At 41.7% G+C, this 72,089-nt stretch overlaps 1 protein-coding gene, 1 long non-coding RNA gene and 1 pseudogene across 2 annotated transcripts; 1 reads left to right on the forward strand and 2 right to left on the reverse strand.

Moving 5' to 3' along the window:
• Positions 1–45,922: 45,922 nt before the first annotated feature.
• Positions 45,923–47,589, reverse strand: LOC127291844 (uncharacterized). The gene is made up of 3 exons (XR_007844774.2): positions 46,942–47,589; positions 46,669–46,786; positions 45,923–46,006 (listed from the first exon to the last, which is right to left on the reverse strand). It is a non-coding gene; the product is annotated as an uncharacterized lncRNA (long non-coding RNA).
• A 76-nt stretch (positions 47,590–47,665) lies between these two features.
• On the forward strand, positions 47,666–55,676 carry LOC127291843 (ADP-ribosylation factor-like protein 2). The gene is made up of 6 exons (XM_051321164.2): positions 47,666–48,016; positions 53,702–53,852; positions 53,980–54,090; positions 54,774–54,936; positions 55,174–55,254; positions 55,371–55,676. Exons 1-6 carry the CDS (start codon positions 47,692–47,694, stop codon positions 55,506–55,508), a joined length of 969 nt encoding a protein of 322 aa, XP_051177124.1. The 5' UTR covers positions 47,666–47,691; the 3' UTR covers positions 55,509–55,676.
• A 475-nt stretch (positions 55,677–56,151) lies between these two features.
• Positions 56,152–57,023, reverse strand: LOC127346585 (glycine-rich RNA-binding protein 8-like; annotated as a pseudogene).
• Positions 57,024–72,089: the final 15,066 nt, after the last annotated feature.

Genomic DNA, 72,089 nt, shown 5'->3' on the forward strand with positions numbered 1-72,089 from the left:
AGCTATAGGGTTAGCATGTAGTGCAGTTTGTGTGAAAATGTATGCACTATGTGTGCTATAACTTGTATGTCTTTCAAAATTGAATAAGTTTGAAATATTTGAAAAGGGGCTTTTGGGAGGATTTTGAAATTTCCATGTTTGAAACCCAAAGCCACTTATCTTCATGCTTGACTTCATAAGACGGAGTTTAGGGGTTAGGGGGTAGATACATGATCTGTATGGTTTGATATGTCTAGACCTTGTTTATCAACTTTAATGCTTACTATACGACATAAGAAGACTATGTGATTTGGTTTTTCATTTTTCTGTGTTTTTATTTTTCTGCCCATTTGAATCTTGATCAAATCCTAGGTTTCACCAAGATTTAGACAAGTTTAACACGTAAATGAGTTAACTTGGATTTCCTACCCTTGAATCCATAGGAAACTTTGTTCTAATGCACTATAATAATCAATCGAGTTTTTACACCAACAGGTCTGTCACTTACGTGTGGTGCCCACGCTTGAGGTCCCACACTTCAGTGAGCACAAGTCACGTGCAATAGGTACGCAAACTCCCAGCCATCTTCTTCTTCAAGAGAAGACGCATCAGGATGCGTATTGGAAGTCTGTGGGTCCTTCTGGATCCTTCGGTTGTCCCTCTCACAAAAAAAACAAATCTCCCTCATTCTCGGCCTCGCTCGACTCGCTCGCTCTCTCGCTCGCACCTCCTGCTCACTGACAAACCCTGCACAAAAGTCAACATCATCACCCGAAAAAGGGGAGACACCATAATGCTCTCCCTTCTTCTCTCCTTCCGAGTGATCCCTCTTCCTCCGAGTTTCACTCGACGGGTAAACACCCATGTGCTGCATAGTAATAATAAAAAGGTAGTAGAAAAAACGGTATACGAATCTATAATTAAATAGGTTAAACTCGGGTTTTGCCCAGTTCTACAGATCAAGGGTTCAAAAAAAATCCAAAAACGGGGTTCGAACAACACGATTCTAATCCAAGAATTTTTTCGACCTCATCCAAATGGCCTCAAATTATAGGGTTAGCATCTAGTGCAGTTTGTGTGAAAATGTATGCAATATGTGTGCTATAACTTGTATGTCTTTCAAATTTGAACCAAATTTGAATAAGTTTGAAATATTTGAAAAGGGGCTTTTGGGAGGTTTTTGAAATTTCCATGTTTGAAACCCAAAACCACTTCTCTTCATGCTTGACTTCATAAGACGGAGTTTAGGGGTTAGGGGGTATAGATACATGATTTTTCTGGTTTGAATATGTCTAGACCTTGTTTATCAACTTTAATGCTTACTATATAACATAAGAAAACTATTTGCTTTGGTTTTTCTTTTTGCTGATTTTTTTTTTCAATTTTGATGCCCATTTGAATCTTGGTCAAATCCTAGGTTTGACCATGGTTTCAACAAGTTGAAATCATGAATATGAAAAAATAAAGCATCTATCCTTCTTAGTCACCCCAAAATGTAGCTCTTGGGAGGGTTTTTGAAATTTCCATGTTTGAAACAAAAAAACCACTTCTCTTCATGCATGCTTGACTTCATAAGACAGAGTTTAGGGTTAGGGGTGTAGATATATACATGATTTTCTAGTTTGAATATGTCTAGACCTGTTTATCAACTTTAATGCTAACTATAGACATAAGAAGACTATGTGCTTTGGTTTTTCATTTTTCTGTTTTTTTTTTGAATTTTATGCCCATATATTTGTATCTTGGTCAAATCCTAGGTTCAACCAAGATTTAAACAAGTTTAAAACATGGAAATTAAAAGTTAAGCATCTATCCTTCTTAGTCACTCTAAAATGAAGCTTTTGGGATGTTCTTGAAATTTCCATGTTTGAAACCCAAAACGACTTCTCTTCATGCTAGACTTCATAAGATCGACGGGGGGTAGATACATGATTTGTCTGGTTTGGATATACCTAGACCTCGTTTATCAACTCGAATGCTTACGATATGACATATATAAGAAGACTATGTGCTTTTGTTTTTCATTTTTCTGATTTTTTTGAATTTTGTGCCCACCCATTTGTATCTTGGTCAAATCCTAGGTTTGATAATGATTTAAACAAGTTTAAAATATGAAAATGCAAATGTAAGCATGGATCCTTCTTAGTCACTCTAAAATGAAGCTTTTGGGAGGTTTTTGAAATTTCCATGTTTGAAACCCAAAACCACTTCTCTTCACATGCTTGACTTCATAAGACATAGTTCATTAATTTAGGGGTTAGGGGGTATAGATACATGATTTGTGTGGTTTGAATATGTATGGACCTTGTTTATCAACTTCAATGCTTACTATATGACATACGAAAACTATTTGCTTTGGTTTTTATTTTTTCTGTTTTTCTTTTCAATTTTGATGCCCATTTGAATCTTGTCAAATCCTAGGTTTGACGACCAAGATAATTTAAACAAGTTTAAAACATGAAAATGAAAAGGGAAGCATGGATCCTTCTTAGTCACTCTAAAATGAAGCTTTTGGGATGTTCTTGAAATTTCCATGTTTGAAACCCAAAAGGACTTCGATCTCTTCATGCTAGACTTCATAAGATCGACAGGGGGTAGATACATGATTTGTATGGGTTTGGATATACCTAGACCTCGTTTATCAACTTGAATGCTTACGATATGACATATATAAGAAGACTATGTGCTTTTGTTTTTCATTTTTCTGATTTTTTTGAATTTTGTGCCCACCCATTTGTATCTTGGTCAAATCCTAGGTTTGATAATGATTTAAACAAGTTTAAAATATGAAAATGCAAATGTAAGCATGGATCCTTCTTAGTCACTCTAAAATGAAGCTTTTGGGAGGTTTTTGAAATTTCCATGTTTGAAACCCAAAACCACTTCTCTTCACATGCTTGACTTCATAATTAAGACATAGTTAATTAATTTAGGGGTTAGGGGGTATAGATACATGATTTGTGTGGTTTGAATATGTATGGACCTTGTTTATCAACTTCAATGCTTACTATATGACATAAGAAAACTATTTCCTTTTTTGGTTTTTTCTTTTTTCTGATTTTTTTTTTCAATTTTGATGCCCATTTGAATCTTGTCAAATCCTAGGTTTGACGACCAAGATAATTTAAACAAGTTTAAAACATGAAAATGAAAAGGGAAGCATGGATCCTTCTTAGTCACTCTAAAATGAAGCTTTTGGGAGGTTTTTGAAATTTCCATGTTTGAAACCCAAAACCACTTCTCTTCACATGCTTGACTTCATAAGACAGAGTTTAGGGGTTAGGGGGTATAGCTACATGATTTGTCTGGTTTGAATATGTCTAGACCTTGTTTATCAACTTTAATGCTTACTATATGACATAAGAAAACTATTTGCTTTGTTTTTTCTTTTTGCTGATTTTTTTTCAATTTTGATGCCCATTTGAATCTTGTCTAATCCTAGGTTTGATCAAGATAATTTAAACAAGTTTAAAACATGAAAATGAAAAGGGAAGCATGTATCCTTCTTAGTCACTCTAAACTCGGGTTTTGCCTAGTTCTACAGATCAAGGGTTCAAAAAAATCCAACTACGGGGTTCGAACAACACGATTCTAATCCAAGAATTTTTTCGACCTCATCCAAATGGCCTCAAGCTATAGGGTTAGCATGTAGTGCAGTTTGTGTGAAAATGTATGCACTATGTGTGCTATAACTTGTATGTCTTTCAAATTTGAAAAGTTTGAAATATTTGAAAAGGGGCTTTTGGGAGGATTTTGAAATTTCCATGTTTGAAACCCAAAGCCACTTATCTTCATGCTTGACTTCATAAGACGGAGTTTAGGGGTTAGGGGGTAGATACATGATTTGTATGGTTTGATATGTCTAGACCTTGTTTATCAACTTTAATGCTTACTATATGACATAAGAAGACTATGTGATTTGGTTTTTCATTTTTCTGTGTTTTTATTTTTCTGCCCATTTGAATCTTTGTCAAATCCTAGGTTTGACCAAGATTTAGACAAGTTTAACACGTAAATGAGTTAACTTGGATTTCCTACCCTTGAATCCATAGGAAACTTTGTTCTAATGCACTATAATAATCAATCGAGTTTTTACACCAACAGGTCTGTCACTTACGTGTGGTGCCCACGCTTGAGGTCCCACACTTCAAAGAGCACAAGTCACGTGCAATAGGTACGCAAACTCCCAGCCATCTTCTTTGTCAAGAGAAGACGCATCAGGATGCGTATTGGAAGTCTGTGGGTCCTTCTGGATCCTTCGGTTGTCCCTCTCACAAAAAAAACAAATCTCCCTCATTCTCGGCCTCGCTCGACTCGCTCGCTCTCTCGCTCGCACCTCCTGCTCACTGACAAACCCTGCACAAAAGTCAACATCATCACCCGAAAAAGGGGAGACACCATAATGCTCTCCCTTCTTCTCTCCTTCCGAGTGATCCCTCTTCCTCCGAGTTTCACTCGACGGGCAAACACCCATGTACTGCATAGTAATAATAAAAAGGTAGTAGAAAAATCGATATACGAATCTATAATTAAATAGGTTAAACTCGGGTTTTGCCCAGTTCTACAGATCAAGGGTTCAAAAAAATCCAACTACGGGGTTCGAACAACACGATTCTAATCCAAGAATTTTTTCGACCTCATCCAAATGGCCTCAAATTATAGGGTTAGCATCTAGTGCAGTTTGTGTGAAAATGTATGCAATATGTGTGCTATAACTTGTATGTCTTTCAAATTTGAACCAAATTTGAATAAGTTTGAAATATTTGAAAAGGGGCTTTTGGGAGTTTTTTGAAATTTCCATGTTTGAAACCCAAAACCACTTCTCTTCATGCTTGACTTCATAAGACGGAGTTTAGGGGTTAGGGGGTATAGATACATGATTTGTCTGGTTTGAATATGTCTAGACCTTGTTTATCAACTTTAATGCTTACTATATAACATAAGAAAACTATTTGCTTTGGTTTTTCTTTTTGCTGATTTTTTTTTCAATTTTGATGCCCATTTGAATCTTGGTCAAATCCTAGGTTTGACCATGGTTTAAACAAGTTTAAATCATGAATATGAAAAAATAAAGCATCTATCCTTCTTAGTCACCCCAAAATGTAGCTCTTAGGAGGGTTTTTGAAATTTCCATGTTTGAAACAAAAAAACCACTTCTCTTCATGCATGCTTGACTTCATAAGACAGAGTTTAGGGTTAGGGGTGTAGATATATACATGATTTTCTAGTTTGAATATGTCTAGAGTTTATCAACTTTAATGCTAACTATAGACATAAGAAGACTATGTGCTTTGGTTTTTCATTTTTCTGTTTTTATTTTTGAATTTTATGCCCATATATTTGAATCTTGGTCAAATCCTAGGTTCAACCAAGATTTAAACAAGTTTAAAACATGGAAATTAAAAGTTAAGCATGTATCCTTCTTAGTCACTCTAAAATGAAGCTTTTGGGATGTTCTTGAAATTTCCATGTTTGAAACCCAAAACGACTTCTCTTCATGCTAGACTTCATAAGATCGACGGGGGGTAGATACATGATTTGTCTGGTTTGGATATACCTAGACCTCGTTTATCAACTCGAATGCTTACGATATGACATATATAAGAAGACTATGTGCTTTTGTTTTTCATTTTTCTGATTTTTTTTGAATTTTGTGCCCACCCATTTGTATCTTGGTCAAATCCTAGGTTTGATAATGATTTAAACAAGTTTAAAATATGAAAATGCAAATGTAAGCATGGATCCTTCTTAGTCACTCTAAAATGAAGCTTTTGGGAGGTTTTTGAAATTTCCATGTTTGAAACCCAAAACCACTTCTCTTCACATGCTTGACTTCATAAGACATAGTTCATTAATTTAGGGGTTAGGGGGTATAGATACATGATTTGTGTGGTTTGAATATGTATGGACCTTGTTTATCAACTTCAATGCTTACTATATGACATACGAAAACTATTTGCTTTGGTTTTTATTTTTTCTGTTTTTTTTTTCAATTTTGATGCCCATTTGAATCTTGTCAAATCCTAGGTTTGACGACCAAGATAATTTAAACAAGTTTAAAACATGAAAATGAAAAGGGAAGCATGGATCCTTCTTAGTCACTCTAAAATGAAGCTTTTGGGATGTTCTTGAAATTTCCATGTTTGAAACCCAAAAGGACTTCGATCTCTTCATGCTAGACTTCATAAGATCGACAGGGGGTAGATACATGATTTGTATGGGTTTGGATATACCTAGACCTCGTTTATCAACTTGAATGCTTACGATATGACATATATAAGAAGACTATGTGCTTTTGTTTTTCATTTTTCTGATTTTTTTGAATTTTGTGCCCACCCATTTGTATCTTGGTCAAATCCTAGGTTTGATAATGATTTAAACAAGTTTAAAATATGAAAATGCAAATGTAAGCATGGATCCTTCTTAGTCACTCTAAAATGAAGCTTTTGGGAGGTTTTTGAAATTTCCATGTTTGAAACCCAAAACCACTTCTCTTCACATGCTTGACTTCATAATTAAGACATAGTTAATTAATTTAGGGGTTAGGGGGTATAGATACATGATTTGTGTGGTTTGAATATGTATGGACCTTGTTTATCAACTTCAATGCTTACTATATGACATAAGAAAACTATTTCCTTTTTTGGTTTTTTCTTTTTTCTGATTTTTTTTCAATTTTGATGCCCATTTGAATCTTGTCAAATCCTAGGTTTGACGACCAAGATAATTTAAACAAGTTTAAAACATGAAAATGAAAAGGGAAGCATGGATCCTTCTTAGTCACTCTAAAATGAAGCTTTTGGGAGGTTTTTGAAATTTCCATGTTTGAAACCCAAAACCACTTCTCTTCACATGCTTGACTTCATAAGACAGAGTTTAGGGGTTAGGGGGTATAGCTACATGATTTGTCTGGTTTGAATATGTCTAGACCTTGTTTATCAACTTTAATGCTTACTATATGACATAAGAAAACTATTTGCTTTGTTTTTTCTTTTTGCTGATTTTTTTTCAATTTTGATGCCCATTTGAATCTTGTCTAATCCTAGGTTTGATCAAGATAATTTAAACAAGTTTAAAACATGAAAATGAAAAGGGAAGCATGTATCCTTCTTAGTCACTCTAAACTCGGGTTTTGCCCAGTTCTACAGGTCAAGGGTTCAAAAAATCCAACTACGGGGTTCGAACAACACGATTCTAATCCAAGAATTTTTTTGACCTCATCCAAATGGCCTCAAGCTATAGGGTTAGCATGTAGTGCAGTTTGTGTGAAAATGTATGCACTATGTGTGCTATAACTTGTATGTCTTTCAAATTTGAATAAGTTTGAAATATTTGAAAAGGGGCTTTTGGGAGGATTTTGAAATTTCCATGTTTGAAACCCAAAGCCACTTATCTTCATGCTTGACTTCATAAGACGGAGTTTAGGGGTTAGGGGGTAGATACATGATTTGTATGGTTTGATATGTCTAGACCTTGTTTATCAACTTTAATGCTTACTATACGACATAAGAAGACTATGTGATTTGGTTTTTCATTTTTCTGTGTTTTTATTTTTCTGCCCATTTGAATCTTGGTCAAATCCTAGGTTTCACCAAGATTTAGACAAGTTTAACACGTAAATGAGTTAACTTGGATTTCCTACCCTTGAATCCATAGGAAACTTTGTTCTAATGCACTATAATAATCAATCGAGTTTTTACACCAACAGGTCTGTCACTTACGTGTGGTGCCCACGCTTGAGGTCCCACACTTCAGTGAGCACAAGTCACGTGCAATAGGTACGCAAACTCCCAGCCATCTTCTTTGTCAAGAGAAGACGCATCAGGATGCGTATTGGAAGTCTGTGGGTCCTTCTGGATCCTTCGGTTGTCCCTCTCACAAAAAAAACAAATCTCCCTCATTCTCGGCCTCGCTCGACTCGCTCGCTCTCTCGCTCGCACCTCCTGCTCACTGACAAACCCTGCACAAAAGTCAACATCATCACCCGAAAAAGGGGAGACACCATAATGCTCTCCCTTCTTCTCTCCTTCCGAGTGATCCCTCTTCCTCCGAGTTTCACTCGACGGGCAAACACCCATGTACTGCATAGTAATAATAAAAAGGTAGTAGAAAAATCGATATACGAATCTATAATTAAATAGGTTAAACTCGGGTTTTGCCCAGTTCTACAGATCAAGGGTTCAAAAAAAATCCAACTACGGGGTTCGAACAACACGATTCTAATCCAAGAATTTTTTTGACCTCATCCAAATGGCCTCAAATTATAGGGTTAGCATCTAGTGCAGTTTGTGTGAAAATGTATGCAATATGTGTGCTATAACTTGTATGTCTTTCAAATTTGAACCAAATTTGAATAAGTTTGAAATATTTGAAAAGGGGCTTTTGGGAGGTTTTTGAAATTTCCATGTTTGAAACCCAAAACCACTTCTCTTCATGCTTGACTTCATAAGACGGAGTTTAGGGGTTAGGGGGTATAGATACATGATTTGTCTGGTTTGAATATGTCTAGACCTTGTTTATCAACTTTAATGCTTACTATATAACATAAGAAAACTATTTGCTTTGGTTTTTCATTTTTCTGTTTTTTTTTTTTTGAATTTTATGCCCATATATTTGAATCTTGGTCAAATCCTAGGTTCAACCAAGATTTAAACAAGTTTAAAACATGGAAATTAAAAGTTAAGCATGTATCCTTCTTAGTCACTCTAAAATGAAGCTTTTGGGATGTTCTTGAAATTTCCATGTTTGAAACCCAAAATGACTTCTCTTCATGCTAGACTTCATAAGATCGACGGGGGGTAGATACATGATTTGTCTGGTTTGGATATACCTAGACCTCATTTATCAACTTGAATGCTTACGATATGACATATATAAGAAGACTATGTGCTTTTGTTTTTCATTTTTCTGATTTTTTTGAATTTTGTGCCCACCCATTTGTATCTTGGTCAAATCCTAGGTTTCATAATGATTTAAACAAGTTTAAAATATGAAAATGCAAATGTAAGCATGTATCCTTCTTAGTCACTCTAAAATGAAGCTTTTGGGAGGTTTTTGAAATTTCCATGTTTGAAACCCAAAACCACTTCTCTTCACATGCTTGACTTCATAAGACATAGTTAATTAATTTAGGGGTTAGGGGGTATAGATACATGATTTATGTGGTTTGAATATGTATGGACCTTGTTTATCAACTTCAATGCTTACTATATGACATACGAAAACTATTTGCTTTGGTTTTTATTTTTTCTGTTTTTTTTTCAATTTTGATGCCCATTTGAATCTTGTCAAATCCTAGGTTTGACGACCAAGATAATTTAAACAAGTTTAAAACATGAAAATGAAAAGGGAAGCATGGATCCTTCTTAGTCACTCTAAAATGAAGCTTTTGGGATGTTCTTGAAATTTCCATGTTTGAAACCCAAAACGACTTCGATCTCTTCATGCTAGACTTCATAATATCGACAGGGGGTAGATACATGATTTGTCTGGGTTTGGATATACCTAGACCTCGTTTATCAACTTGAATGCTTACGATATGACATATATAAGAAGACTATGTGCTTTTGTTTTTCATTTTTCTGATTTTTTTGAATTTTGTGCCCACCCATTTGTATCTTGGTCAAATCCTAGGTTTGATAATGATTTAAACAAGTTTAAAATATGAAAATGCAAATGTAAGCATGGATCCTTCTTAGTCACTCTAAAATGAAGCTTTTGGGAGGTTTTTGAAATTTCCATGTTTGAAACCCAAAACCACTTCTCTTCACATGCTTGACTTCATAATTAAGACATAGTTAATTAATTTAGGGGTTAGGGGGTATAGATACATGATTTGTGTGGTTTGAATATGTATGGACCTTGTTTATCAACTTCAATGCTTACTATATGACATAAGAAAACTATTTGCTTTTTTGGTTTTTTCTTTTTCTGATTTTTTTTCAATTTTGATGCCCATTTGAATCTTGTCAAATCCTAGGTTTGACGACCAAGATAATTTAAACAAGTTTAAAACATGAAAATGAAAAGGGAAGCATGGATCCTTCTTAGTCACTCTAAAATGAAGCTTTTGGGAGGTTTTTGAAATTTCCATGTTTGAAACCCAAAACCACTTCTCTTCACATGCTTGACTTCATAAGACAGAGTTTAGGGGTTAGGGGGTATAGCTACATGATTTGTCTAGTTTGAATATTTCTAGACCTTGTTTATCAACTTTAATGCTTACTATATGACATAACAAAACTATTTGCTTTGGTTTTTCTTTTTGCTGATTTTTTTCAATTTTGATGCCCATTTGAATCTTGTCTAATCCTAGGTTTGATCAAGATAATTTAAACAAGTTTAAAACATGAAAATGAAAATGGAAGCATGTATCCTTCTTAGTCACTCTAAACTCGGGTTTTGCCCAGTTCTATAGATCAAGGGTTCAAAAAAATCCAACTACGGGGTTCGAACAACACGATTCTAATCCAAGAATTTTTTTGACCTCATCCAAATGGCCTCAAGCTATAGGGTTAGCATGTAGTGCAGTTTGTGTGAAAATGTATGCACTATGTGTGCTATAACTTGTATGTCTTTCAAATTTGAACCAAATTTGAATAAGTTTGAAATATTTGAAAAGGGGCTTTTGGGAGGATTTTGAAATTTCCATGTTTGAAACCCAAAGCCACTTATCTTCATGCTTGACTTCATAAGACGGAGTTTAGGGGTTAGGGGGTAGATACATGATTTGTATGGTTTGATATGTCTAGACCTTGTTTATCAACTTTAATGCTTACTATACGACATAAGAAGACTATGTGATTTGGTTTTTCATTTTTCTGTGTTTTTATTTTTCTGCCCATTTGAATCTTGGTCAAATCCTAGGTTTCACCAAGATTTAGACAAGTTTAACACGTAAATGAGTTAACTTGGATTTCCTACCCTTGAATCCATAGGAAACTTTGTTCTAATGCACTATAATAATCAATCGAGTTTTTACACCAACAGGTCTGTCACTTACGTGTGGTGCCCACGCTTGAGGTCCCACACTTCAGTGAGCACAAGTCACGTGCAATAGGTACGCAAACTCCTAGCCATCTTCTTTGTCAAGAGAAGACGCATCAGGATGCGTATTGGAAGTCTGTGGGTCCTTCTGGATCCTTCGGTTGTCCCTCTCACAAAAAAAACAAATCTCCCTCATTCTCGGCCTCGCTCGACTCGCTCGCTCTCTCACTCGCACCTCCCGCTCACCGACAAACCCCGCACAAAAGTCAACATCATCACCCGAAAAAGGGAGACACCATAATGCTCTCCCTTCTTCTCTCCTTCCGAGTGATCCCTCTTCCTCCGAGTTTCACTCGACGGGAAACACCCATGTGCTGCATAGTAATAATAAAAAGGTAGAATAAAAATCGATATACGAATCTATAATTAAATAGGTTAAACTCGGGTTTTGCCCAGTTCTACAGATCAAGGGTTCAAAAAAATCCAACTACTTGTTCGAACAACACGATTCTAATCCAAGAATTTTTTCGACCTCATCCAAATGTCCTCAAATTATAGGGTTAGCATCTAGTGCGGTTGTGTGAAAATGTATGCAATATGTGTGCTATAACTTGTATGTCTTTCAAATTTGAACCAAATTTGAATAAGTTTGAAATATTTGAAAAGGGGCTTTTGGGAGGTTTTTGAAATTTCCATGTTTGAAACCCAAAACCACTTCTCTTCATGCTTGACTTCATAAGACGGAGTTTAGGGGTTAGGGGGTATAGATACATGATTTGTCTGGTTTGAATATGTCTAGACCTTGTTTATCAACTTTAATGCTTACTATATAACATAAGAAAACTATTTGCTTTGGTTTTTCTTTTTGCTGATTTTTTTTCAATTTTGATGCCCATTTGAATCTTGGTCAAATCCTAGGTTTGACCATGGGTTAAACAAGTTTAAATCATGAATATGAAAAAATAAGCATCTATCCCAGAAACTCAATTCGGCTCCCGGGTGCGTATGATCCCTCTACCATAAAAATATATTTCCAAGTGTTAAAAAAATTTGACAAAAAAATTTACATGTACATCTCCATAATATATGTGTATTCGTCAAGTTTCACGAAAAAATGATATTTTTTGTAGTCTAAGCGAAAAAGAGAAAATTTATCTTGTGACAAGTCTTTGTTTCAGCACTGAATTTTGTCTTTTTTACACACGCCACATGACATGTCGATTTTTCATGAAACGACTTTGTGAGCGCGTAGCACATGAAGATGTACGTGCGAAATTTTTGTTTCAATTTTTTTGACATTTTAAAATGTGTCTAACATGTATTTCAAAATAAAGGGAGCATATGCTCCCATGTGCCAAAACATCACTCCCCATCTATCCTTCTTAGTCACCCCAAAATGTAGCTCTTGGGAGGGTTTTTGAAATTTACATGTTTGAAACAAAAAAACGAATAAAAAAAATAAAAAACCAAATCACATAGTCTTCTTATGTCACAGAGTAAGCATTCAAGTTGATAAACACGATCTAGACATATTCAAACAAGGAAAATCATGTATCTACCCCTAACCCTAAACTCTCTCTTATGAAGTCAAGCATGAAGAGAAGTGGTTTTTGGGTTCAAACATAGAAATTTTAAAAATACCAAGAGCTTCATTTTGAAGTGATTAAGAAGGATACGGGCTTACCTTTTCATATTCATGTTTTAAACTTGTTTAACTCTTGGTCAAACCTAGGATTTGACCAAGATTCAAATGGGCATAAAAAATCAAAGCACATAGTCTTCGATCTTATGTCCTATAGTAAGCATTCAAGTTGATAAACAAGATCTAGACATATTCGAACCAGAAAAATCATGCATCTACCCCTAATTAACCCTAAACTCTATCTTATGAAGTCAAGCATGCATGAAGAGAAGTGGTTTTTGGTTTCAAACATAGAAATTTTAAAAACCTCACAAGAGCTTCATTTTGGAGTGATTAAGAAGGATACAAGCTTACTTTTTCATATTCATGTTTTTTAAACTTGGTTAACTCTTGGTCAAATTAACCTAGGATTTGACCAAAATTCATATGGGCATAAAAATTCAAAAAATGAAAAATGAAAAACTAAAGCACATTGTCTTCTTATGTTATACAAGAAGCATTCAAAACTTGATAATAAACGTACAAAGCTCGATCTAGACATATTCAAACCGTAAAAATCATGTATCTACCCCTAACCCTAAACTCTGTCTTAATTATGAAGTCAAGCATGAAGAGAAGTGGTATTGGGTTTCAAACATGGAAATTCCAAAAACCTCCCGGCCACGAGCTCCATTTTGGAGTGACTAAGAAGGATCGATTTTACTTAGGTATGTAGTATTGTACATCACAAATGTGAAATGAAACAGATGATGTGAATCTCTATAAACCCTAAACCCTAATTATATTAAACCCCTAGACCCTAACACTAAACCTTGTATATATATAAACCATAAACCTATATATCACTACCAAAAAATGAGTCATGCGATTCAAATGTTTGGCATTGTTTTCTCGTAGCATGCAAAATGCTCTCACACACACTTCTGGGGAAGCGAGGCCTCAAACACATGGTGCAAAAAAATATGCAGGGTTCTTGTCTAAACATAGAAGTGTATATATGCCATGTTTATTTGGTACTGTTCATAGAGGTATTATGTAAACCACAAATGATATGACTATGCATGCTTTGTTTCGATCTTTTCTATCAATCCCCACAATAACTTATTAATTCGGCTTGTTTTAAAATTTAGCTAGGTCGAGCAATCTCACGATGCTCTCACCCTGCTTGTTTTAATTTGTTCTAGTAGGAGGGTGCGGTGCATGTGTTTGGCCATTATTATATAAAATGTACTTGACTCGATCCACACATTCAGGCCACACACCCATGTATTTTTAAAATTATTTGTTTGATCTGTACTTCATCTACACACTGTGTCAAATTTGCATTTTATCGGATTTAGCCCAAGAAATTGTATATATATGGATGCACATTGAGATAATTCATGAAACCTTGGAAATGGTCATCCTGTCATGCATGTTTCCCCGCGAATGAAAACTTGATTGGTGGCAGACAAGCAAAAACACATTTATGGGCGACAACCCAAAATGCACATATTTTGCAAAGTATTCATGCGTGCATGATGAAAAGTTGCAAATATATACATAAAATTGGGCCATGATTCAAAAGTTTGGCATGGTTCTTGTGTAGTGGTACCAAGCTCACATGCATGTGGGAGGAAATTTAGCTGGACGGACTCCAACATGGTGCCAATCTACTTGAGGGTTCTTCTCTAAAACACTGGTATGGCATGTTTGGTATTTTCCCTAGATATATGTACTACAAAATGATGAATACTCCATGTTTTTAGATTGCCTTTTTTGAATCACGTGTGCCTTGATTTCAAATCTAGGTCAAATCACTGGGGGAGGGGGATGAATGTGTTTCTTTTTGATGCATCGCTAGCTCGTATTTCCGAGTTATTTTTGGCATGTATACCAATTGATTGATGAGTTAACTTGGCATGACCAACTAGTTTCAAGTAAAAGTTTGAATATAACCAAAATATACCAATTGATTGATGAGTTAACTTGGCTTCATGGAAAAAATAATGTCTTGTAAATGAGATAACTTGGCTTTCCTACCCTTGGATCTATAGGAAACTATGGAGTACTAATACATTATAATAATCACCCGAGTACACCAACTGGTCTGTCACTTACGTGTGGTTCCCATGCGTGAGGTCCCACACTTTAGTGAGCACAGGTCATGTGTCCACCAGTCTAGAGGCTCCCGTTAAAAGAAGAGCCCTCTATATTATTACTCGTATAAAGAAACATCAATCTCCATAAACATCAATCTCCCTTCTCGCTCTCGCCTTCTCACCGTCCCCTCGCTCGCGCCGCCGCCGCCACAACCCCCCGCGCCCCTTTCCGATCCCTCATCAGACCTTAGACTATGGAGTTGCCTGTGCCGAAGAAGCAGCCTCTGAAGCCGACGATCCAGTGTATCAACGACTGGTGCGGGAGGGAGATCCCTTACAACGAGGAAGACAAGCACATGATGGTGTGCCCGCACGGCTATTGCTTCTGCACGCACCCCGGCTGCGAATTCGCCGATTCGAAGGTACCGTTCATCCTACACCTCAGAGAAGCCCACTTGACTGCTGTGGATAGGTTCCCGTACGACGAGGACTTCGGATTTGTTCATCTGAAGGTGCCAGCACCGGGCTCGCCAAAACGACAGCTCATCGGCTACGGGACGGATGGCGCAGTGTTCGCCTTGCACATCCACCCTTGCGGCATGGACACCGCGGTATCCTTCGTGTGCGTCAGGCCGGCGGCGTGCAACTTGCCCCGGTATAGGGTGACAATGTGGGCGAACGGCCCGCCGATGCCGGGGCCGCGTAAGCTTACCGGGGAACACTTGTTTGACGTGGTGAAGGCGGTATTAGAGCCGACGAGCAGCCCGACTCCGGGCACAGTTTCTTTGGGAGATGTCACTTCCTTCCTCTCGGTGCCGCCGCGGTACCTGTGCGGCAATGAATCATCGAAGCAGCTGACTATCTATTTGTGCATCGATAAGGAGTGAGTGAACATAACACTACCCTCAATCTTATTGGGACGATGCTAATGCGGATTTAAGTAATGCTGAATTAATTTGTTTTTCTTGTGACAGGGCGATTAGCAAGGAGAAGAGGATCTCCGTGCACAGCTAGCGACCTATATCTCGGCGTCCACCAAGTGTCCCTGAGTAGGAGATCTTGTTCTGCCTCTTCTTTTGATGTTTATATTGCTTCATCACCGTAAAAGGAAGGGTTTGTCTGGGGCTTCCTGCTTCAAAGTACTCAGTACAAGGACTAAAAGAGACGTTTTGCTGATGGTTCTTGTCAGGACGGCCGTAGTGTTGGAGGTGGTCATCTACTTCGGTGGGGAAGGACTACTTAGACCTTTATCTAAAAATGTTGAGGGATTGGATGTATTTTATGTTTACCATGAATTAGTCTATGTAATATGTAACCTAATTCGCCGATTAATGCAACTCTGGATCCTTCACTGTCATACGACTACTAAAACAAAATAAATAAATAGGCATTTTAAGTTTAATGCACATTTAATCAAGCCACATAATGTTGGCGTACTTGTAAGCAATCAGGTTTACTATTGTTGGCATGTGTGGTACAATTTCATGGGGCAATACCCAATCTAGCTTGTTCAATTACATTACATGAAGTAATTAAAATATGGATGCCTAGAATTATTCACTTCCGTACATTGCGATGGCTTATAGCGATTTCTATGACCAATCTACATCACAAATCTAGTTCAAATTTGATCTATTTTTATGAACAAAATTGGAAACTCTACTTGGCATTTTCGTTTACTATGACCAGATTCACATATGTAGTGATTCATTTTCTTTTCAAATCGCCATACCATTTCCTCGTGAACTCTTCATCTTTTTTTGGTTTTAATGAATTTCCTTTGGTTGCATTCAATTTGCTTCAAATTCACCGCTTCACCATTCGTACAAATTGTTCATCTTTTCTTTGTATTTTTCATGCATGAAGCATAACACCTTACCATGGTAAAATCTGCATATTTTCTACCAAAACTCGTGCCGAACTTTAAAGAACATGTAATTTTAAATTGACTAAAATTGGTTAAAACCCAACATAAGTCCACATATATTACAAACTCGAGAAATAATCAACATATATATCACCTAAATGGTCATCTTATGAAGTATGCCATGTTTCGAAATTGTTACCTTGAAAATTTGGCCCTTCTCTCAGGCAGCCACTTCACAATAAAGCTCACATAAAGCTCTTATTTTACACTAATAAAGTAGAATGTATTTTTGTGTGAAATGAAGTTGAATAAAATATATGTGAACGGTAAGATGCACATTGCTGCCAATATTTGGGATAATTATTAGTAAGTTCATACTAATATACAATGCAATCAACATGACCACACATGTGTAAGCAAGAAAATAAATCTTTCTTAAATTACCTTAAGGTTGTAAGTTTGTTATTCGTATAGCAATTTTATCTCATACGATGACTCAAGCTAGCACATTTTTTTTTTGAATTTGCTTCAATATTCTAGGACCCACCACATTCGTAAAATGGTAGTGCCAATTTTACGTATCGTAGTGCACAAAAGACACACACACACACACACACACACACACACACACACACACACACACACACACACATATGCTCACTTATTTCAATATTTAAACTATATTTTCTTCATTCAAATTTTCCGACCTGGCAATTTGAACATGTAGTTGAATTTTGAGTAAAACCGCTCATACATCAAACATGAATCCAAATAAGGTACAATTCCAGAAAATCTACACATCACATTTTGGCCAATATACATTGTATAATGCTTGTGAAAATGTAGACTATGAAATAGTCAACGCCACCTTTTTAGGTCATGAATGTCTTGGGCATCGACCAAAGTCTGGTAGGATGGTGAGGCATGAGTTACGAACATCCTTCTTCTCCTCTCACCCCCATTTGAGAGAGAGAGAGTGTGTGTGTGTGGGGGGGGAGGGGGTGGGGTAGAAAGCCATGTTAATAAATTAACTCATACATGAAAGCAAGAAATCAAACTTGATTTATATAAATCACTCTTAGGATTGTAGTTTGTTATTTTTATACCATCTATATCTCATATGACGACACAAGCTAGTCCACATTTTTAATTTCATTGAAGTTCTTTTTGTTGCACTCAAATTACTTCAACTTTTAGGACCCACCATCCGTACAAGGGTAATGGAAATTTCTATGATCTTAGTGCAAGGCTTCACACAGAGACACTCAAAGTATTTCAATATTTTAAAATTCATTTTCTTCCCTCAAAATTGCCGACCGTCCATTCGTAACATGTAGTTCAATTTTGAGTAACATCACACATATGTCAAACATCAATCTATTTTTTTTGATATTTCGAGAAAATCTTCATATCCCATTTTTGGCCATCATATAAGGTGTACTGCGTGTGAAAACATAGACAAGTGGAAACTTTCAGTCACCTTTTTAGGGCCCTTTTGTTGTGGTTTTTTTGGCTTTTTGGCTTTGGCAAAAGCCAAAAAAAGCACCCAAAAAAAGCACCTAAATAGGTGCTTTTTTGGATTTTGGATTTTGGAAGCCAAAAACAAAGATCCTATTTTTTTGGCTTCCAAAATCCAAAAGCCAAAAAAAAGCACCTAGCTTTTGCCAAAGCCAAAAAGCCAAAAAAAGCCACAACAAAAGGGCCCTTAGCCAAGCTGGTGGGACGGTGAGGCCCGAATTAATAAAGCCACCACCATCCTTCTTCTCCACTCGCCCCTCCCCTCCCCTCCCCATCAATATCCTCTTCAAAGCAGATTAAAGAGGATGGAGTGCCCCCACGACGGGTGCGGGAGCGTGGTCGCCTACAACGAGCTCCACGACCACGAGCTCGCGTGCCCGCACGGCCCGTGCGACTGCACGCAGGCCGGCCGCGACTTCTCCGCCTCGCCGCCAGCGCTCATCGCCCACCTCAGAGAAATCCATTCGATTTGTGTGGACATGATCCCGTACGGCACCGCGATGGCGTTCATCACGGTGCTGGCACCGCCAGAGCCAAGACGTCCGGTCATCTTCTACGGGAACGATGGTACCGTGTTCGTCTGGCACACATATACGCAAGTCCAGCCGAAAAATGGATGCGTGCTGGCCAGCCTATCCGTTGAGTGCGTTAGGTCGGCGGCGTGCGTGTGGCCGGAGTACAAGGTGAGTATGTCGTCGCACGGTAAGCCATTACTTAATCGCTCTGAGATTGGTTTAATGCTCCCCAACTATACGGCCACTATTCTGGCGAACAGCACGACCACGCCGGGCGCCGCCAAATGGTCGAAACTAGAGCGGTCGTTGCAATGGTATCAACCGTGCACGGAGCTGACTATCTGGGTTCGCATCGACAGGTGATACATGCGCCTATCTTAATCTTCGTGTTTATCTAATTGAAATTGCGGTTTATGCAGTACTAAATTAATTAATTTTTGTTGTCAGAAAGTTCTCGTCGGACGGAAGTTCCTATTCGGAGCGGCGGGTTTAGGTTGCCAACTATGGGCTTTTTTCATTCAGAGGATTCACCAGGGCGGCCCTAACGACGATATATGATCTTATTTGGCGGAGAGGGACTTGCTTATGCGTTTCCTATCTTCGCTAGGGCCCTTTATGTAAACACTAAGCGCTTGATTGTATTCTCGTGTTTATGTTCACATACTCTATGGTGTAAAATACTATGGAATCCCATGTCCGATTAAATGCACCTCTGGACCCTGCCAGGCATTTCCCTTGTTATCTTTTCTTTTTACACATACTGTAACCATTGTTCAACGCGCAGTCCATCGGCTTGGGTGCTAGATGCTTCCTCGGGAAGGTACCCTATCTTGCCCATTTGAGAACACACGTCCCTATAATTGCTCAGAAGCCCCGCGAGGGCACGATGGTCTTTTCTGGGTGTATGTAAGATTTAGCCTTGACCAGCCCTCCGCCCTTCTTCTCTTTCTGTTCTGCTGGTAGCTAGTAACTAGCCTTCACCAGCCCTCCACCCTAACTACTGAGTAGTAAAGTACTACGTACCTCGCAAGCCATGGCTCCATTGAGCCGGGCGGCCCGGCGGCAGGATATCCTTGGGAAGACGATGAGGACTAGGACCGCCGAGAAAAACTCATCTAGCCAGCTAGCGCGTCGTTGTATGGCCACTTATGATCGCCTGAGCATTCTCGCAGAGCAGTCTATCCTCTATTCGATGGAGAGCGAGCCAGTGGGCGAGGGTTCGTCCGGGTAGGTTTCTAGTGGCGTGTCCTCCAGTTCATTCTTATTTTCTAATAATTGTTTTTTTCATTTATTTACATCTCACAGGGCCGGCGGTTCAAACGTTTACCCGGTAACCCCCACGACGGTGGCGCCCCAAGTCCGGTCGTCGGAAGCTGAGTTCGGCCCCGTTTCACGGCCAAGCCAGGTAGGCTGTATGCCTCTATCCACTTTTTTTATACTCCCTCCAATCCATTTTAATAGACTCAGATTTAGTACTCCCTCCGATCCATTTTATTTGACTCAAATTTAGTACAACTTTGTACTAAATCCGAGTCAACTAAAAGGGATCATAGGGAGAATACAACTTTACTAAATCCGTTTTACTACTACTACTAAAAGAGATAGGATGGAGTAGTTTATGTAATCACGGCTTTCCTTTTAATTATGTGTTGATGAACACTGTGATATTTGTGGAGCGTCCAAGTGATGTCCATTCCTGTATTAAGATCTGTGCTAGAAATTAGTAGTACTCCTATTTTTTGCGTGTAATTACTCATATATGAATTGGTTGGATTCTTTTTTGTTCCATACAATGATCGTGCCAGCAAATGGAGGTGAACATGGCCCACATAGGCAGCCAGCTGGGAATGAACTCTCCCTCACCCCGTAGTTTGAGCCCATTCACGTAGATTTGGCGTCCGAGAACAAGATCTGCCATAATCTTCAAAGAAGGCATCAATACCTTTACCGCCGAGCTCGACAAAGCTTAATGAGCAGAACCGCGTTTGTGTGGAACTGCATAACCAGAGCGTCACATTGATGAATGATGATGATGCAAACACCACCATCAAGGGAGAGGGTTCGTCCGGGTAAGTTTCTAGCGGGGTGTCCTTCAGTTGATTCTTATTTTCTAACCGTTTTTACATTTATTTACATCTCACATGGCCGGCGGTTCAAATGTCTCCCCGGTAACCACAACGACGGTGGCGCCCCAAGTCCGGCCGTCCGAAGCTAAGTTCGGCCCCGTTTCCCGCCAAGTCGTGTAGGCTGTATGCCTCTGTCCACTTGTTTTTTTATAGTTTATGTAATCACTGCTTTCCGATTATTATGTGTTGATGAACCCTGTGGTATTTGTGGAGCGTCCGAGTGTTGTCCATTCCTTTATCAATATCCATGCTAGAAATTAGTAGTCCTATTGTTTGCGGGTAATTAATACTCATATATGAATGGGTTGATTTCTTTTTTTTCATACAATGATTGTTGTAGCAAAAGGAGGAGAACAAGGCCCACATAGGCAGCCACCGGAGAATGAACACTCCCTCACCCTGGAGTGTGATCGTCTTCACAGAGTTTTGGCGTCTGAGAAGGAGATCTCCTTTCATCTTGCGCAATGCGTCGACATGCTTAAGCAGCAGAACGCCTACTGGGTGGAACTGAACAACAAGAGCGTCACATGGATGGATACTGGAAGCAACCTCATCAAGTATCTCATGGAACAGAAGTTGAAATTAAAGCTCAAGAGGCAGATCTCGAGGGTGCTAATGCGCGGACAAACCGCCGTCCTTAAGGCGATTATCAAGGAGAAGGAGGATCTCCGTGCACAGCTAGCGACCTATATCTCGGCGTCCACCAAGAGCGTCCCTGAGTAGGAGATCTTGTTCTGCTAGTTAACTGCTTCATCACCTTAATATCGCCATGTGCTCGTAAAACTGCTAGTTAACTTTCTGTTGGTATGTTGCACATTTGATCTGAACTTTGTGTTTTGCAATGCACAATTGATCAACTACTAGTAAGTGTATATTAAAATGGCGGGATACTCTTTTTAGCGGCGAAAATTTTCCATTTGTTGCTATTGTAGCGAATCTAAGCCCTTCGGAATCTTCCCTATCGTCAAGAAAACTTTCCAAAAACATAAGCATTTTGGAGGGAAACCTTGATGATATAGGCTATGAGGATGATCCTGGTTGTGGTTCTTAAGCGTGGTCTCGTAGATGGCAATATGCTTCTTGTTCATACCCGAGGCTTTACCGAGGCTGCAAGATGTTCTCTAAGGACACCGTCGCTATGTTCATATAAGCTAGGGAAGAGATTACTGGTCTTGGAGCATATTGTCTTTTCGTGGGATTGAATTATCCGCTCACATTGCAGTAAATCATGCATATTTCGATTTATATTTTGGTGGAGTTTCATTCGATTTGAATCATAGGTTTGTGAGAAAATATATATTTAGTTTAAACTAGTGCTCGAATACGTAAGAAGCTATTTAATCACAAGCTAGTCATCCGAATGGGATGAAATATTCATAGATTTTAAAACAAGGCATCTACATATTACTGGATTTTTTTCAAAATTTTCTGAATAGTTTTTTCTTTTTTAGCTTCGAAATAACAGATAGTTTGGAACGTTGGATCTCGAATGATGGTAGATGGTGGCACCTAGTCACAATGAGACTTGGAAGCATCAAGTCACTGAAGCTCCGTCCGGTTTCCAAACCAAGCTAGGAAAGGCATTGAAAATGAAGTTCTCATTTCTAAAACATCTCTCATTTTATTTTGGTGCTCGCGCGGTTGCATGCTGCCCACGTGTTAAGGTACGTGTCTCCGGCATAGAGTACTACGATTATCGGCGAAAAATATATCGTAATGGAAACCGTAAAAAATACCCTCTCTCGCTCAAGCTGATGTGACGAGACATCACCGCACCAAACGTCGTCGCAAATTTATAGATGGGTGGCGTGCTAGTCTACCATCTACCAATCACAAATCGGCGCCAACGCAGCAGCAGCAGCCTAGAGTACTGCCTAGGTTTTGCCCCTTGCATGTATATCATCTTTTTCTTCACCCTCCCAGAATCACGCGCAGGATCTCGATCCCCACCACGCCGCATCGTTCCTTCCATAGCGCTCGCCCTCTCCTCCGAAAACCCCAAGCGCAGTTGCATCCGCCATCCACCTAAATCCATCTTCACGTGATGGAATATTCTAGGCTTTGCCGGGGCGGCGGGGACGGCCACTTGGAGGCTCTCACCGGCGACAACATCGACCTCATCGCTGCGCATCTGGACGTTACCTACACCGTCCGACTTGCCGCATGTTCCAGGGAGCTCTACGACCGGATCAGCAAGGATGAAGGTAAGATGCACCATTGGGGTGAACCCTCGCCTGCCGATGCCTCCGCCTCGCTTATTGGTTCGATGAACACCGGGATTGGGCGACGGCATCTCGTCTGCATGATACCGTGTACGACCTGGTGCCCCTCGACCATCCTCGCCGTTCGTCGCCCCCGCCGTTCATGCACGACGTAAAATGGCTTGGCGCGAACGGCGATCGGATCGCCGCCGCCGATCATCATGGGTACCGGTGGTGCCTCGTGAACGTCTACACCGAGCGACATATCCCCCTTCCATCCCTATCTCGCTTCGAAGATCGATCATAGTAGTTTTTCATATCAACTCGCATACTCTTTTAATCGGGGTCCAAAGAATTGATTTGTTGAAGATTGTAATCTGCCAAGTGCCCACAAAAGGTGGGAGGTACGCAGATTACAAGCTCATCGCCTTGTTCGACAAAACGATTTTCTACCTTGAAGGGGTGGCGACTGGAGAATGCCCATGCCGGAGGCCCTTACACCCGCATCTCGATTATCCAAATTACCGTGATGCCATTGAACTCGGTGGCCACGTTTTTGCGGTGGACGAAACCGACGGCTCCACGTACTTGGGACACCGCAAATGGTATTTTTTCAGTCCTTTTGCATTGCATGATACACGCCTTAACCAATGAAATTATTAATGAACTACCTTGTTTATATTTTACCTTTCTTAAATGACTTAATGATCACACCCCCTTTTGCTGAATATGAATGAACCGTTGCTTGCAATGAATTAGTAGTACTAATTAGCCACCAACAAACATAGTATGCTCAGTATGTGATTGCATTCCCGAATTAGTAACTCTACGCCAATGAGAATATGGATGTAATTAACCAAAGTATCTCAAAAGACAACGTAGCACTATGAAGGCACCCTTTTTGATAACCTTTTACACCCATTGTTTCATATATAACTAATTGATTTTGCCTCCAAAAGGAGGACGAGAGACCCCGCCATCCGCATCGTAGAGATGCATAAGGACTTTCATAAGTATATGACTTAACGATCACATCCTTTATCCGAATATGAATGAACCGTTGCTTGCAATGAATTAGTACTAGTCACTATCAATAAACATAGTATACTCCTTATGTGAATGCATTCCCGAATTAGTAACTCTATGCAACTGCAGAATATGGATGTAATTAACAAGTATCTCAAATGTTAACGTAGAAACAGAAAAATAGAAGAAAATCGTTTGTAATTACATGCGTAGCTTATATTTTCTAGAGATCGGGGAAAAAGCGTTGATTGGATGTACCTACATGCGAGATCAAACAGCTTCTTTGTTTATATCGGTGAACAATCTGCAAAATGGTATAATTAATTTTGTGTTTGATACATTATTTCTCCCATTTTCTTGAATAGATTTCAGTTTCCCACAATTATCTTTGATTAGTGATTGTGACGTCCCCTCATTCAAAATAACTCAGTTATCTTTTTCCTAATCAAGTGTTATTTAAGTTTGAGTAAGTTTACGACTAATATCTACAACCTCATATATATATAAGATTTAGCACCCGCAGTGCCTAGCAAAGTTAGCTGCCTGTAGTCCCCTGTATAGTTCTTTCTTTTTGCTTTCTCGCTTTTTCGTAGCCTTGCTACAACCCCGTATGCTCTAATATATAATGATGCACGACTAGGCATGTGTTCGAGAAAAGAAAATCTAAATATCTTTTGTAATATATGAGCCTATATTGATGTTTTAGATGTTGTAGTATAACTTTCGATAAACTTGAACAGACTTAAATCAGTTTAACTTAGCACAACCATATGGCGTACCTTTTTTAGAACGCGAAAATGAGGTAAAGAAATACCCCGTGTACCCTTAACTATCAATAGTAGAGAAGAGATTATGAATCTTCAACTCTAAAATGCAAATTCTTCTACCGAATGGATAGCTGCATCTCGATACCTATTTTGCAAATGTTACCGCACTTGGGGTTAGCTATAAAAAGGCATTTCTTTCTTGTCAAGCTTAATGCACTACCAACACAACCAAAAGTCCGAATCGATCGCAAGGGTGGCAATTTTAGGATAAATTGCGAAAGCCAGACTCGAACTCGAGACCCCGGCTCGACACCATGTCAAGCTTCATCGACTAGCCAACGCAACCAAAAGTCCGAACTGATGGAAAGGTCTAGGCAATCCACTTATACGATTAAACATTTCTTACCCTTCGGGTGGTCACAGTGGATGCTCTCTAATAGATCACTTAAGACAAAGGGAATTAACTACAAGACAGGACTTAAACTTAAGATGATATATATTTGTCAAAATTTTAATCTATCTATATGCTTTCACCGTCTAGATACATCTGAATTTGGACAAATCTCGGACACTTTCGTGGGACAGAGGTAGTATATAACGTGTATACACTAACTAGTGTCTAGTTTTGGCATCAATAATAACCTAGATGACACAAATGCTAAAACCGCAAGAATGCTCGATGTCGATCCATGTAAACATTATTGCAGTACCACTTTAGTATGTAAACATCGATCGAAGTAATGTAAAGACTCAAATAGAGTTAGCTACCGAATTCATTCTTATCCCGATGTAGAGTTATTTTCTATATATTATTGAGACGTTTCGATGCTTAGTTTCTGTTGGGCTTTTCATCCTGGACAAATCATTAGCTGAAATGGGCAGCTACTATTTTTAGATTATATCAACTAAGGCAAATTTGTTACTTTTCTCTCTGTTCTTACTAATTACTGTTCATGAAACTATAGTTCATATTACATGTGTCAAGGTGAGACGATTGCTAAAGTAGAATTATCTGCATTTACTTTGCCGTGCTTTCCACGAAAATAGTCTCGTTGTTTTTGGCTACTAATTCATACGCTTACATCTTCACATGTTAAACATGGATGTACACTAGACCAGCTTAGATGAGGCAATTGTCCACTTTTGCCGGTGTAGCAATTTTAGTATTTCATCTTACACTCAATTACTTCAGGGTAGCCGTCTTTTGTTTTCAGATGTCTTTTAATAGATCAAATTCGAGAAGGATGCAATTACCTTCCCACGGTCGGCTTCCTACATGGGGTAGCTAGCTGAGCATTTGGCTAAGTATATGAACTCTTACTTTCACAATCGGAGACATGAACCATCGCATTAGTAGATGGCCTAGCAATTTAACCGATATCGCACAAGATACACACCAAGGAGTGATAACAAATGGCATCACAAAATTGTGTTCTGTAAAAAACAATCCTGAAGTTGTGTTGTGATCTATTTATGAGTTGGCAAAGAATATGTGCAACGGATTCGTTTCTCTACACATCGAGATTAGACAGTTTTGTTAAATTAAATGTTGATCTCTTCACAGTTGAGATTGTTTCAGACTTCCGGATAGCATGATGTTTGATTGCGTTGTCTCAGGCTTAGGGAAAGTGGGTATGTGCCTAATATCAGCTCCCTTAACGTTGTAAGGGCAGTTTGAGAATCGGTGAGTTTGAGCATCATTTATTCAAAAAAATCATGCTACAACCGCTAAACTTCACTTCATGTTGTGCCATCATCATTGCTGATGAAAAGCCCATAAATATTTACAACTCGCTAAACATTTACTCCATCTCACAGCTTAAGGTGTAAATAAATTGGCGCTACAAAGAGGATTAAGTAGGGTTGGCGTGGAAATTAGCTTCCATACTTGCCCTCATAAATCTCTAATAACTCACTCCTTTTACTCCGTATTTCTCTCTCTTCCCTAAAGTAGCCGCATCGTACTCCTCGTTAACTACCATCTCATGCATGCACCCTATACAACCAATGAGGCACCGGTTTTAGAGGAGATTGACCGGAGGAGCAAGTTAATTCAGCGTGAATACCGTGTGCATGCCATAGCTGGGTCAATCGTCTCCCTGTTTTTAGCAAACGAGAAACGGCCGAGAGGGGCATCTTCGGTAGAAATAGGATAGAGTTCGCCTACGCCTTATGCTTTGATCAAAAATCGAATTTATTTTTACGCCTTAAGCTCGAGATAGAGGGAGTATATTAGTTAGACACGCCGCGCCGATCATTGCTAGTGCCTTACTATATGACATAAGAAGACCATGTGAAGGAGACATGCATCACCTTTTTTGGTGATGTAACTAGTCGTCCCGTAGCCCTTGTCAAATTCCTCTGATATCGATGGGAGGGCCTGCTCACCCTATACGCTAGTACAAAGAGTAGTAGTTGCATTTTTTGGGCTCACACCGGCGAAGGGCGCGAATCGGGCGCGCCGGCGCCTCGCGGCACGACGGTTTTCGCGTGTGGGGCCGCCTTGTCGGCCGGGAGGACGCGATCGTTCGCATCAAAGGCGACGCGGGAAGGTTGGTAGTCCCCGGCGTTTAATGGTCTCCCGCGCCTAAACCTAGGCGGCCACGAGGGCAGCGGCCGGACACGCGGCGTCCGGCCGCCTACCCCGCCGTAAATGAGGGTAGTTGCCTACCACCAGATAAAGTACCTACTACGCCGTCCACCCCGCGGTGCTATCCTCTCATTTCCACCACCGCTTACGCTCCATTCTCTCCTCTCCACCTCAAAAATGCCGCGCCATCGGAAAACGAGGTTACGTAGGCTTGGCCTCAAAGTCCGCGCACAGCCTCCACCACCATCGCAGCCGGAGCCGGAGCCGGAGCCGCAGTCCGACGCGAGTACAGCTCCGATAACGACGAGGACCCACGGTTGAAGGAGGAGTACAGCGAGCACGACCTCCGGATCTTGGAGGCTTCCCAACGGAAGTTCTCGCGAGGACAGGGCTCATCGCCATTATGAGGCGTTCGCCCGCCAGCAAGCGATACTCTTCTTCCGAAGGAGATTTCTCGCTTAAGGACTGAACCGTCGGGACAAAGACCGCCGGCAAGGTCTTTTGACGGCGTCCGCCATGCTCGACCGCCTGGAGCGCGAACAGGCTGCGCCGTGTTGAAGTGTCGGGTATTCATTTTCAACCTGTGTATTCATTTTGCCAAAATCCTCATGTATTTGCCAAATTTTTCCCTGATTTATGAGGAAATTCTAAGGTTTTGTCAAAATCTTGGGTATTCAGCTGCATACGCAAGAATACCCCTGGGGCCGCCCCTATCGCGAAGCATGGGACTAGAAGCGGGCACGGACGTAGGCGGCATAGGCGAAGAACGAGGACGAGGCAGACCCGTCGCGCGCCCCAACCGACGTCCATTAGATTAGGATTAAGTTTAAGTTTTATTTAGGCCTCCCCAACCGACGGCATCACTTGTGTTCATGTAGTATTATTATGGTGGTGTACTTGTGTTCATGTACTTGCTTCAGACATGTACTGCTGTGTTTGTTGAAGGAGACATGCATCACCCTTTCTTGGTGATGTCTTCCTGTAGCCCTTGTCAAATTAAATTCCTCTGATACTGATGGGAGGGCTTGCTCACCACACACATCAGGATGAAGTGGAGAGAAACTACTCGTCCCTTGTTGGACACGGACCATTGGAAACTTATTTTCATTATCAATCCTACGTATTATTTTTGTGGCATATATCTTATATTACACCTTGTCAGTGCCCATGATGATGGACTTGGGTGCCTAGAAATAGGAAGGAGGACACTAGCGAATAAACAAACCGGTCAGCCAAACTAGGCAGCCGATGAAAAGTATGATCAAGTGCGAATCGTCGAAATTGCAATACAATAATTTCCGGGGAAATATATGTTGATATGAACTTGCAAGTGTGGGCTACCCACAAACTATTTGCAAACACGGGCTATGCATCCACCATGCCATGCTATCTATAGTTCTATTCCTGTTGCTTAGTTTTTTCCCAGTTTTATGAGTTGAAGCTGATATACCGTTCCTACGAAATAGCCAAACTAGATCCAGAGGCATAATGTTCAGATTGTGGGCGTCATAAGTATACCATTTGGGTCCATTGGTGTTGGTGGTGTGTTCAGGCAACACGATAAGGCTGGGAGAGAGCTCATCTTAGAACAAAAGGAGCTGCCCCGATGATCAAAGCCACCAAACGCCGATGAGCAGACCCGCCCCGGCAGCTTCTGCAGTTACCGGATGGGCTCATCCCGGCTTTTAAGCCCTGGTTTGAAGGTTTGTGGCCGCAGACCATCAAGTGAAGATCTCCACCGATTGCATCCGGGAGGTCGGCCTGAAGGAGGAAGATGGCAAGATTGTTATGGACGCACGCTGGCCAGCGTTTGTCAAAGCACATGACTTGAAGATAGGATACTTCACAGTATTCAAGAGGATTGACACCAGATCCTTGAAGGTGCTCGTATTTGATCACGAAAACTGCGAGAAGGTCATCAAGTGTAAAGGCAATCATGCACCACTAGAGGAACAATATGGATCACAGCTCAAATAAGGTGGTGCATGTTCGGTTCTAATTACCACTTTTTTGTAGAGAGGTGGTCAATAAGTATATTTACCACTCTCTTCGATGATGCATTTGTGGTCAACATGATGGTACTCTTATATACTATGTGCGTGGCTCCTCCACACACAATGTTATGTTAAACATGAAGGCTCAATCTGTACTCAATGTCTCTAGTTACATTAGTTAATGCTTGTGTTGGTCGTATTGTGAAGAACACATGCCGTTCAGCTTGTCCGGTGAAGTCAAAATGCTGCATTTGGTTCCTCGCAAACGTATGCATGCACCAACAAACTCCCTTCCATAGTTTTCCAACAAATAGCAAACCTCCCGCCGACAAGCATATTAGGCGTAAATGTGCAACCTTCGCAACGATCAAAGCTTCCAAAGATCGCCCCATGTAACCAGACATTTTTTGTGTGTGAGGCTAACCTTACCATTAGAAAAAAAAGTACAACTTCCCCCGCTTGGGCCAAAATTTCCCCTTTTGGGTTGCCGTCTAGTACATGGTAATTGATGTGGGCCTACTTACTAGGACTATAATGCCCAATAACTACAAACGGGCAACTCAAACACTTTCGGCCCCTTTTCTAATACAACACGGATACTATGATTCACCACAAAAAAACAGGGACATTCTACGTACAAGTTGTTTTTAAAGTGATCAAATATCAGGAGCCAAAAATAATTCAAGAAAAGAAACTTGAGTGTACATAGAGGATGACATGCGGGTCCCATTTAGCAGAAATGTATCACCGTTTGAGAGGCTGCACGGGATCGAAAGAAAAAGGCAAGTGACCAAATACGAGGTGCCAAAAAAATCCAAGAAAAGAAAGTTTTATAGTACATAGAGGATGACATGCGGGTCCCATGAGCCACAGGGTTCCTCAACGTTTCAAAGGTGGCATGAGATCGAAAGAAAAAGGCAAGTGACCAAAAATCAGGGGTAAAAAAAAATCCAAGAAAAGAAACTTTATTGTACATAGAGGATGAAATGCGGGTCCCATGAGGCAGCTACTTACTCAACGTTTCGAGGCGGCATGAGATCGAAAGAAAAAGGAAAGTGACCAAATATCAGAGCAAAAAATAATCCAAGAAAAGAAACTTTTATTGTACATAGAGGATGACATGTGAGTCCCATTTTGCGCAAGCGGTCTCAACGTTTCAAAGGCGGCATGAGATCGAAAGAAAAATGCAAGTGCCAAAACATCGTAGCAAAAAATAATCCAAGAAAAGAAACTTTATTGTACATAGAGTATGACATGCGGGTCCCATTTTTCAAATAGTGGTCTTAACGTTTCCAAGGGGCACGGGATCAAAATAAAAAGGAAGTGACCAAATATCGAGCCAAAAATAATCCAAGAAAAGAAACTTTATTGTACATAGAGGATGACATGCGGGTCCCATTTTGCAAAGAAATGTCTCAACGTTTCCAAGGCGGCACGGGATCAAAAGAAAAAGGAAGTAGCCGTAAATCGGGGTAAAAATAATTCCAAGAAAGGAAATTTTTATTCTACATAGAGGATGACTTGCGGGACCCACGAGCCAGCAGCCTTCCTCAACGTTTCGAAGCGGCATGATACCGAAAGAAAAAGGCAAGTGACAAATATCGTGTCCCAAGATAATCCAAGAAAAAACGTTTATTGTACATAGAGGATGACATGCGGGTCCCATTTTGCAGCAGCGTTCTCAACGTTTCAAAGTTGGCATGAGATCGAAAGAAAAAGGCAAGTGACAAATATCAGGAGCCAAAAATAATCCACGAAAGAAACTTTTATTGTGCATAGAGGATGACATGCGGGTCCCATCATGCAAGCTGTCTCGACGTTGCCAAGGCAGCATAGGACCAAAAGAAAAAGGAAGTAGGCAGAAATTAGGGGGTCAAAAATAAACTTCAAAAAAGAAAGTTGATTGTACATAGAGGATGACATGCGGGTCCCATGAGTCGCCAGCTTACTCAACGTTTCCAACGCAGCACCGGATCAAAAGAAAATCATTGGGTCAAAAAAATCCAACAAAAGAAAGTTTTATAGTACATAGAGGATGACATGCGGGTCCCATGAGCCAGCAGGTTCCTCAACGTTTCAAAGGTGGCATGAGATCGAAAGAAAAAGGCAAGTGACCAAATATCAGGAGCCAAAAATAATAATCCAAGAAAAGTAATTTTTATTGTACATAGAGGATGACATGTGGGTCAAAGGCCGCAGGGGATCAAAAGAAAAAAAAGGCAAATAGCCAGAAATTAGGTAAAAAATAAATCCAACAAAGGAAAGGTTTGTTGTTCATAGAGGTGACATGTGGGACCCATGAGCCGGTGGCGACCTCAATTTCAAAGGCGACATATGATCGAAAAGAAAAAGGCAAGTTAGCAAAAATCGTGGGGTAAAAAAATCTAAGAAAAGAAACTTTATTGTACATAGAGGATGACATGCGGGTCCCATGAGCCAAGACCTTACTCAACGTTTCAGAGGCGGCATGAGATCAAAAGAAAAGGAAACTGACCAAATATCGAGCAAAAAATAATCCAAGAAAAGAAACTTTTATTGTACATAGAGGATGACATATGGGTCCCACTTATACAAGCTCTTTCGCTCCAAGATCTTGCAAGTTGATTGTACATAGAGGATGACATGCGGGGCCCTTGTGTCACAGCCTTAATCAACGTTTCCAAGGCAGGGGATCAAAAGAAAAAGGAAATAGCCAAAAATAAGAGGGTGAAAAAATCCAAGAAAAGAAACTTTTATAGTATAGAGGATGACATGTGGGTCCCATGAGCCAGCAGCCTTCCTCAACGTTTCGCAGGCTGCATGAGATCGAAAGAAAAAGGCAAGTGACCAAAAATAAGAGGGTAAAAATCAAAGAAAAGAGACTTGATTGTACATAGAGGATGACATGCGGGTCCCATCGATCAAACTTACTCAACGTTTCCAAGGCGGCAGGGATCAAAAGAAAATGGAAATAGCCAAAGATCGTAGGGTGAAAAAATCCAAGAAAAGAAACTTTTGTAGTACATAGAGGATGACATGCGGGTCCCATGGGCCATGCAGGTTCCTCAACGTTTTCAAGGGCGGCATGAGATCGAAAGAAAAAGGCAAGTGACCAAAAATCGTAGGGTGAAAAATAATCCAAGAAAAGAAACTTTTATTGTACATAGAGGATGACATGCTGTCCCAACGTTTCAAATGCGGCTTGAGATCAAAAGAAAAAGAAAGTAGCCGTAAATTAGGGGGTAAAAAAACTCCAAGAAAAGAAAATTGATTGTACATAGAGGATGACATGCGGGTCCCACGAGTTAGCAAACCTTACTCAACGTTTCCAAGGCGGCGGGGGATCAAAAGAAAAAGGAAATAGCCAAAAATCAGAGAGTGAAAAAAAAACCCCTAGAAAATAAACTTTTGTAGTACATAGAGGATGACATGCGGGTCCCATGAGCCAAGAAAGTTCCTCAACGTTTCAAACGTGGCATGAGATCGAAAGAAAAAGGCAAGTGACCAAATATCAGAGCCAAAAATAATCCAAGAAAAGAAACTTGATTGTACATAGAGGATGACATGCGAGTCCCATTGTGCGGCAAAGGTCCCAACGTTTCAAATGCGGCTTGAGATCAAAAGAAAATGAAAGTAGCCGTAAATTAGGGGTCAAAAACTCCAGAAAGGAAAGCTTTATCATTCATACAGCCGACATGTGGGACCTATGAGCCAGCAGCCTTACTAAACGTTTCAAAGGCGGCAGGGATCAAAAGAAAAAGGAAATAGCCAAAAATCAGAGGGTGAAAAAAATCCAAGAAATCAAACTTTTATTGTACATAGAGGATGACGTGCGGGTCCCATGAGTCATTAGAGATTCCTCAACGTTTCAAACGTGGCATGAGATCGAAAGAAAAAGGCAAGTGACCAAATATCGAGAGCCAAAAATAATCCAAGAAAAGAAACTTTATTGTACATAGAGGATGACATGCGGGTCCCATTTTGCAAGAGCGGTCTCAACGTTTCCAAGGCGGCACAGACCAAAAGAAAAATGAAGTAGCCGTAAATCGTGGGGTGAAAACAATCCAAGAAAAGAAAGATTTCAATTGGGCCGCATCCGGACATCCGGGCCTTCGAACTATCCTTCTCGGGGCCTTTTGACTCGTACAATTTCAGCCCACTCCAGAACATGAAAGTTCGGATTTTTCTCAAAAAAAAACAGGAAAGTCCTATGCTTCGCCAAAACAAAAAACAAGGAGATTCAAGATATAAGTTGTAAAAATAAAGATTTAATTTATCCGTTTGCAATAGCTCAGAGCGAAATACACTGTTTATTGTCTACAAAATAATCAAGATATCACATGTTTCTTGTACGGGGAGGCTGACATCAGGGACCCATGAGCCAGCAGCGTCGTCAACGTTTCAAAGGCGGCAGGGGATCGAAAATAAAAATAAACTAAATATCAGTTGGTAAAAAAATCCAAGAAAAGAAAACATTTATCGTTCTGAGAGGATGACATGCGGGACCGATGAGGCAGCAGCATCCTCAACGTTTCCAAGGCGGCAGGGGATCAAAGAAAAAAAAGGAAATAGCCAGAAATTAATTAGGGGTTCAAAATAAATCCATCAAAGGAAAGTTTTATTGTTCATAGAGGATGACATGTGGGACCGACCTGCCAACAGCGTCCTCATCGTTTCAAAGGGGGCAGGAGATCAAAAGAAAAAGGCAAATAGCCAGAAATTAGGGGTAAAAAATAACTCCAAGAAAGGAAACTTTTATTGTTCGTAGAGGATGACATGCGGGACCTGATGACCCACAAGTATAGGGGATCGCAACAGTCTTCGAGGGAAGTAAAACCCAATTTATTGATTTGACACAAGGGGAGACAAAGAACACTTGGAAGCCTTAATAGCAGAGTTGTCAATTCAGCTGCACCTGGAAACAGACTTGCTCGCAAGAGTTTATCAAGAGGTCAGCTTTATAGCGATAGTGAGTGAAATAACAGCAGAGTAACAAAGACAGCAGTAGTGATTTTAGTAAACAGCAGGATTAAAATACTGTAGGCACGGGGACGGATGACGGGCGTTGCATGGATGAGAGAAACTCATGTAACAATCATAGCAGGGCATTTGCAGATAGTAATAAAACGGTGTCCAAGTACAAAGCAATCAATAGGCATGTGTTCCATATATAGTCGTGCGTGCTCGCAATGAGAAACTTGCACAACATCTTTTGTCCTACCAGCCGGTGGCAGCCGGGCCTCAAGGGAAACTACTGGATATTAAGGTACTCCTTTTAATAGAGTACCGGAGCAAAGCATTAACACTCCGTGAACACATGTGATCCTCACATCACTACCATTCCCTCCGGTTGTCCCGATTTCTGTCACTTCGGGGCCATTGGTTCCGGACAGCGACATGTGTATACAACTTATAGGTAAGACCATAAACAATGAATATCATGATGAAACAATAACATGTTCAGATCTGAGATCATGGCACTCGGGCCCTAGTGACAAGCATTAAGCATAACAAGTTGCAACAATATCATCAAAGTACCAATTACGGACACTAGGCACTATGCCCTAACAATCTTATGCTATTACATGACCAATCTCATCCAATCCCTACCATCCCCTTCGGCCTACAATGGGAATTACTCACACATGGATGGCGCAAACATGGCTGGTTGATCTAGATGCGTAGGCGGAGATCGCGGCTATGAACTCCTACAAATCCCCGTCCCGGGAGTGCCGTAACGGAGACTTCTGGCTCCCGCGACGGAGTTTCGCGATGTGGCGGCGTTCTGGAGGGTTTCTGGCGACTTCGACTTCTCCCCGTGCGTTTTTAGGTCGAGGCCGATAAATAGTCCGAAGGAGGGCGTCAGAGGCCGGCCGAGGGGGCCACACCACATGGCCGCGCGGGCCCCCCCTGGGCCGCGCCGCCCTATGGTGTGGGGCCCTCAGGCCTCCACCTTAATTGTCCTTCTGGCTCCGTCAGTATTCTTGGAAAATAGGGCCTTTTGCATAAATTCCGAGGATTTTCCCGAAAGTTGGATTTCTGCACAAAAACGAGACACAAGAATAGTTCTGCTGAAAACAGCGTTAGTCCGTGTTAGTTGTATCCAAAATACACAAATTAGAGGCAAAACAATAGCAAAAGTGTTCGGGAAAGTAGATACGTTTTGGACGTATCAACTCCCCCCAAGCTTAGCTTATTGCTTGTCCTCAAGCAATTCAGTTAACAACTGAGCGATAAAAGAACTTTCACGAACACATTTGCTCATATGATGTATATATTCTCATGCTATGGCTAATACTTAAGCAGTTCATAATGAGATACATGCAAATAAGATCATCTAACAGCTATGTCAATCATGAAGAGGTACCAACAATTAATAATAAGCATCATGAATCATGTATAAAAGCAGGATTGCAATGTTCATAAGAGAGTATGATAAAGTGGTATCTCGCTTGCCTGTATTTGATTGGCAAAACATAAATGCCCGGGCACCTCTGGAGTTCATAGAAAGACTAGAAGTAGTGATTGTCAAAGATAAAAAGCATCAAAGTTATACCACAATCAATCATATTTTGAGACAAGCATATTATACTAAGAATGACAGTTGTGCTCTCAAGATAGTGCTCAAAGAGATAATGGAGACACAACGTAAAAGTAAAAGATTGACCCTTCGCAGAGGGAAGCAGGGATTAACATGCGCTAGAGCTTTTCATTTTTATAAAGGCAGGAGTAAAATTATCTTGAGAGGTGTTTGTTGTTGTCAACGAATGGTAATGGGTACACTAACTACCTCGCCAACCGGACTTTCAAGAGCGGCTCCCATGAATTTTTATGTTTATGCGGCACTCCTTCCAACCTTTCTTTCACAAACCATGGCTAACCGAATCCTCGGGTGCGTGCCAACAATCTCATACCATGAAGGAGTGCCTTTTTATTTTAGTTTATTATGATGATGACACTCCCCCCAACCTTTGCTTACACAAGCCATGGCTAACCGAATCCTTCGGGTGCCGTCCAACAATCACAAACCATGGAGAAGTGCCTATTTGAGTTAATTAATTCGGGACTGGGAATCCCATTGCCAGCTCTTTTTGCAAAATTATTGGATAAGCGGATGTGCCACTAGTCCATATGAGAGTCCGTCAAAAGTAAATGACAAGGTTGAAATCTAAACACCACATACTTCCTCATGAGCTATGAAACATAAACACAAATTGAGAAGCATTTTGAAGGTTTTAAAGGTAGCGCATGAGAATTTACTTGGAATGGTTTGAAATGCCATGCATAGGTATTTATGGTGGACACTCTGGAATAACTTGGTTTTCATGTGGTTGGAAGCACGAGCAGCGTTCCCGCTCAGTACAAGTGAAGGCTAGCAAAAGACTAGGGAGCGACAAATCAAGAGAGCAAAGAATCGTCATAATCATGCTTGCGGCAAAATAAATTAACGGAGGCATAAAAATGATACAAGAACTCTGAAGCAATATAGATCATCGAGGCTTAATTGACTTTTTGTTCAGTCATATGCATGCGTGAGCATGTGCCAAGTCGATATGAATGAATTATTCAGAGGAGGATACCACAATGCCATACTTACTTATGAATAAAACAATGCAAGCAAACATCCATGACATGCTACTCATATTAATAGATTGGAGCTAAACATGAGAGATCATAAACTACTAGACTTTCTCAAATAACATATACCTCACATGAACCAACTAAGCATGCTCACATGGATGAGTATATGTACAAAAATGAAAACAAATAGAGTTCATACCAGCCTCTCACCACAATCCAATTGTCGTAGATCGTCATTATTGCCTTTCACTTGTGTAGCTTGGATAATATGAAATGAAAACCACGCTCCAGCCACCGAAGACCATTGAACTCAAGATGAACTTTACAAAACCAAAGAAGAACAACAAATATTTTTGGTGTTTTCGAATTTGAGAACAAGAACAAAAGGAAACAAGCAAACAAAGCAAAATCTTTTTGGGTTTTCTTATAGCAAACTAGCAATAGCAAATTAAGCGAAACAAATGCAAGAAACCAAAGCAAACAAATGGTGAAGAGAAACAACAGAAATATTTTTGGTCTTTTTGTGTTTTGGGAAGGAAACAAAGCAAAGATAAGAAATAGCAAACTAAAAGAAACACAGAAAAGCGAGATGGCAGAAATCTGCCAAAACCTGACAGCAGTACAGAAATCGATTTTTACAAAAATCTTACGTTGCTCAGCTCGAAAAGTGTTCAACTAACGAAAGTTAGATAACAACCTGGGGATCTGCAAAAAAATTGGCAGCTCAAAATAACGTTCTGGCTGTGCGCACGAATTTTTCTAGTAACAGCCCAGAATCTGTTTTCAGGCAGCACTTCCCCAAATATCATCCTCCTCTCATTAGAAAACCACTCAAACGAGCGAAACAAGTTTGTACAAGTATCCAACAACCATAATATGCAAAGAATGAGTGATGCCGGTATACCTCCCCCCAAGCTTAGGCTTTTGGCCTAAGTGGAGTTCAACCCCAACGAGGGTCGCTGTTCCTCACCGGTGGATAATCCATGGTGTAGTCATAGTAAAGTTCCTGTGCAGAAGAAAAGCGTGGAGGCTCCATATGTCCACCATGTTGATGCGAGGAACTTGCTGCATCAGATGATGAGTCGAGGTGCTCCTCGACCTCCGTGTCGTCTCTTGCATGTTGGCCTCCTCTCGCTATGTGTGCATCCAATGCACCTTCTGTGACCGACCAATCTCCCCACTATCCTCTGAGAAACTCCTTCCATAGCAAATCATCTTGAAGAGATCTAAGAGTTCTTGTGGCGATCCTCCTATCTTCTCGCATGATCCCCATTGCGGTACTCTAATTGCTGCACAAAAATCACTAAATGGCAAGTTGACAGCTTTATTGTAAATTTTATACTGGACCATGGGGTTAGATCACGACCAATTGAATTTAAAGTCCTGCACAAAAGACATAGTTAATTTTGCATATTGTCTTGGCTCTCCCTCAACAAAGTCACTTAGCCCTGCACGAGAGATTAGAGTTTGAACATCTTGTAAAATCCCCGCACTTCTCATAAAGTCCACGCATGGGTAGTAAGAGGGGTATACTCCCTCTTCACGATTCACCCTCATAACTTGTTGGACCTCCAATTATTGTTGGTTCAATTGATATCTATTCCACTCCATTTTCTGAAATTTTTAACAAACAATATAAAAATTTGATTTGGTGACATATAATTGAGGGAAACTACCATAGGAACTTGCTAGAGTACTAATCATGCATCAAAACTAGTTTCTACCACTTAGAACAAGCATGCAAGCTCACTAAACATGTTACCTACTGCAGCAAAATATTCAAGATATACTCAACCAAACAAAATTCTACTTGGATGGGTGGAGGAGTCACATACCAAGGAGCAAATGTGCCAAATTTCAGCAGGAAATCTGGGCTGAGCAAAGAGATCGAGAAATCTGGAGCTCTTGAGCAAAAACGCGAGTGAGAGGAACTTGGTACGAGTTTTTTCGGGAGAGAGAAGGTGCTGGGAGGAAGAGATGGCAAAGTGGGGTAAGGAGGGGCCCACACCACAGGGTGGCGCCCCCACCTCCTTGGCCGCGCCGGCCTATGGTGTGGCACCCTCTGGTGCCCCACAGGTCATCCTCTGGTGCTCCCAGGTGCCCCGTCGAAAAATAGGACCAACGGTATAATTTTTGTGAATTTTTGAAAACTTTGAAAAATGCACATTTTTGGGTATTTAGTTTATTATTACTGGCCAGGAAAAATTTTAAAATCTCCAATTAACTAAGGAACTTTGCAAACTAAAAATGCTACAGCAACTAGAGCAAGTGGAGGGAGAAAGAGATGTTGTTTACCTCCTCTATGCATATAAAAAGTATTTGTTAACAAGGTTGATCAGGTCTTGCCACCAAATAAATTTACATAGCATAAGAAGAAATAAACCTCAAATCAATCATGTTACCTTGAATTGTATTGATATGGATCCAATCACGAGAGTTTGATATTCTTCTTTAGGCTCATATATAGGACAATCGATAGTTCCCACTTTAATAGTTCTCACATTAGTAATAGTATTGACTCCACATACTTTATCAATCTTCTTGGGGAAATAGACGGTATGCTCTTTATCATCGACATTGAAAGTAACCTTTCCTTTATTGCAATCAATAACAGCCCCTGCGGTGTTAAGAAAAGGTCTCCCAAGAATAATAGACATATTATCATCTTCAGGCATTTCCAACACAACAAAATCAGTTAATATCAAGCAGTTAGTAGTAACTTGAACAGGAACATCCTCACATATACCAACAGGAATAGCAGTAGATTTATCAGCCATTTGCAAAGATATATCAGTAGGTATCAACTTATCTAAGTAAAGTCTCTTATAAAGAGAAAAAGGCATAACACTAACACCAGCTCCCAAGTCACATAAAGCAGTTTTAACATAATTATTCTTGATAGAACAAGGAATAGTAGGTATACCTGGGTCGCCCAACTTCTTTGGAACTTTGCCATTGAAAGAGTAATTAGCAAGCGTAGTGGAAATTTCCTCATTGGGGATTTTCCTTTTGTTAGTAACAATATCTTTCATATACTTTGAATAAGGAGGCAATTTAATAGCATCAGTCAAAGGGATTTGCAAGAATAAAGGTTTCATCCAATCACAAAATTTATTATAGTGTTCTTCTTCCTTTGATTTTAGTTTCTTAGCAGGAAAAGGCATTTGCTTTTGCACCCAAGGTTCTCTTTCATTACCATGTTTCTCAGCAATAAAATCTTCTTTAGTATACTTTTTATTTTTAGCATGCTTTTCGTGTTCTTCTTCAACCTCTTCTTTATCAGAGTATCATTCTTATCATTATCTTTATCATGTTCATTACCACTTTCGGCCAAAGCATCAGAAATAGAAATACTATTAGGATCATTAGCAGGTTCAGAGGATCCTACAACATTTTTATGTTTCTTCTTCTTTTTCTTCTTAGAATGAGCACTAGGTTCAATGCGTTGAGAATCTTGTTCAATTCTTTTGGGATGCCCTTCAGGATATAGAGGATCCTGGGTAGAGACACCGCCTCTAGTTGTTACTTCATAAGCATGTTTTTCTTTAGAATTATTCCCTAACAAGTCATTTTGCACTTTAGTGAGTTGATCAATTTGAGTTTGAATCATATGAAAATGTTTAACAAGCATCTTAACATCATTGGAGGTTCTCTCCACAATACCATGCAATTCACTAATAGCTCGAGAATTTTCCATTAAATGATTCTCTACTCTCATATTAAAATTTTCTTGCTTAACAATATAATTATCAAACTCATCTAAGCATTGTGCAGGAGGTTTTGAATACGGAATATCTTCCCTAGTAAAGCGTTGAAGGGAGTTTACCTCAATCATGGATGAAGGGGGAATTATCTCACATATATCTTCTATGGGAGGAAGATTCTTCACATCTTCAGATTTAATACCTTTCTCCTTGAGAGACTTCTTGGCTTCCCTCATATCTTCATCATTCAATTTAATTAAACCCCTCTTCTTTAATATTGGCGTTGGAGTTGGTTCAAAGCGTAGTCCAATCATCATGATTCCGGCCTATTTTAGCCAATAATTCTTCAAATATTGTCTGAGTTCTTTTCCTGAAAACACAACCAGCACAACTATCCAGGTATGCCCTAGACTCAATGGTTAGTCCACTATAAAATATATCAAGTAAATCATGCTTTTCCAAATCATGATCAGGCCGAGCTCTAATAAGAGAGCAAAATCTCGCCCAAGCCTCAGGCAATTTCTCTCCATCTCCCTGGTCAAAATTATAGATTCTCTGCAAAGCAATATGTTGAGCACTAGCAGGAAAGTATTTGCGAAAGAAAACATCAAGCAATTCTTTTGGACTTTTAATAGAATTAGGTGGCAAACTATTATACCAAGTTTTAGCGTCATCCTTTAATGAGAATGGAAAGATTTTAGCAACAAAGTAAGTACGCATCTTGATATCATCAGAAAACAAGCTACTTAGAGTAGATAACTCAGTCATGTGTTCTACAGCACTTTCTTTTTCAGTACCACAAAAGGGTGTTTTCTCAACAATAGCTATATGAGATAGATCAAGAGAAAAATCATAATCTTTATCCTTAATGTTTATAGGAGATGTGGCAAACTTAGGATCAGGAGACAGTTTATATCTAATAAAGATGTTCTGCAAGCAACTTTTTAATTTTTCTTGCATCAGTAGTAGCATTGCATTTTTTAATAAAATCATCATTAAGCTCCACATAATCTTCATCAGGATCATCACTAAAATAATCAAGTTCAGGTGAATTAACAGGTGTAGTAGCATTAGGAGTTTCAGCATTTTCAATTTGTCTAGACTTAGCAATCGTAGCATCTAGAAAGGATCCCAATGAACCACTATCATCAAGCACAGCAGAAATATTATCAATATTATGAGAGTTTTCAGATTCAGCAGAAGTACCCGCATGTGAAGCATGTGGCGGTGAAACAAGTTTATCAATCACAGATGGTGAATCAAGTGTAGCGGAGGTACTCAGGATTGTACCTTTTCTTGTAGTGGATGGCAATATGGCGATCTTAGTATCGCGAGGTTTACCCATGATGGAGAATTTGCAGCGAACAATATCAATCCAAGTGAACTTCCAAATGAAGCTATGCTCCCCGGCAACGGCGCCAGAAAATAGTCTTGATGACCCACAAGTATAGGGGATCGCAACAGTCTTCGAGGGAAGTAAAACCCAATTTATTGATTCGACACAAGGGGAGACAAAGAACACTTGGAAGCCTTAACAGCGGAGTTGTCAATTCAGCTGCACCTGGAAACAGACTTGCTCGCAAGAGTTTATCGAGAGGTAACAGTTTTATAGCAAAGCGATAGTGAAATAACAGCAGCAGAGTAACAAAGACAGCAGTAGTGATTTTAGTAAACAGCAGGATTAAAATACTGTAGGCACGGGGACGGATGACGGGAGTTGCATGGATGAGAGAAACTCATGTAACAATCATAGCAGGGCATTTGCAGATAATAATAAAACGGTGTCCAAGTACAAAGCAATCAATAGGCATGTGTTCCATATATAGTCGTGCGTGCTCGCAATGAGAAACTTGCACAACATCTTTTGTCCTACCAGCCGGTGGCAGCCGGGCCTCAAGGGAAACTACGGGATCTTAAGGTACTCCTTTTTATAGAGTACCTGAGCAAAGCATTAACACTCCGTGAACACATGTGATCCTCACATCACTACCATTCCCTCCGGTTGTCCCGATTTCGCCACTTCGGGGCCATTGGTTCCTGGACAATGACATGTGTATACAACTTATAGGTAAGACCATAAACAATGAATATCATGATGAAACAATAACATGTTCAGATCTGAGATCATGGCACTCGGGCCCTAGTGACAAGCATTAAGCATAACAAGTTGCAACAATATCATCAAAGTACCAATTACTTTACACTAGGCACTATGCCCTAACAATCTTATGCTATTACATGACCAATCTCATCCAATCCCTACCATCCCCTTCGGCCTACAGCGGGGGAATTACTCACACATGGATGGGGGAAACATGGCTGGTTGATGTAGAGGCGTTGGCGGTGATGGCGGCGATGATCTCCTCCAATTCCCCGTCCCGGCGGAGTGCCAGAACGGAGACTTCTGGCTCCCGCGACGGAGTTTCGCGATGTGGCGGCGTTCTGGAGGGTTTCTGGCGACTTCGACTTCTCCCCGTGCGTTTTTAGGTCGAGGCCGATAAATAGTCCGAAGGAGGGCGTCGGAGGCCGGCCGAGGGGGCCACACCACATGGCCGCGCGGGCCCCCCTAGGCCGCGCCGCCCTATGGTGTGGGCCCCTCGGGCCTCCACCTTAATTGTCCTTCTGGCTCCGTCAGTATTCTTGGAAAATAGGGCCTTCTGCATAAATTCCGAGGATTTTCCCGAAAGTTGGATTTCTGCACAAAAACGAGACACTGAATCAGCCTCACTTAAAAAGCGTTAGTCCGTGTTAGTTGTATCCAAAATACACAAATTAGAGGCAAAACAATAGCAAAAGTGTTCGGGAAAGTAGATACGTTTTGGACGTATCAGGACCCATGAGCCAGCAGCTTACTTAACGTTTCAAAGGCGGCATGAGATCGAAAGAAAAAGGCAAGTGACAACTCTAAATCTGAATGTCTGAAATTCGTATCTCATGCAAAGCAACATCTAGTTGGTTTTAATCTGATATCTGGCAAATATTGGCTTATTCATTTGGCAGCTCAAGTTTTTTGTTATTTGAAACTAGCTAACTTGGTCTTAAATGTGATATCTAAACACAGATTAAGGACAATGGAGCAGAAGGATTAGCATTTCACTTGATGGCTGAACCTAAAATGACAGGCATGTCGACCACGACTAGTGCACGCAAGAGAAAGACCTGCAGTGAGCCAGTATGTGCTTAGTACATGCATCTTATCTTATCTTGTGCTTATTTCTGCTACATGCTGTTATCTGATCTCTACATTGCGTAATACATGTTTGAATAGTTAATTGTTGTAACTATTTTTGCAATATTACCAGAATGCATTTTTAGTGAAGCAGTCATCATTAGAAGATAGTCGCCAAAGCGACCCTGTGCAACATTATGATGTAAGTCTGCTTAGTACAAGTTCCATACATTGTCTTATTTATGCAACTTGTTATTATCTTATATCTACATTGCATAATAAATGTTTGAATAGTTCACTGTTGTAACTATGTTTGCAATATTACTAGAATGCAGTTGTAATGAAGAAGTCCTTAGTAGAAGATAGAGCGCAAAAAAGGTTCCGGGGTGAGCCTATGCAACGATATAATGTAAGTCTGTGCTTAGTACTTTTGACTATCTCATATCGACAATGCTTAATACATGTTTGCATAGTTCATCGTTTAACTCTTTTTGCATTATTATCAGAATGCAGTTCTGATGAAGCAATCTTCATCAGAAGAGAGGCCCACAAAAAGTTCTGATCTTTCTTCTGATGCATCCTCTCATAGACGTCAACCTAGACCATTCCTTTCATCAAACAGTAAATATCTCAAGGCTGTACTTTATAAAAGACATGGTATTGCTGCTTTAAGGTCTGTAGCTGATATGTTGACCAAGAGTACATAAGATTCAATCAAGGCAATTGCCAAATGTCAACGTGTTATTGATGATGCTAATAGAAGTCCTCAATGATTCTATGTATTTTTTTTTTGGGCACATTAATTGCCTTGTAATTTTCCTAGTTATTTTATTTGTGTATGTAATTGTGTGTATCATTGATATCAGATTTTAGGCTCATGAAATTTAATGCAAGTTGACTAGTCAAACAACCAGGGCCCTACAACAGATTGGGCCGGCCCATTAACTGTAGTGTGGGACCCACTTTCATTTTGGGCCGGCTCACTTACATATTGGGCCGCCCGTTAACACGATAGTGGGCCCACATGCTAATTGGGCCGGCCCACTAACTTGGTGGGCCAGCCCAATTGCTTTTGTGGTGGACCCCACATACTAAATGGGCCGACCCTTTAACAGGAAAGTGGGACCCACCTGTGTTTTTGGCCCGGCCCACTATCTTGTTGGGCTGGCCCACTTGCTATATGGTGGACCCCACATACTAAATGGGCCGGCCCTTTAACAGGAAAGTGGGACCCACCTTTGTTTTTGGCCCGGCCCACTTACTTGTTGGGCCAGCCCACTTGCTATATGGTGAACGCATACTAAATGGGCCGGCCGTTTAACAGGAAACTGGGACCCACCTGTGTTTTTGGCCCGGCCCACTATCTTGTTGGGCCGGCCCACTTGCTACATGGTGGACCCCACATACTAAATGGGCCGACCCTTAACAGGAAAGTGGGACCCACCTGTGTTTTTGGCCCGGCCCACTGGCTTGTTGGGCCAGCCCATTTGATCTATTGTGGACCCCACGTACTAAATGGGCCGGCCCGATAGCAGGATAGTGGGACCCACATGCTAATTGGGCCGGCCCAATAACTTCTTGGGCCGGCCCACTTGCTTTAAGGTGGACCCCACTTGGTAAATGGGCCAGTCCGATAACAGGAAAGTGGGTCCCACATGTCTTGTGGGCCGGCCCTTTACCTGTTGACCGGTCAAACGAGTGCATTCGGCCCGGCCCACATGCTTAGTGGGCCGGCCCATTAAAGTTTTGACCAGTCAACCTTAGAGGTTAGGCCCGGTCCACGTAACTAATGGACCAGCCCAGCTATATAGTTGACCGGTCAAACTAAGTCAGCTGGCCCGGCCCGCAAACTTAATGGGCCGGCCCGCTTAAGACGTGGCATGCCTCGTGTGGGCCTACCATCTACCACGGAGTTTCAACCGGTTAACGCCGTTAACTGCCAGTTAACGGCGTCTGCCACGTGTCAGTTTGCATGACGTCAGCAGTCAATGGGCTCCCGGAAACTCTTCTGCAACGGTCCGATTTTCCGTGGCGGAAGGGCGCCCAAGCGCGACGGACCGAAAAAATCGTCGTAGGACTTTTCCTGACGCAGTTTCGACAACAGAACCCATATCGTCAGGTTAGGCCCATAGGCGACGAAAAATACCCCTTAGCAGACGATTTTGGGACGTCGTCTATCAGAACTTTTCTTGTAGTGGTAGGCGTCTTCGATGACTGGGTGTTTCCGCCTACAGATGCAAAGGCGGCGTTCAAGCCCATGGACGAGGGCTCTATTGCAATCCTGCAAGAACCCAAGAACAATCATTTTTCAGTGGCCACCTCCTGCGAGGCTTGTAACTCAAACTCTACCTACTCAATGAAAAGAAACCATATAACTCAGATTTTGTAGTCAGACAACTGCGCCCATGTAACTCCCTATTGGATGATTGCAATGTTAAAAAAATGGTATAGCTGGTTCTAATTCAAACAGATGAATAAGGGCATCTAGTCAGAGTGTTTTGCAGCTTATTACAGATAATCAAATGAACAAGATAAATCAATACTAATAGTTACGATTAGTAATCCCACATGGTCAATAACTGGACAGAAATATGAGTAATGTGGACCATTTGGCTGCCTAAGGTAGCAGGATCAAAACAAAGTACTCCTATATAGAAATGCAAATGACCTCTGGAATATGGAGGCAACTATTCTGAAATGGCACAGGTGAATATAACACTGTGACATCTGTGGCAGATAATGAATTCAGAAAGGACCTGAAAACAATACTGCTCATGGATCCATTTATCATACAATCCTGGATAATAAACGCTGCATAATTCCTTCTCCTGATGCAATTGTTGAGTCACTGCCTCAAGGTAAGCATTAACAGAAAATCCGCTCTGTAAACGAAACAGGAAACACCAACCAGCTATGTCAGAAGCTTGAGCTCGTATGTTTTACCTGATTAATTTCTAACGTTGGAGCATAGAAGCTTGAAAGGTTGAAAGGTTCCAAAAAGAAACTGTGAAGATTTAGAGAACATGGTCGGAGAGCCAAGTCCAAGTGGAACGATCATGATCTGACCACATTAAGCAAAAATCAATCCGTGAGATACAATGCATTATTGGGACTCACATTTACCGTAAAAATCTCTACGAGATTCATAGGATTTATTCCCCATTATTTCTAGCGTGAACATATAAAAGAACATCTAGACATGGGGGAGGGGGATACCTGATCTCCGCCATAGAGAAAGCAGTGCAGTGGAGCTCGAGAGGCAGTAGCAGCTCTCCATAACCGGGAGTACGAGTAGAAGAAAAAAATCCACCGCAAAATACCACAGATGGTTGCGGCGATGACGACAGGACGGAGGGATCACGGCTTGGCGTGCCCAGGGACGCGGTTCTGCAGCAGGAAAACGGCGTTCCGGAGACGGCCGGGCAGGCAAAGACGGTCGCCTGCACGGCCACCGGTGCTGCTGCAGCTGCTCCTAGACGTCACCCTCCTTGTCCTCCGCCGCCGGCCTCCTTCTCCTTCGTCTCAGGCCTCCTTCTCCTTCGCTGTCGATGGATCAAGCCCCACCGTCGCCGAATCAAGCACCGCCGCTCACGATATTGGGGCACCGACTGAAAAAAGTGATCCTAAGCTGATAGAATCCATCATCTGGGAAGATTTGGCGAGGAGGATGGGGGTGGGGGTGGCAGGAGGTGGCGTCAGGCGCGTCGTGTGGGCAGTCAGGCGGCGGCGTCGGTGGAGCACGCCATCAGGGCGAGGGTTTGGTCGCTGGGTTCATGCTTCCATCACGACGATGTAGCTGGGCTTCGGCCCAGTTGAGCCCGTGCGGAACGAACGAATGGTCGACGAAGCTGACGAAGAAAACATTTGACGTATTGGCAAAATAAGGAACATGTTTCTCCTTTTTAAGTAGTGTAGATACTCCTCACACTAGCGTGCTCACCAGACACAAACACAGGCATTCGGTATATGTCAAAAACAAAAAACAAAAACACAGGCATTCGGTCAGTTAGGGTTCGTCCCAGCCGCCACCTACCTCCTGGCCGCCGCAGCTCGATCTCCGGCGACCGGTGGCGCCGCCCTCCTCCAGCAGGCGGAACGAGATCCCACGGCCGAGAAGACCTAACTCCGGGAGCCGATTCGTCGAACCCTGTGGCCTCTGCCCCGACCCGAGCTCCCAACCGGCCGGCCACCTGCGAGCTTCGCCGACGAACTCTTTGCCGTCGACCTTCTGAGCCGGCGAACCCCCGATACCCCCTGCTCCGCCACCAGACGCGACCCACTCCAGTTCAAGGTAACGACCACTCCTTCCCATCCCGTATTGCTTTTATTTGTAGATTGGGGGTCCTGCTGCGCATGTAAAATAGATACTATAGGCATGTACGCTGTTCTCTGGTTCCGATTGCTACTCCTCTGCTGCTAGATACGTCTAGGCTTGATGCAGATTCCAAATAGCTCAGTACGTATGCTCTTTGTGGCAAGGAACCTTAAAAAATCACACCCGATATGTAATTATTGCTCTTTGTGGTCATGTACATATAAGTACACTTGTTTAGTAACATTTTCAATTCTCAGTAGAAAATTAGAGAAATGTTGGTGAGTGTGTGCTCTCAACTTACACTGCAAGTTACTTTTTTTTATATTTTCCACTGAATTTTTTTTCAGGCAAGCATTAATAATTTGTGCTCCAGTTCCACGCCTTACTAAAGAAATGACTTATCTTAAATCTCTTCTATTATGTTTTCTTCAAATTGCGATCTACAACAACTATGCCTATATCCATCCACTTATATCTTGTGTGGAACTACAAAGATGTTGCATTTAACTTGCTGCTTCTGTCTATGTATGCATTTGTCGCTTATATTGACAAGTATTTGTTGATGCACAAACATATTTTTGTCTTAAATTATTACGGCAACTTGCCTCACTAGACAATCTTCTTTTTTATTTTATTCACTGCCCTTGTGAATGAATGCCTGTGAAGGAATGCTGCTATACGCTTATGTTGACCCGACTAGTAGTTGTTGATTAATTCACATGATGCAGATATTTCACATGGACTGATCATGACCTGACTTCCAATAACTAGAATGGGTATGTTCCTTTGAAGGATGTTATCAAATTGCGAAGATTTAAGTACTCGTATAGTAGTCGATTAGAACGGACAGAAGAAAAAACAATACTATCATAAGCCGTGTGCACATAAACACAAACATTTGGTGTCCACAATAGGCTGCAATGTATTCTTCGATTTCTACTAGGATGAAATGTATTTTTACTCACTTTTGTTCCATCATCAAATTTAGAGAATGCTAGATCATCAAAGAACCTAGTGGTACTTCTTCATTGAAGATATACGTCTTACCTTTTCAAGTTGTGAGATGCACCAAGAGGTTCCGAGTGAGGAGCAACCAGGGTGGCCTGACAATAGGGCGACCGGGTTCAGAAGCAGCAAGGCGAGGGAACGACGGAGCTTGGCGCGTATCCAGGAGAGGTCTCGTCGGTAGTGAGCGAGAGTGCAACGGCGATAGGCGAGTGGTGGAGGCCGTGATGGAGATGCAGCAGCTTCTTCTGAATCTGAGAGTGAGCTCTGAACAAAGCGGTTGGGCAATGGACAATGGACTGAGAGATGGGATATAGGCCTACGGCGCCTTGTTGGGCCAAGAGGCATTTCCAATCTCTCATCCCATTGTCCCTTGCCCAACCGCTTTGTTCAGAGCTGACTCTCAGATTCAGAAGAAGTTGCTGCATCTCCATCACGGCCTCCGCCACTCGCCTATCGCCGCCGCACTCCCGCTCACTGCCGACGAGGCCTCTCCTGGATACGCGCCAAGCTGCGCCGTTCCCTCCCCTTGCTGCTTCTGATCCCGATTGTCAGGCCGCCCCCGGTTGCTCCTCCCTCGGAACCTCTTGCTGCACCTCACAACTTGAAAAGGTAAGACGTATATCTTCAATGAAGAAGTAGCACTTGGTTCTTTGATGATCTACACATTTTAGTATTCTCTAAATTTGATGATGGAACAAAAGTGAGTAAAAATGCATTTCATCCTAGTAGAAATCGAGGATTACATTGCAGCCTATTGTGGACACCAAGTGTTTGTGTTTATGTACACACGGCTTTTGATAGTATTGTTTTTTCCTGTCCGTTCTAATCGACTGATATACGAGTACTTAAATCTTCGCAGTCTGATAACATTCTTCAAGGGAACATATCCGTTCTAGTTAGTGGAAGTTAAGTCATGACCAGTCCATGTGAAATATCTGCATCATGTGAATTAATCGACAACTACTGGTCGGGCCAACATAAGCGTATAGTGGCATTCCTTGACAAGGGCTGTGAATAAAAGAAAAAAGAAGAATGTCTAGTGAGGCAAGTTGCTATAGTACTCTAAATTTTTGTAAGACAAGAATATGTTTGTGCATCAACAAATACTTGTCAATATAAGCGACAAATGCATACAGGAGCATCTTTGTAGTCCCACACAAGATATATGTGTATGGATATAGGCATAGTTGTTGTAGATCGCAATTTGTAGAAAACATAATAGAGGAGATTTAAGATAAGTCCTTCATTTAGTAAGGCGTGGAACTGGAGCACAAATTGTTAATGCTTGCATGTGGGAAATATAAAGAAATAAACTTGCAGTTGAGAGCACACTCTCACCAACATTTCTCTGATTTTCTACTGAGAATTGGAAATGTTACTGAACAAATGTACTTATGTACTTACTGTTATTGGTATGTACATGACCACAAAGAGCAATAATTAAATATCGGGTGTGATTTTTCAATGTTCTTTGCCTTTGACAAGTAGCGGAGACTGGTTGATTTCTTCACAATTGCACAGTTATACTTTTGCTTGATCTAGCTGTTTCCGACTTATTGATATATGATAAGATGCCCCTTAAAAAAAAGATGACAAGCCGTATGTCTAAAAATTGAAGCGGTTCTGCTCTTTGTTTTCAGATGATTTAGAGTAGGTTCTTCATTAGTGCATAACTTGATAACCTTGCCTGGTGAACTCGATAAACAGTAGAGACCAGTGTGTTCCCAAGGCACTAGCTTGAAACCTAGGCTGCACATTTTGTCACTTCATACGATCCACAATATCGATGAATCCTGGAGTATTTTGACACCTTGACCTTTGTCATTGTTACTACACGTATTTTAGTTCTACATTGGAGCTCTGTTATTTGTCATGCTATCTTGCTGTGATAAGGCCTCACTGATCTAGAAATACAGACCATGATCATTGTGGTGTGTCGTGATCATTTGGGTGACTACCCTGTATTCTGCGTGATGTGATTCAAGGCCTCACTGATCTAGAGTCATTTTAAGGTTGACTCGTTGAGAGGCACTATGGCTCGGAGATGAGCTCCAGGAGCGAAGATTTTTGTGGGGCATCCAACTGTCTTGGCCTAGCTCTTTTACTAAGTTGTCTCATCCTCTTTTCAATATCTGGGAGTGTGTTCTACCCTGCATGAGAATAATTGTTTAACGTTGTGTCCAGATAGAACAGATACAGTACCAAAACAAATGAACATATGTACCTTCAGTTTTAGATTGATCGCAGATCGGTGCTAACTTCGATAGCACCAAGCAACATTTCACAGCGTTCGTAAGGAAATCTCTAATTTAGAAAACTTAGCTTAGTCCCAAACAAGTCAGAAATGTTCAGTTCAGCCCAAAGCACATGTGCCCACACCATGGTTGATGGTCTTTTTCGACAAAGAGCGCATTTACTGAACTCATGGCTACTCATCAAGGTGATACAAGCAAAATGATTTTACACCCGACCTCTGCATATATAGGATGCTCACAAACATAAAGTAAATGGCAAAAAACATAGTCATGTAAGACTGAAAGGATGCCTAAGGTGGTAGATGGATGATCCGGGGACTGTTTTTTCATCCATGTGGATGTGGGTAAAGACATGCTTACACTGTTACACACCTCCCGTTTCAAAAAAAAGACACTGTTACACACCTGCTCCAATCGCATACACACCGCCGTAAACAGCTCGCGGTATTCACGTCTCTGAAGAGTAGGTCACAGACAGGGCAAGTGTGTACATGGGTAAACAACCTACAGTGGGGATGAATTTTTACTACTACCGCTGTCCATAAAAGGATGTCGCAAGTTTCTCTAATTTCAATGTATCTAGACACTCTTTAGTGTATTGATACATTTGAATTTAGACAAATCTCCGGCATTCTTTTATGGACGGAGGTAGTATTAAAAACCATTTCATTTCTACATAGTCATATCGACCACATTAAGGCTACCGCTCCCACCCAAACAAAGATTCCACACTTGTGATTAATTTTCGCAACCAATTGCAAGAAAAGATTTCACCACTACAAGACGGATACAAAACTGAAGCAAGCTGGATGACTGACCATATAGAAAGGTCAAACTTGCAATGGAAGAACAAAATTTTAATATTCTCTACTTTAAAAAAAACATTTTGTGTTCCTGGTCAGTTGCTTTTTGCGAGCTTAAGCATGGTTGATGGTCTTGTAACCATGTGAGGTGGAGAATTGTCTTGCAATGGTGCAGGACTTACAGATGACTCTGCAGCGGAAAAAAAAAACAGCACAGCCTTATGACCACTGAATCAATGTTAAGTAAATCGTTAATTAGCGCTGCTCGGTTGGCTAGCAGGTAGGGGATTAATAGCATAATCGGTCATTTAATCAGTTTATGGGCTACTTGGTGACCTTACGAGGGGGATTGGTTGGACAATCGTTGAATTTTTTAACAGGGCCAAATAACAACTAGCAACAGATTGATCATCAATATTAATTCAGAACCAGAGATATTAACATACTGCATTGCTTATATTTTAGCTTCGCTATTAATCTTCTCTTTTTTCGGCTTTACAAAACTTTATCCAGAGAAGATTGTTTCCAAGAAAACAACAATAACAACTACCTAACTCTTAACACACTGCATTATTTTGTGAACATGTGCTTTATCCATATCAATTGTCATCAACGAACTTTGTTTCCTTATTACTAGTTCGTGATTCTTTCCTTTTGCATCTTATAAAAAGGTACGCATGCATAATGCAGTCTCTTGGCTTTGGGACAACCAACCACAACAATAAGTATGCTACCTACCAACTGGTACAACCAAATCTTGGACATTGTTGAGATAATTACCACAGCATTGACCAGTACTACAATATTGGTACATAAATAGATTTTGAGGAAATTCGTAGTAAAGCAATACAAAGTTATCAAGCCCAACAAATGAGAGCGGAAAACATTACCAAAGTCATATGTATCTGCATCAATCGATCTGTGCATGTTATGATATAGGTAGTGTATGTAGGACTGAGAAGCATCGGTAATCCAGTGACGATAGTACCATTGTAATAGGATACAAAATAACGCTCCAATCTGACACGGGGTGAGTAGTATCTTAAAATGGGATCGGTGGGGGCGGGGTGGGGGCGGTGCTCGTAATCATTTAGGCAACTTTCTTGGTCTGTCAACGTTGATGTTTCTAAGCCTCGTTGATCTGGCGTCACTTGAGGCGTTTGTTTTTGGAGAAGCACTGGTGCTCGAGACAGACCAACAGCAGCCGAGATTCTTGGCAATGTCCCACTGACTTGGCGTGATTCGCTGCCATGACTCTGAACACTCATTATCCGGCGAGGTGTGCATAACATTGAGGTTGATCCCTGTTAGAACCAAAAACTAGTTGAATTTGGCCCAGGTATTTCTAACACAAGCAGAGCACGAACATAAGACGAAGAACAGATGTGATTCTTGTTTTTTCTGATGCCTTGCATTGCCATTTGCATTGCTTTGTCTCGTTTACATAGTGATCACGATCATGCAAAGTCCAAACCACACGCTGCGGACTCCTATGTTTGATTTTCACTAATATAAAGTTTATGTAACTTCGTTACATCGGCCCGATTCATAACACATTTATTTATTCATGTGTGAACCTTGGAGGTTGATGGCAGCCAGACATCAGTTAGCAATTGTGATTGTACCTGTTTCCCAGCTTCATCTTGCTTTGTACCGATTCCTCCTTTTGGCTAGCTCCAGAATGGGTCTTCTCAGCATCATCAGAAAAATCAAGCGCAAGGAAAAGGAGATGCGGATTCTCATGGTGTAAGCATCACTTTCCAATTATTCTTGATTATCCTGTTGAGGTGCGATGCTTTCTTGACTTTCTAGGTTTGTGTCATTCAGTCCTTTGCTCTTCTTGATTTATTTCTGCTCATGTTAAATTTTACAGTGGCCTGGACAACTCGGGTAAGACGACTATTGTGCTCAAGATAAATGGAGAGGACACCAGTGTCATTAGCCCTACACTTGGCTTTAATATCAAGACCATCCAGTACCAAAAGTATGTACTGTATGCATTGTTTGTCTATCAAGTTGAAGATGCCTGAACAAAAACGATTATTTCTTTTTTTTTTGAGAGGAAAAAAAAAACGATTGTTTCAGCTGATGTTATATTTGATCATTCCAATTCTGAAATGCCACTTGTCTTGGAGAAATTGCATATTAGTTTCAGCACATCATATATAGTACTAGTTTTCATATCATCTTATCAGTTATTTCTATGTGATATCATACTTCTTAACTATTGCAACTATACCATCGATTCTGTTATGCCAAAGGACAAGGGCAACCTAGCCTTGTAGTTTCATCAGATAGTTAAGGAATAACTTTGCACTGTGAGCTTGTTATTTGGAGGTTCAGGGATTCTTCAGAATTAATGCTAGCGGAGAGTATTGATGGTCCCGTAGTATTCAAGGTGTACAGCAAGGTGCTTATGGAAAAGCTCATTGTCCAAGGAACTAAGACAGGCAGATGTCCACAGATATTGTTTGGTAGTTTTGTGAGTTTAATTGCTGCACAAGCATCAAAGTATACTTTGGCATGCATGTTTTCAAGTGGCAAAAGCTTCAAAATTTTGACAGCTTCTTGATTCCCATCAGTCATGAGTCTTGATTGTCAAAATTCATTGAGATTGGTGAACAGCCATGGGGAACAGCCAAGATTATGACAAGGTTACCGTGGCAGGTACTCGCTGAACATATGGGATGTCGGGGGACAGAAGACCATCCGTTCATATTGGAGGAACTACTTCGAGCAGACTGACGGCCTAGTTTGGGTGGTTGATAGCTCTGATGTCCGAAGGCTTGATGATTGTCGTGCTGAGCTCCACAATCTCTTGAAAGAAGAGGTAAACTGCATAGCCAATCACACCATAAATTGTTTCATTTTTGCTTCGAATAGTTTTTAGCTGGAAACTAGCAATAAAGAATGGCTGTTGTTCGGTGTTTCTTTACTAGGAAAAGGGAAAGTCTTGAGACTGGCAATAAAGAATAGCTCTTGTTCAGTGTTCCTTAATTTATGCATTATCTTGTTCAATTATTCAGATGCAGATCTTGTAAAGTGATCCTTGAAAACTTTGTTACAGAGACTAGCTGGATCATCATTGTTAGTCTTTGCAAATAAACAAGACATCCAGGGCGCTTTGAAGCCCGACGAAATCGCCAAGGTAAAAGTCTATTCCAGTATGGATGATTTACATTCACCAGATGGACATGTTTTTGTGTGCATCTCAGAAGGCAATCCTGCGAGCTTGAGTTAATTTCCCTCTGTGGTGGATTTCAGGTTCTGAACCTTGAAGTGATGAACAAGGACCGGCACTGGAAGATCGTGGGGTGCAGCGCCTACAGCGGCGAGGGTCTGCTCCAGGGTTTTGACTGGCTGGTTCAGGACATTGCCTCCCGCATCTATGTCCTCGACTGAAATAACACCCCTGCTGATTCATCAACCGTAGACTGGAATGGTTTTGTATATCAGTAGATATATAATCTCTGCTCTGAACCGGATGCAGATTTTCATCTCTAACCTTTGGCAGACGTGTAAAATATACATGAAGATACACTAATGCTATGGATGATTAATTCGAAATCATCAAGGTGTTGCTTGACGCCATATATATAGTCTCTGTATGTTTTATGTTGCTCAGAGCATTGCCGATTTGTGGATCACTAGAATGATAGTCTGCTACTCTGACTGCTACCATCTTTTGTGAACTGTTGCTATGACATTTGTTGTTTCATGCATTGAAACGAAAACCCTCTGCTGAATAAGCCATCCACAGGAAAATGGCTTTGTAGATCGGCAGATGGACAATATCTACAAATAGAATGATCGGATTGCAAATTATGCTATGTTATGGCTTCTCAGATCAGTACATCAGTACATGCCTAGATTTGCAATTCTAACCTGGTGCTGATCCAGATCAGGATTCTTAATTTGCAGTGAGTTTCGACTACTGTGCATAAACATGATTCCATATAAAAGAAACATGATTCACAAAAAAACAAGTCAAAGAAGTAATCAAAACATCTGAATCATCAAAGGAACATGGTAGATAACAACAGACTTTCATCTCGAATTCCCACTTAGATTTCATTCACTGATTGATTCAAAGGTAAACATAGTTCCAACACATCACATTCCGACCCGATCCATGGAATGAAAAGGGATTGCATCTCGAAACGACCCACAGACTGACATGACACAGACTCGACTTGATCGATCTTCTTCCTCGCGGAACCAGAACCAGCTCAAAGTTAGTTGTCACCCAAAAACACGACAGACACGGACAGAGCAGAAACCAGTAACACCAACAGGACCGATGATAAAACTAGGGATAACTTGATGACGAAGAAGAGATGACTGGCCGCGCGAGCAGGCCCCAGCGCTCAGTTCCAGCGGTCGCTGCCGCCACCACCGCCGTAGCCTCCGCCCCCGCGCTGGCCGCCGCCGCCACCGCAGCCACCGCCCTGGCCGTAGCCGCCGCCACCACGGTCCCCGCCGTAGCTGCCGCCGCCACCGCCGGAGCGGCGTGACTGGGCCTCATTGACGGTGATGTTGCGGCCGTCGAGCTCCTTGCCGCTCATGGTCTCGATGGCGTTGCGCATGGCCTCGTCAGTGGCGAAGGTGACGAAGCCGAAGCCGCGGGAGCGGCCTGTCTCGCGGTCGTTGATGATCTGCGCAACATGAATCGGAACGAGTTTCGTCACAGATCTAGCGTGCGAATGTGATACAGCGAGCAGATCTGGAAGGAGTGGAGTGGGGAGGGGAGATCGGATGAACTGACCTTGGCGTCGAGGATCTCGCTGTCCTAGCTGAAGGATGACCTGATACTTTATTGATGAAGTTGGGCATCTCCAAGTTTTGATGCTTGTACCTCATGGATATTTTTTGGAGTGATATGGGCATTCCAAGCTTGAGCTTTTGTCTATCCTTCATCTTATCACATCATCCTTCTCTCCCTACACTTAAAATTTTTCTACATACAAAAGTTCACACAATTTTCATTTTATTCAAGATAATAAATCTACTTTAGTTCAGTTTTAACACAAGTCAAACATCCATTAGAACATTAGCTACTATAGAAACTTCTTTTAAAAGCTCTTTCTCTCAAAAGAACTCAAAAAGAAAAAAGATTAACAGTAATTGTAAATAGTGGCAGAAATCTGTTAAAACAGAACAATAGGTGAAGATCGATTTTTTCGAAAATCCTCTGTTGATCAAATCGAAAAGTGCAAAACTAATGAAAGTTAGATAATAACCCGGGGCATATGCTAAAAAATGTTCAGATCAATCCGACGTTCTGGCTGAGAATATGAATTTTTTTTGTGACAGTACATAATCTGTTTCGAGACAACAACTTCCCCAAATCTTACCTTCTTCCTATTAGAGATTATTCTTGACACAAAAAACGAAATAAAAAGGATAAGGAGAGGTTGTTACAGAGGTAATAACTTCCAAGACTCAACAAAAGAAAAATTACAGAAATAAAACATGGGTTATCTCCCAAGAGTGCTTTTTTTAACGACTTTCAGCTAGACACAGTAGTTTGAGAAGCTGCTCACATAAAAAATTTGAATTGAAATAAAAGAGAGCATCAAGAAGCAAATATAAAACAAATTTAAGTCTAACCCACTTCATATGAAAAATAATCTTGTAAAGAAACAAGTCATGGAAACACAAAGCAACAAGTATAAGAAAGCAAAACAAGTGCAACTTCAAAATTTTCAACATAAAGTGGTGAAACTTAATATTGTTGAGATACATAAAACCATGTTTCTCTCTCCCATAATAAATTTCAGTAGAATCGTGAATAAAATTAACAATATAACTATCACAGAAAACATTCTTATCATGAGCCACATGCATAAAAAAATATTACTCTCCACATAAGCATAGTCATTCTTATTAATTATAGTGGGAGCATATTCAACAAAATAGCTATCATTATTATTCTCATCGCCATAATCATCAAATATCGAAGGCATATTGTAATAATAATTAATTTTCTCCTCAATAGTAGGTGGACTAAAAATATCATATTCATCATTGTAATCATCATATATTGGAGGTATAGTATCATCATAAGCAATAGAATAGTTATCTTCCAAAGTGTGTTCATTTGTAAACATATCATCATTTTTACTGGAAGGAGATGTATCAAATATATAATCATCAGTAGCAAAAGGATTTTCAAACACATCATCCACAAGTTTAGAGCTTTCCATAACATTAGAAATAATGGTGTTCAAAGAATTCATACTAATAACATTGCTATTAGCATGCAAATAAAGTTCCATAGGTTTTTAAATTTTCTCTTCAAACACCTCGTGTCCTAACTCAAGATAAATACTATAAAGCTCTCTAATTTTGTTGTTGTTGTTTTCTATTAAGCCTAACTAGTGAAAATAAAAACAAGAAACAAAAAGATATAATTGCAGAATCTAAAAGAAATAACTTCCAGCACTCACACACCAGCAACAATACTAGATGATAGTTTAGTAGTCAGAGGATGTGAGTACCTTTTACCTTACCTCCCGGCAACGACGCCAGAAAAGAGCTGAATGTCTACGCATGCTTCTATTCTTGTAGATAGTGTTGGGCCTCCAAATGCAAAGGTTTGTAGAATAGTAGGAAGTTTCACTTAAGTGAATCACCCAAGGTTTATCGAACTCAGGGAGGTAGAGATCAAAGATATCCCTCTCAAACAACCATGCAATTAAGATATAAAAAGTCTCTTGTGTCCTCAACACACCCAATACACTTGTCAGGTGTATAGGTGCACTAGTTCGGCGAAGAGATAGTGAAATACAAGTAATATAGATAATTATAAGTGGTAATTGCAATTTAAAATAAAAATGGCAGCAAGCAAATATGTAACAGAACTGGCTGTAAACGGTGTTTCAATGCTTAGAAACAAGGCCTAGGGTCATTGCTAAAGTGTCCTGCATGGGCTATGGAGGCGCATCAAGGCAGGTCACATGCATGTTTCAAGCATCGAAGAAATAAATACCGCATCACAGTTCTGGAAACTTGCTGACAAATAAGATTGGACCTAATGTAGTCTTTTAAAGAAATTCCCAATTTAAACCTGATGGGTACACATGTGTCAGTAGATAGTGGATGCCCAACCACTATATCCGACCATTCTTTGTGACAAATATAGGAATTGGAGATAGTAGTGCATGCCATAGTCACCGGGAATTTGGTTCACGAATCACGACACAACCTATTCTCTAAAATCAATATTAAACCTGTCATTGTGCTGCAAACTGATTTTGGGTCAAATGGGTTGTACCTAATTGAAGGTTCGCTATTTTTGTCCACTGTTCACTCACGTACGCTTTACAGGTTGGGCATCCAACATAAGTTTGTCTTCACGAGGATACATAAAACTACTTCTATGACTTCTGAATATCCAATCCATACTATCGCTTGTTCTTTAGAGCCAATAGTCGTACTAGTGAATCTGGACAAAGCAAGGTGGACAGCCACTCTGGTTTTCATGATTATGATACCGACTTTAGTTGTTCTACACATTCGGACAGTAATCAGTGCTAGCTACATATCCAAAAGGAACACTAGTATGTCTTTTTTTTTGAACAAAGAGGGGCGCCAGGGGCGCCAATTTCATTCAACTCATAGGCAGTTTACAATATAAATTACAAGATCTTGTAAGTTTATCTGAGAAACTGCAGAAAGGTAAGAACAATTTACATGACTATGAGTTGAAGAGGAGCAACTAAGAATAGGCTCAGACATGGAAGGTCTAAGAGCCTTATGGGCACATACATGAGCAATGTTGTTTAGATTCCTGCTAATATGGAAGATAGAAGCTTGAGAGTGCAACGCTTTGAAAGATGCCACTTGCCGTCTGATTTCCCAGGGGACCTGATGAAGAGAAGGACTTGCTGTTGAAGTAGCGAAAGCCAAAGTTTTATTATCTGTCAAGAAGGAACATCCTTTCAGGTTCAGAGCTGAAGCCACTGTAGCCGCCAGCAGTAGGGCTTGAACTCCGCCTCAAGAACTGAATTAGGCAAAGGAATGGTGGCTTGAATCATAAGTTCTCCTCTTTCATCTTGTTCATCGATTTGACAGTGTATTCCAATCCCAGCACATGATGGTGAAGGCTTTCCTGTCTTCCTGTTTTCATTAAAGGCTGCATCCGAGAACATTAGAGTTCCTGTGAGAGAGGACAAAGTCTTGATGGTACCTCTGTGTCTGTGTTCCGTGTGTTGCAATTGATCGAGTTCCTTCCCTTTAACTTGTGTGTCCGATTCCACAGCCCTAGCCTGGTTGTTAACTCTGTTAACCTGCAAATCATTGCTTAACTCTAGATTCAAAGTTAAAGCGTTAGCCATATGATATATTTGACCAGAGCGACCTTGGATTTTTTGAAATAAAGCATCATTTCTTGATTTCCAAAGGCACCACATGAAGGTTAGAATATAAGGAAGATTTGCTTGAGGGTGATGCATATTAAGAAGATTTGAGATAACATCAGTGATAGAGTTTGTATTTAAGACAATAAGATCTACTCTTATGTACCAAGGCTGGATAAACCAAGCAGCTCTTGCAAAATTGCAAGTGAAGAATAGATGATAATCTGTTTCTTCCATGCCACACCTGCAACAAAGCTTGCCAATGTGCTTAGAGTATTTACCTGCCTTTGCACCCGTTGGAATGGCTCTCCCGAGAATTCTCCATCCAAAAGTCTGAATTCTTGGAATGATATGCTTGCTTTTCCAAATCTATTTTAAAAGTTGTATGGTGATTGGATTTACCTGTCTTGGAGCTGGCTCTCCATTGTCATGCATATTCTGAAGACAAGCTTTATAAGCACTTTTAGTATTGCGTTTTCCTATAGGTGTGAGTTTCCAACAGAGAATATCTTCATCTTGGGAACAAATGATAGGAGTGTTTTTTATTTTGTTGGCCAACGGATCAAGGAAAAGAGTATCAATAAGATGATTGTTCCAAGAGCGTTGGTTTGGGATCCAAAGATCTTTAATTTTTGCAGGATACGAGAAATTAGCAGGTTGAATGATGAGAGCATTGTAGATATCAGACCAACCATCACACCACGGAGTACTCCATATAGATATGTTTCCTTGAGTAACTTGATAGAAGCAATGTATTTTGAGAATGAGCAACATTTTAGAATAGAAGCCCAGAAAGCAGATTTGGGTATATTAGAGTTTGGCCGCCAAATGGAAGAATGTGGGAAATATTTAGACTTGAGAATAGCATGCAAGAAATCATTAGGTTGGTCAACAATTCTCCAAGATGCCATAAGAATAAGACCTTGATTCATAGCTTGAACACTACAAGGAAAAGGCCTACCGCCGGCGAACCTAAAAGGCCCATTGCCGGCGCACCACGAGCCCGCCGGTGCGAACGGGCCGGTGATAATCAGCCACACTGTGCGCGCAAGGCGATCTGGCGATAGGACGGATACTGCCGGCGCGCCATCGACGCTTCGCCGGCAAAGGACAAGTTCCACCGGCGCACCAGTAGCTGCGCCGGCAATAAATTCGAAAACTCTTTTTTCAGCTTTTTTCCAGCATATTAGAATACATATTTGACAACAGTATATATTTACAACACAGTTCATATTTGTACAGCAGCACATGCAATATGAGAAGCACATAGAGAGTCAAGTATCATTTCGGTATCAATACACAAATACACAAGTCTCGTTCCGGAATGTTGATTCATACAACACATGTGCATATGCAACACCGAACGACGAAGTTTCACAAAGTTAGAAGTCTCGGTACATAGTCGTCACAAGTATCGTCATACACCTCACAATGTAGGTCCTAACCTAAACTACAATCACATAGAACATGACCAACATGGTCATGATGACCATCATCACGAAGGCCATGGTCTTCATCCGGTTCCTCCTCATGTCCCTCATCTCTCCTGCTACATAACGGGCGTATCTTCCTTCCGCCTCCACCCTAGTGGGGTATCCCTTGTAGCTGTTGCCGCTGAAACGGTGCACCTGTCTCCGACAGTCCTCCCAGTCGTCATAGACTCCAGGAACCCTCCCCTTGTACACGACATATGTCGTCGGCATCTCCATTCACAAGACAAGTAAAACGTTAGTACCAATGCAATGAACAAGTGCCAACTCAAATAAGAGACAAGTAGTACGAACTAAATAGCATGTGCCTCATACTTTGTTGGTCGAAATAAATAATAACATACAGGGATGGGGTCAGCGAGGCTAGGTAGGATGCACAATAGATTGATATTTGTGGCCATCACACCAAGCCTCACTGGCCCCACCCCGGAGTGTACAAGTGACCGAACATTTTAATCATCGGCCAATGCAATTAAGAAGTGCGAACTCAAATAAAAGACAAGTAGTACAAATTAAATAGCGTGCCTCATACTTTGTCGGTCGAAACAAATATTAACATCCAGGGATGGAGTCAGTGAGGCTAGGTAGGATGCACAAGAGATTGATACTTGTGGCCGTCGCACCAAGGCTCACTGGCTCCACCCCCGAGTGTACGAGTGACCGAACATTCTAATCATCGGCGAACTCCAAATACGAGGCAAGTAGTGGTCGAGTAAATGCAAATAATTATTAAGCTATCTACGCCATAATCTTGAAATATATAGCAAAGTAAATGAAACTATAGACACATGTTCACATGAACATTCATACAACTAAATAAAAGCAACAAGTCGATTCTATTGAAATATATAGCAATTATTACAATACGGAAGTTCAAGGACATATCGTTCAAGCTTTAGCAAGTGTTCCCATCGTAGGATCAGGTTGTACGCCTAGGGGGGAATGGACGGCAGCACTCAAGCGAGTTGAACGGCCTCTCATCACGCGACATCTCCAAGCGGAGTTCTATCTCGTCATTAGGTGGTAGACCGTAGCCGTAGAAGAACTCGCCAGACCTACCGTTGACATCCTGCAGGATTACCGTGCAAATGAACTGCTGGATGCGACCCCAGTTCTTTCTAATCTCTCTATCAGGGACATCCGCCATGTTTGCAAACCTATTTCTGAGATTCTCTGGCAGCAACATGTCATCTGCGTACTTTATGTACTCCTGCATCTGAAGGATGGCGTACCACGCGTCCATCCCATTGTCTTGCGTCGACTGCCTGAGGCAGGGGAAGTTGGTTGTGTGGGTTAAGACCAAGCCTCCTCGGGATTTCCTCTCTACTTTGAGGGGGCCTGCCTTGTTGGCGAAGCCGGTGAGAGCATCATTGAGAAGGGCCCTGATGTGGGTGTAGTCTTTCTTGCGGTCCCTACCCGAGTCAAGATAGACTGCATGCGAGTGTTGCGGGTGCACGACGATGAGGGTGCAGAACTTGTCTCTGCGGAAAACACACGGATTAACCTTTGGAAATGCAAATGGAGATATAGGATAGAATGGTGATGGGGGACTAGCGAGTGATTACTTACTCGGGGAAGTAAGGGATGAGAATGGCACCCTTTTTAATGTTCGCCAGCATGAAATCCTCGACCTGCTGGGTGGCAATCACGCGATCCCCAGCGTTGCAGATGATGCTCTCCCGCATATAGAAGGGGTCCATTATCGCGATGGTCGGCGTCCCCTCCTTAACAATCTGGGAAGACAAGCTAAGAGCAACTAGGCGAACCACACTAAAGTGGAGCGCTTGCATGCGATAGATGCTGAAGATGTCGTTGAACCAGATGAAGCACAAGTCCGCGGGGTATTTCTCGACGAAGTTCATGCCAGTTGGCACCTTCGCCACGAAGAGAGGGTAACCAGGATCTTTTGATTTGAGAAGAAGGTTCTCCACATGCCTGACAGTCTCATGCAAGCTCCTCATATCCGGGGTGAGTTTCTTTAGGACATGCTCCGACAGCATCGGTTCACCCAAGTGATGCAGAGGTCGCCAATTGTTTGGCAACTTGTCAAGGAGTGGGACCTTGTCCTTGGATTTGGCCGCCGCCTTGTCTTGGGCGTCCTTCTTATTTGCCCTCTTCCTCTTCTTGGGTTGTAGTGCTGAACCATCCATCGCCGTAGTGGCCGTAGCACGGAGTGTGTTTGGGCTCAGCATATTTTTGACGGTGGCGGTGGCGACCTCCTCAGGATTTTCCTCCTCAGCCGTTTCTTGAGAATCGAACAGCTTCTTGGAGCACACATATTTCGAGGCCGGCGCATCCTCATGGACAACTTGTGAAGACGTAGGAATATCCCATTGGAAGTTCTCACGTTCGTATTCCTCGGCCTCTGGCGCAGCTGGCTGTTGTGGTGGGGCGCTGACCTCTGGCGCAGCTGGCCGTTCTGGTGGGGCGATGACCACCGGCGCCGCTGGCTGTCGTGGAGGGACGCTGACATGTGGCGCCGCAAGGTGCTTGTCTTTGCTTGTCGTCGACCCCGAGTAGGTGTTGATTCGAATTAGGGTCTTCGGCCATAGCAGTACCCAACCCTTCAGTGAGGCCAGATTCAACGGGCTATCGTCATCGGCACCATGCGGTTGATTAGGAGGAAACAAATCCTCATAGCCCGGTAATGCCCGATCCACTTCAACCCGGTAAACGTCATCCGCCATATCTCGTGTGTGCCTCTTCTTATCCAGGGGCCGAAGGATGGACCCCCTCGCGACGTCTTTGAGTTCGTCGTTTACTCTCATCAGGAAGGTGCATGGCGTTGAGAGCGCCTGCGAGAACATGTGTATGGCGTTAGAGAGAGGGCAAGGATGATGAAACTAATATATTAACTTGATGTACACATTAGTTAATTACCGTGAGGGCGTTGAGCTCGGCTAATGTCGACGGGCCGGCACATGCGGCGGCGGGCGTGCAAGTGACGGAGGGGCTGCTACCCGGCATGGACGGTGAATCCCTAGCACCAGCGACATTGCCGGCGGCCGGAGGAGTCTCCATTATAACATTGTCATTGCCGGCGGACGGCGGCGCCATCGAGTTGCTGCCGTCGAAGCTAACCACTTGCATTTTCGGGGGGCTTGTTTGCCACCCTCATACCACGCGTGTAGAGCGTCGAAATCTGCTTGGACTGAAGCGGCGACTTCAGCTTTGACTTCAGGTACGAGTGTAGCTTTGAGTTGCGGTACCAGTTGCGGTACCAAACCAGCTTGGACTTGGGCTAGGATTGACTCCCTCATTTCCTCCGCCTCCCGCTGCTTCCTCTCACTGCGCGCATTTTTATCGGCCGCAGACGACAAGCCGTAGTGACCATGCTTGTGGACTATACCGGCGCCAGCCACACGGCCTCTATGCGGCCTTCTCGTAGGTGAATGCTCATTGACGATGTTTAGCGCCCGTACGAGAGGCTTGTCCCATGCTACCCTGCCCGTCGACGCCTGGGACGAGGAGCCTTCGTCACCTTGAGAAAGTCTTTGTCTTTCTTCTTCATGCGGAAGAAACGCGAACCATTTAGAAATGTTGCTACTATTATATGAACGATACTTGATATAATTAAACCGGTAAATTGCTTACCAGTTTTTTCTCCAACGACAGGACCTTCTTGTCGTTCGTGAACCAAATTATCTCGGTTACGACCTTCGGGTCCGTGACAAGTTCCCCGGTTAGTTTCTTCTTATGGTACCGGGACCTGATGAATCTTCTTTCAAGCGGGTCCTTGTACTTGAGCTAGGGGTTCTCAATGCCGGCATTTACATACACCTCGTCCTCCTTCGCCCAATAGGGCTCCTTTCCCTCGTACCCACGGCTCCCAAGGTTGTGGTTGCCGATGTTAAGCTCCCGCATTTCCTTCCCCCACAACTTATAATTCTTGGTTGCTTGTAGCTCTTCATTGGCCACAAAAGCATCAAAGTCCGCCTGGGTGACATGCGGAAAGGCGAAGTGGACCTCTTCGAAACCTTTGCCCTCAGCAATCAGCTTCCGCACCATGTACTTATAGCTGCTGAGGTGTTTGGTGAACTTCAGGAGGGCTTGTGAGTTCACAATGTTGTTAGTTTGATGACTGGAGGCGTAGTCGCCTAGGAACTTGTATCGTGCGTGCAACCTCGCAATGAGCTGGGCTCGCAAAGGCGCTTTGTTCTCAGCTCGGAGGTCCGTCTCGTTGAGATTGACGACCTCTCGGAGGATACATGCCAGTTGGTTGCTGTACCCCTTGGCAACATCCTTAGGCTCCACCGGCAAACCACTAGCGGGGTCCACCTCTTTTATTGTGTCTCTGCCGGTGGCGACCGTGTTTTGGCGCCTTGCCTTCCGCGGCCTCTTGGAACCACTTGTCCCGGTGCCACTACTCCCGGCGGCGCCGCTAGGATCGTCGCCGCTTGTCTCGCCGCCACCCCCGGCGGCGCCGGTTGCCTCGTCGCCGCTTGGCGCATAGGTACTACCCCCGGCGGCGTCGCTTGCCTCGTTGCCGCTTGGCTCGTCGGCACTACCCCCAGCGTCATCCTCCATCTCATGGTCCTCGTCGCCGCCAACACCAGCAGCCTCAGCATCCTCCTCCGTCCTAAAGAAGTGCCTATTGTAGTGCTCCTCTAATTCTTCTTGAGACGCCATGGTGGCTTGCACTAATAGAAGATGAAAAAGAGTTAGAATTCACGGAAAAATTCAGCATGACCTTTGCTAAAAATTGGTCATGCCGAGTGCTAGAATTGCCGGAACGGAAATGAATCAACATTCCGGCACTCAATAGCAACTCAATCCCTGCAAACATATATATACAATTCAACCATATATAGCATTTCCAACATCACATCTACATCCACTTGCCCTGATGCTTACACCATAACCATCAAGATCTCAACCATCACCATATATATAACAACTTCATTTCACCGGTATCATTTTACAAATATAACCAGAGAACTCCACCTAATGAACTAAATACCACCAGTAGCATTTTACAAATATAACCAGAGACAAGAACTTTTCATTTTCATTTGCAACAACTTAGCATTAAAACAACACAAAAATGACATGATCTAAACCAACAGTAGTACCAACAGTAGTAGTACCAACAGCAGTAGTATTTGTTTATGACAGCCATGAATTTATATATATATGGTAGTAGCATACCACCATACCACCATATCTCAAATTCTCAAATTCTCAAATCGGTTTACTGGCATCCCTGGCAGCATTATATGTATTTCTTTAGAAAAAGAGAGGTACAGATCACAAGGTTTTGAACATACAGAGGTGCTGACATTCTGATTTCATAAGACAACTCATGTGTCTAGCTAAGTATAGTGATGTGCTTAATACAGCAGAGAAACCAGAAATACAACCCTCCCTCCAAGCACCAACAGCAATAGACGATATCATTTTATACTAGCAAAACCTAAATGAGCTAAATGAACGAGGGAACAAATTTATTTTCTTTTATTGTTTACCTAAACATTACTGCTTAATTACAACAGAAATACAGCCTTGGTCCTAAATCCTAAACCAGAGAACTAGCATCAACCATGCATAGCACCAATTTAAATCCTAAATCATTTAATACACATGTATACAAGTTATTTAACTTTGGCATGGTTTTGAAATGTGACAGTAACATGAGCATGAGCTTTTTTCACAGGTTCTGTTCAGTGTACTGCCTACTGAGATTGGATGGCCTTATGACTCAAAGTTGCATTTCTTGGTTATGATGGAGATCTCCTGGTTACAACTCAAAGCTGCATTTCTTACAACTCATGAACCTACTATTAATACTGCTAGCATTTTTCATTTAGTTATTTCTATATCACCAAAATCAGAGAACAATGCTAAGGAAAAACAATACTGCTACTGCTAGCATTTGAACCTACCGCTAACATGAATTAAACCCTAGCAACCTGCAACTAAAATCATTTTCTTGTTTGAACAAAACCTCTGTTCATTTTCTTTTTTCATGTTTGAACCAAACCTCTGTTCATTTTCTTTTTTCCTACTGCAACCTGCAACTAAATCAACTAGCTAGCAATAATGAACTAAAATCATTTAATAGCATGGACTGGCAGTGGCATATATATGGTTCATTTTAAAATTGGTTTAGTTTCAAACAAGAGAGCATACAACATACAGAGCTTGTACCCACTTATAATAGCATGGACTGCAATAGCATATTTTTATGATGGAGTAACAAATTCATTTAGTTATTCATCAAGATTATCCAGAAATTCTTCTATGCACCAACAATATCATGCATTATTCCAATATCAGCCATTCTTCTATGCACAAAAAGAACCAAAACCAGAGAACAATACTGCTAGCATTTGAAGCTACTGCTAGCTTTTCAAACCAGTTTGAGCATTCAAACCAGAGAACAAATTTCGTTGGACATCAAGTTTAAATTAAGTAAACAAACTTCCTTTTTTGCTACTGCTAGCAATTAACCTCCTTATAAGCTGATATATTTCAATGAACCAGAGAATGAACCAGGGCATCAAATTAGGATTTGGGCAGTACCTAGCAGCACCAGTTCATCATGTGGCACCAAATTACAATTGGGCACTATGAACCAGGGCATCAAATTCAATTTTCTATGAACTACTGCAAGAACTAAAGCAAGAATCGGCGCAAGAATTCGGAGGCAGAGAGAGGGAAGGAAGAGGGGGATGGAGAGGGGAAGGGAGAGGGGTTCTTACCAACAGCGATGGTGGCGATGCCCTGCTGCTCCTCTCCGCGACGGTGGCCGGCGCGCAACGCCCTCCTCCTCCTCTCGGCGACGGTGGCGACAGTGGCCGGCGCGCAACGCCCTCCTCCTCCTCTCGGCGACGGTGGTGACGGTGGACGGCGGGTGACGCCCTCCCCCTCCTCTCCGCGGCAACGCCCTGCTCCTCCTTGCACGGCGGCTCCGGCGGTTAGGGTTCGTCGATCGATCACGGCGGCGCTCACGGCGGTTAGGGTTCGTCGATTGGGAATGGGGAGGGAGAAGTTGTGGTCGCGTGCGGTTAAGTCCCAGGTATACATGGACTACTATTATTGCCGGCGCACCAGGGCGTTGGTGCGCCGGGGACAGGTGGACCCCCGGCGCACCAAAGCCCTGGTGCGCCGGCAATAAGTCTAGTCCGTGTATACCTGGGACTTGGCCCAGATCATGCAATATGACCTCCCCAACTCATATTTTCTTTTGTTTTTCTTTATTTCTTTTCTGGCCTTTTCTATTATATTTATGTTCTTATCTTGAGTGGTGTAATAGCCAAGAATTATGCATGATTTATATATGCAAAAACAACAAATATGAGATTATACATACAAAAAATATTGACAAACACAATATTAATTAGTCATACATAAAATATTGGCCATGACCATATGAGTAGTTATGAATTACACAAAATATGAGTTATAGATTGCAAATAAAGTTTTACATCATCGATTGAGAAGAGTGTTTCACTTTCTTCTTGCTTTTCTTGCTCGTCGTTGAATAATTTAGCCTTGTGTCGTGACTTCTTCTTTTGAAGGGTCGACCTGACCTCGGTAGCGTGGTCTTGCTTCTTCTTGTGGTGTATGTTGTGTCTTCGTCCTCGGATTCTTCCATCATTGGGTCTCCGACTTGTCCTTCGAAGTCTTCCTCGTTGGCGACTCCATCCATTCCGACGATGGTCCTCTTGTCTCTCCTCACGATAACACGGCTAGGCCTGGATGGGTCGGTTATGAAGAAGCATTGGTGCACGTGTTCCGCCATTACCCATGGCTCATTCTGCGCGGTGGCGTTCGTGGACTTTGATTTGTTGGCTTCGGGTAGAAACATGGTGGTGAAATACCGGTCTTCTTTTGTGACGCTCTTAGCCCATCTGATACGGAACATCGGCACTTTCTCCCCAGCGTAGCTAAGCTCCCAGATTTCCTCGATTCTTCCGTAGTATCTAGTCTTTACGTCACCCGTCCAGGAATCCATCGTTACCCCTGAGTTCTGGTAAACACTGTTCTTGTCTTTTTCTTCCGTGTAGAATGTGTACCCGTTGATATCGTACGCTTGGTAAGTCATGATGTTGGGCGCGAGGCCATGTGACAAGGCCAATACTAGTTTATCCTTGTCAGAATCCATTGGTGGGGGATTAGCATCAATGTGGTCTTTGAACCAGCGCGCGAAAGAGGAGTTGTGCTCTCTGTATATTTCTGCTTCCGTCATCATCGGCTTGCCACTGTTCTCTATCATGGTTTTGTGCTCTTTCAACCAAGGATCGATCAAGTCAATGTGTTGTAGCGCTACTAAGTTGGCCCTGTCAAAGTCGGAAGTCCGACCAGACATGTGCACGTGCAGTTCCTTCCTTCCATTTTTGTGGCCTACTCCCTCGAACCTGCGGAGGTGCTTGTTTTGAGGCAAACCAACAGGGTCCTCGATGTCTAGATAATTCGTGCAGAAAGAGATGCACTCTTCGGTGAGCCAGCCCTGGACGATGCTTCCATCCGGATGTGACCTGTTACGAACGTATCCTTTAATGACCCCATTCATTCTTTCAAATGGCATCATGTTGTGTAAGAATGCCGGCCCTAGACTGACGATAGCATCCATGATAGGGACTAACAGATGGACCATCACGTCAAAGAATGCAGGCGGGAAGTACATCTCAAGCTCACATAGGATCACCACGATCTCTTCCTGGAGCCTTGCGAGTTTCTTCACGCTTATCGACTTTCGAGTTATGACGTCGAAGAAGTTACAGAGCCCAGTCAGCGTTGCACTGACATGGTCATCCATTATACCTCGGATTGCAACCGGAAGAATCTGCATCATCATCACTTGACAGTCATGAGACTTCATGCCGCTGAAGTTTCGTTTCTTGGGGTCCATGTATCTGCTTATTAGCCCGGAGTAACCGAAGGGCACTCTGACTCCTAGAAGGCAATTGAAAAATTGATCGACCTCGGCCGGACTAAAAGTGAAGCAGGAGGGGGGACAGTAATAGTCTGGCTGCTTAATCCTTTTGCGCTTCTGACCGCCGTCCGCCTCCTCCTCCGACTGTCCCTCTTGGGCCGGCGGGATCTGAAGCTCTTCCCTGATGCCAAAAACTTTCAGGTCGTGTCTTGCTTTCGGCCCATCTTTGGTCCGGTCCGGCATGTTGAGAAGAGTGCCAAGCAAGCTCTCGCACACGTTCTTTGTAATATGCATGACATCAAGGCCGTGAGGTGTATCGAGAATTTTCTAGTACGGCAAGTGTCAACACCCGGATTTTTAAGTCCAGATGCCTATTATGCCATTCATCGCAATCCCAGGAATATTGTTTTTGCGAGACATAATAGATTGATATCACCACACATCATTCATTACAACACATAATCGTCTTACAACAAAAGATCACATGACCCCGTCTTAATACAACATGGTGGATCTAGAGATCCTATTACAAAACACATAGCGGAAGCGAAGTAGTAGCGGTCGTGGTCCATCTATTCCACATGCAACTGTTGACGTCAGGAGTGGTCCTAGTTGTCGTAGACGTCCTGCTGTCCTTCTTCCGGGTTCTGGTACTCCTCTTCATAGTCTGGCCATTTGAATAGCCATGGATACAGCCATGAGTACTTTAAAGTACTCGCAAACTAATACTAATGTAAATACTATCAACTATAGTAAGGGGGTTCTAAGCTCTAGTTTCATTTGCATAAAGCCAGTTTTATTTCATAAGCACTTTAGTAAACAAAACCTCTTCATTTGCCTAACTTCCTCAGGTGGGAACATTAGTGTCATTCCCACAACTCAGTTGTGATTCAAAGTCACAGTCACCTTTCAATTCAAGTCACCATTCACCATTCATATTTTTCGAAAAGTTCTGATGACGGAACAGTATGGCCTTTCCAACTGTCCATGACCGCGGACGCGGCTATTCGAATAGGTTAAACTCTGCAGAGGTTGTACACTTGTGCCACAAAAATTGCAATAGTTCGTCGGTAATCGCCCTGATTTATCGTACGCAGTACGCGAACTACCAATCCTAACCTTTCATTTACATACCCTAGTATAGGCACCTCTCCCCATGAGCTTGGCCTCCCGGTGAAAACAAACCGTCAACCCGGGAACTGCACAGGGCTTGGGTAGGACATTCACCTCATTTCACGTCAATTCACTTTCAATG

The sequence above is a fragment of the Lolium perenne genome, chromosome 4 (genome assembly GCF_019359855.2).
Source record: "Lolium perenne isolate Kyuss_39 chromosome 4, Kyuss_2.0, whole genome shotgun sequence".
In the NCBI taxonomy this organism is placed as follows: domain Eukaryota; kingdom Viridiplantae; phylum Streptophyta; class Magnoliopsida; order Poales; family Poaceae; genus Lolium; species Lolium perenne.

Excerpts from the sequence above, each read along its gene's own strand:
- LOC127291843 (XM_051321164.2), top strand. The coding sequence starts at position 47,692 with ATGTCAAAAACAAAAAACAAAAACACAGGCATTCGGTCAGTTAGGGTT. Across the intron at positions 48,017-53,701 it reads GCGACCCACTCCAGTTCAAG|CCAGACATCAGTTAGCAATT; the intron begins GTAACGACCACT and ends GGTTGATGGCAG. Across the intron at positions 53,853-53,979 it reads GAGATGCGGATTCTCATGGT|TGGCCTGGACAACTCGGGTA; the intron begins GTAAGCATCACT and ends TAAATTTTACAG.